The sequence below is a fragment of the Hemitrygon akajei genome, chromosome 1 (genome assembly GCF_048418815.1).
Source record: "Hemitrygon akajei chromosome 1, sHemAka1.3, whole genome shotgun sequence".
Taxonomy (NCBI): domain Eukaryota; kingdom Metazoa; phylum Chordata; class Chondrichthyes; order Myliobatiformes; family Dasyatidae; genus Hemitrygon; species Hemitrygon akajei.
The window spans coordinates 105395270-105467358 of record NC_133124.1 but is presented as its reverse complement, the minus strand read 5'-3'; the positions used below and the strand labels follow the sequence as shown (position 1 = coordinate 105467358).

The 72089-nt window shown below is 41.0% G+C and overlaps 2 protein-coding genes across 6 annotated transcripts; one reads left to right on the top strand and one right to left on the bottom strand.

Moving 5' to 3' along the window:
• Nucleotides 1-24694: 24694 nt before the first annotated feature.
• Nucleotides 24695-61852, bottom strand: snap47 (synaptosome associated protein 47). Of its 5 annotated transcripts, none has more exons than XM_073048949.1 (5): nt 61833-61852; nt 52327-52881; nt 39660-40156; nt 36194-36306; nt 24695-28036 (listed from the first exon to the last, which is right to left on the bottom strand). In XM_073048949.1, the coding sequence occupies exons 2-5, from the start codon at nt 52824-52826 to the stop codon at nt 27890-27892; spliced, it is 1257 nt and encodes a 418-aa protein (XP_072905050.1). In that variant the 5' UTR covers nt 52827-52881; nt 61833-61852; the 3' UTR covers nt 24695-27889. The 5 variants fall into 5 exon arrangements, with proteins under 5 accessions (XP_072905050.1, XP_072905034.1, XP_072905042.1 ...); XM_073048933.1 differs by lacking the exon at nt 61833-61852 and adding an exon at nt 60423-61321; XM_073048941.1 differs by lacking the exon at nt 61833-61852 and adding an exon at nt 60793-61321.
• On the top strand, nt 61781-71274 carry jmjd4 (jumonji domain containing 4). The gene is made up of 6 exons (XM_073048920.1): nt 61781-62616; nt 64395-64560; nt 66446-66571; nt 68344-68611; nt 69046-69192; nt 70465-71274. The coding sequence occupies exons 1-6, from the start codon at nt 62361-62363 to the stop codon at nt 70774-70776; spliced, it is 1275 nt and encodes a 424-aa protein (XP_072905021.1). The 5' UTR covers nt 61781-62360; the 3' UTR covers nt 70777-71274.
• The last annotated feature ends 815 nt before the right edge of the window (nt 71275-72089 follow it).

Here is a 72089-nt window from a genome sequence, read left to right as displayed (position 1 = left end):
GCGAGGGAAGCCGAAGCGTTTGTGGCAAGTCTTCCGGCTATCCAGTCATCTTCGGAATCTGATCGGACCTCCTAAAATGGTGGATAAGTACTCGTAGTAAAATTACTTTCTCTGGACTCGGAATTCACTTGAATCACTCAGACATTATTCACTGAAACTCTAAAGGCTGTTGACAATCTCTCCCGGGATTTGGTGTGTGTGTAACCTATTTTCACCTCTGTATAACTTTACCTACAGAGTTCTACAACTAAATCTAACTTGTTTTGGAGGTTTGAAGTCTTTAGTGAAGGCCTCCCTGTTTGTCGGTTCACAGTTCAACTGCTGATTTATTTTTCCTCTGTTTTAAATACTTATTTATTTTATCTTTTTCTTTTCTTCACTCCCTTTTTTTTCCATTCTCTGAATGTTTTTTTCTCCCTTCTCGGTAAACGGTTGATAAATACTCGTCTTGAATTTACAATTTTCCCCTTCCTCTTTTTTTTTCTTTTTCCTTCTTACCTTTTTTTCCCTTTCTCTTACTTTATCCTTCTATAATATTTCGCGGGTAGATTAGTTTTGGTTTTCTTCCAATTTTCTCTGTATTAAGTTGTATATCTCGGCAGAAGGTGTTCTAATCTGCAGTTATGTTTCCTAGTGCATAAACTAGTTACTGTTTGTTGTAGCATTTATACGGAACTGCTGTCAATGACACAGATCTGGAAGTTGTATTTGGGTTAATTTCTTTGGTAGAGCTAGCTACTTGTTTTGGTAGCCGTCTAGTTTTGGGTTGTGTGGGTGGGGTGGATTTTCCAGTTCCAACATTTCTTTATTGTTTAGGACATGTTTATATTTTGACCTTACGAATCTATGTTTACATCTCTGCTCCCAGACTGCTATTGTACCGCTTGATTTTTTATATGCCTGCTGCCTTTTATGCATTAGTAATTGATAATGGCTAGTGCACTTAAATTTGTGAGCTGGAATGTAAAGGGACTGAACCACCCTGTTAAAAGGAGGAAGGTATTCTCACATATTAAACAACTCAAAGCTGACATTGCTTTCCTCCAAGAAACTCATATTCGTTCATTATTCAGTTCTCAATTCGGATTTAAAGTTCCATAAGATCTGGGGGCCTTTTATCGAGTACTTTCATAACCTTCCTCTTGACTAGGGTTTTTTTTTTCTTTTCGGTCCCTTGCTTTCAGCTCCCTTTCTTTTCTGGTAGTAGGCATTATTATCCTCTGTTGCTAAGTGTATTCACAGTCTGGGAGTTTGACTGTCCGGACTTATACTCTCTATATTGTGTGGTGGTTGGTCTGGAATTGTTGTTTTTTTTCTTGTGTTGTGGGGCTTGGGGAGGACACTAAACTCACTTGTCTTTAATTTAGGTGCTTTTTTGTTAAATTCTCTTCCTCTGTAGCATATTGATATTGTATGCTTAACCTTGCTCTGTATTAATGCTCCTCATTGGGATTTGGGGTTTTTAATTTTGTAAAATGTTTTGAAAAACTAATTAAAAAAAAATTTAAAAAAAAAGAATGTAAAATGCACAAAATCTCCCTGAATGGTGCAAAAAAGCCATTATCCATGTGGCAAATCCTCCCTTGATGCAAATGACCATTGGTTCAAAGAATAAGTCTGCATAAAGTGTCACAGACAATGTCACATAGAGAGAGTATGCAAGGCCAACAAAAAGCACAACTGTGTGAAAAGTCTCAAACACAAAACTAAGCAAATGCTTAAAGTTACCAAATGTACAACAGAATCAGACAACAGAGTCTGACAAAGGTGAACTGTCATGCCTAGAACTGAGGCAGAACACAAAATCATCTGGATCACAATAAACGTATCTGGTGTAAAACTAAAAATAGAGCTGGACGCAGGGTCAGCTTTGTCCATAATTCCAGAGGCTGACTACGACAGACTGTTTTCTAAGATAGAGAAGACCTCAGTGATGCTAAAACTTACGCAGTTGTAAATGAATTTCCTAAAGGCAAATATGGCATATCGAGGCAAAACAGCTTTATGTATTGAAAAGTGGAGGGCTAACACTTTTCTGATGTGAATGGTTGAGAAAAATCCAGCTAGAATGGCACTCAGTCAAAGCTCTCAGTGTAACATCAACAGGCAATGGCAGCTCAAATGGTAACACTAACCAGAGACCGGCACCACAGCTCAGTGCTAAAGAGCAGGTGTTTGAGAAGGGGATTGGTAAACTGAAAGGCACGAAGGCCAGAATTGAACTGGATAAAACAGCAACACCAAAATTCCATAAAGTGCATCCAGTGCCTTACGCAAAACATCCTAAAGTGGATATTGAACTGCAGAGCTTGGAGGCATCAGGAATTCTCTCCAAAGTTGAGGGGAGTGATTGGGCCATGCCCATTGTCAGTGATCAAGGAAGTGAAGGTCAAAGCCATTAGCATATGTGGGGATTTCAAGGAGAGCTCAGCCCGGTGCTGTGTACTGTGTAGTATCCCCAGCCAGGAACAGAAGACATTTTTGCATCTTTGACTGGCGGGGAGAGGTTTTCAAAGATTGACTTGTCACAAGCATACCTGCAAATGGAGATTGAGGAGTCAAACAGGAAGTTCCTCACAATCAACACGCACAAGGGACTGTTCCAATATAATAGTTTCGTACAATCATCTCAGCTTTGGTGTCACATCGGCTCCAGCAATTTGGCAAAGAGCAATGGATCAAGTGCTCCAAGATACCCCAGGAACACAATGCTACCTTGATGATATCATCATGACTGGCAAAAATAATGAAGAGCACCTCCAGAACCTTGGTATAATACTTACCAGGCTGAGTGAGAATCATCTGCGTGCAATGAGAGAGAAATGTGAGTTTTTCAAGAATGAAATCTCATATTGTAGTCATGCCATTGACAAGCATGGCTTACCTAAGTCACAAGAGAAGACTGAAGCAGTGCTACAGGCACCCACACCGGAAAAGGTGTCACAACTCAGGTCATACTTGGGCCTTGTAAACTACTACCACTGGTTTCTCCCAAACATTACTACAGTGCTGCATCTACTGAATGCACTGTTACAGACAGGATCAAAGTGGGAATGGTCAGAAAGATGTAAAAGAGCATTCAAGGGAACAAAGAGACTAATAACATGATAAACTGCTCAACATTATGACCTATCCTTGTCCATCAGACTGGCGAGTGGCACGTCTCTTTATGGCATTGGAGCCATTTTGGCACACATTATGAAAGATGGATCTGAACGCCCGATTGCATTTGCTTCAAGATCACTGAAGGCAACAATGCACAGATTGACCAATAAGCTCTTAGTCTAGCATGGGGAATAAAGAAATTCCTTCAGAACTTCTATGGACAAGAGTTTATGCTAGTAACAGATCATCAGCCCCTTCTGTCCATTTTCAATCCCAGGAAGGGAATTCCAGTGATGACTGCTACCCGGTTTCAATGTTGGGCACTGTTCCTAGGAGCCCATTCTTATGACACAGATTTCAAGGGTACCAAACAACACCACAACGCTGATGAATTGTCACGTCTTCCACTATAGACAACTGAAGAAGAGAAGTCTTCATACTGTGACCCAACAAAAGTGATCCACACCACATTGGTGGACCAGTTGCCAGTAACAAATTCCAAAATACAAAGGGAAAGAAGGAAAGACCTGACATTGTCAAAAGTCTATGAAATCACCATGCAAGGATGGCCAGCTCAGGGTAACCCTTTGTTTCCGGAGTTCTCAGCGAGATGAGATCCACTGTTGGTACGTCAAAGAACACTGATGTGTGGATCTCGTGTTGAATAATCTCTGAACAAAACTACTGTATATATGTACAAAACATTCAATTCCCCTTTCATAAACCCATATGTCACTGACAGCAACATGACACCAGAAACCAAGAACATTGTCTTAGACAAGACACCTGTCAAAACCGATGCCACTCCGCAGGTCCAGAGGCTCTGTCCTGAAAGAAACAGAGCCCACCCAAAAGACTGAACCTCCAGAACTGTAAAGTTGGTTCTGGACTGTTATTGTGAAAGCATGTATATTTGGAATCTGGGTTCATGAAAGGGAAATTGAATGTTTTGTACATATATAGTTTTATGTCATATTTATCTAAAAGGCCACCCCCTTAGCACTATGTATTAATCTGTTGTTTGCGCATGCGCTGTTGTCTACACCGGAGCATTATTCTCTCTCTCTCTCTCTCTCTCTCTCTCTCTCTCTCTCTCTGCATTGTGAATACACCAGTTAAAACCGTCTCCCGTGTGCGTGCTTTTATTTAATACATACGTGGTTGTGCACAGACACAGCACTCTCCGCTATACATACTCAGCAGTCACTTCATTAGGTGCCTCCTGTACCTAATAAAGTGGCCAGTGAGTGTATGTCTGTGGTCGTCCGCTGCCGTCCATTTCAAGGTTTGATGTGTTGTGCATTCAGAGATGCTCGTCTGCTGTAACAAATGGTTATTTGAGTTACTGTTCACCTTCCTGCCAGCCGCCCAGTCTCGCTTTTGGATTTCAGACTTGTTCCGAGCATGAAAAACTCATGCTCAGTGAGAACAACTGCCATTGAGAAGCAATTTAGCAAGTGTAGCATCAATAAACCCAAGTAAAGTCAATGGTAATCAAGGCCAAGAATCGTATCCTGCACTAAGGGAGAAGGTTGTGATTGTTTGAGAACTATTATTACAACCACAGGCTATCACTGCAAGAGTCCTGATGAAGAGTCTCATCCTGAAGCATCAGCTATGTATTCTTCTCCATAAATGCTGCCTGACCTGCTGAGTTCCTCTTGCTACTCTTTCTGATGAAGAGTGTGTGCTACTCTTGATTTTCAGCATCAGCAGAATCTCTTTTGTTTTTGGAGATGATTATTAACTCGAACCTGCTTGATATGTATGTCACACCCAATCTTATGATATAGGCTGGTTATTGATGAAATAGCAGGTGATTTTTGTCCATACCTTTACAGTGATATAAACATGAGAGATTCTGCAGATGCTGAGATGACTATCCAACAGCTCTTAACATTCAACATGAAATTAAGGCAATTTTTTCTGTAAATCAAAGTCTTTACCATTGTTTTTGGATGTAAACGAGCATTGAGAAGTAATGTCTAATTAGAAGATCTATAGCTGATCCGTGTGGAGTCACCAGCAACAAAAATTATCATTTTCTAAGAATCAATCATTAAGCATGCACACAGCAATGCTAGGAAGTTTGTGAACCCTCCAGAATTTTCTCTATTTCTGCATAAAATGTGATCAGATCTTCACATCAGTTCTAAAACCAGATAAAGAGAACCAATTAAATAAATAACACAAAAAACATTATACTTGTTCATTTATTTTTTGAGAAAGGTGATCCAATGTCACATGTATTACCTGCCAGGGGAATGCCACAGCGACCAGGCACTGAGCATGGGTCCATGGTGCAGAAGGGAAAGAGAGAGAGGGAGAGCAGTAGAGATAGGGGACACGATAGTGAGGAAAAAAGACAGGAGATTCTGTGGACGTGAACAGGATACCCAGATGGTATGTTGCCTGCCAGGTGCCAGGGTCAGGGACAACTCAGATCATGTCCACAACATTTTGGAGAGGGAGGGAAAGCAGCCAGATGTTTTGGTACATATTGGTACCAATGACATAGGAAGGAAAAGCAAAGAGGTCCTGAAAAAGTTATTTTAGAGAGCTAGAAACAGGATGATTTGACAGATAAATGCATGGCTGAGAAGCTGATGCAGGGGGCAGGGCTTCAGATTCTTGGATCATTGGGATCTCTTCCAGCGGAGGTATGACCTGTTCAAAAGTGATAGGCTGCACCTGAACCTGAGGGGGGCCAATATTCTCACAGGCAGGTTTGTTAGAGCTGTTGGGGAGGGTTTAAACTAATTTGGCAGCGGACTGGGAACCAGAATGATGGGACTCAGAATAAGACGGATGGTAAAAAAGTAAATATAGCGTGCAGTCAGAATGTCAGAAAGGGCAGGCAGGTGATGGGACATAGTAACAGCCAATAGGGTGAGAATGACTATATTAGGGATGCAAAATCAAAAAGAGTAGCAAAGACAGTATGCAAGGTGTCGTATCTCAATGCGTAGAGTATAACAGATAAAGTGGATGATCTTGTTGCACTATTACAGAATGCCAGGAATGATGTTGTGTCCATCACTGAATCGTGGCTGGATCAGCGGGATAGGAAGGTAGGCAAAGGGGGAGGCATAGCTCTACTGGTAAAGAATAGCATCAAATCAGTAGAAAGATGTGTAATAGGATCGGAAGATGTTGAATTCTTGTAGGTTGATTTAAGAAACTGATGGCAGTTATATACAGGCCTCCCAATAGTGGCTGGGAAGTGGCCCACAGATTACAACAGGAAATAGAAAAGTTGTGTCAAAAGGGCAATGTTATAATAGACATGGGAGATTTTAACATGCAGGTCAATTGGGAAAATCAGGCTGGTAATGGATCTCAAGAGAGTGGATTCGTTGAATGCCTAAGGGATATCTTTTTAGAGCAGTTTGTTGTTGAGCCTACTAGGGATGAGCTATACTAGGTTGCGTGTTATGTAATGAACCAGAGAATATTAGGGAGTTTAAGGTAAAAGAACCCTTAGGAACCTGTGATCACAATATGATTGAGTTCAACTTGAAATTTGACAGGGAGAAAGTAAAGTCTGGCGTAGCAGTATTTCAGTGGAGTAAGGGAAATTACAGTGGCAAAAGAGAGGAGTTGGCCAAAGTAAATTTGAAGGAGTTACTGGCAGGGATGTCAAGGGAGCAAAAATGGCATGTACATCTGGGAAAAATGCGGAATGTGCAGAACATATGTATTCCAAAAATGAAGAAATACTCAAATGGTAAAATAGTAGAACCATGGCTGACAAGGGAAGTCACAACTAATGTAAAAACAAAAGAGAGGGCATACAACAAAGCAAAGATTAGTAGGAAGATTGAGGATTGGGAAGCTTCTAAAAACCTACAGAGAGAAACTAAAGAATCATTAGAAGGGAAAAGATGAAATATGAAAGCAAGCTAGCAAATAATATCAAAGTGGATAGTAAAAGCTTTTTCAAGTACGTAAAGTATAAAAGAGAGATGAGAGTGGATATAGGACCACTAGAAAATGAGGCAGGAAAAGTAATAATGAGGGTCAAGGAGATTACAGATGAGCTAAATGAGTATTTTGCATCTGTCTTCATTGTGGAAGACACTAGCAGTATGTCAGATGTTGTAGTGTGTGAAGGAAGAGAAGAGAGTGCAGTTACTATTACAAGAATGAAGGTGCTCAAAAAGCTGAAAGACCTAAAAGTACATAAGTCACCCAGACCAGTGGAACTGCACCCAAGGGATCTGAAAGAGGTAGCATTAGAGATGGTGGTGGCATTAGAAATGATCTTTTAGAAATCATTGGACTCTGGCATGGTGCCAGAGGACTGGAGAATTGCAAATGTTACTCCACTGTTTAAGAAAGGAGGAAGGCAGCAAAAAGGAAATTACATACCAGTTAGCCTGACCTTAGTGTTAGAGTCAATTGTCAAGGATGAGGTGATGGAGTACTTGGTAACACAGGACAAGATAGGTCAAAGTTGGCATGGTTTCCTTAAGGTAAAATCCTGCCTGACAAACCTGTGGAATTCTTTGAGGAGATTGCAAGTAGGATAGATAAAGGGGATGCAGTGGATGCTGTATATTTGGACTTTCAGAAGACCTTTGACAAGGTGCCAAACTTGAGGCTGCTTTCCAAGTTAAGAGCCCGTGGTATTACAGGAAAGTTACAAAGATGTTTAGGCCATTGGCTGATTGGAATAAGGCAGTGAGTGGAAATAAAAGGATCCTTGTTTGGTTGGCTGCCAGTGACTAGTGGTGTTCTGCAGGGGTCAGTGTTGGGACCACTTCTTTTTATGCTGTATGTCAATGATTTAGATGATGGAATAAGTGACTTTGTTGCCAAGTTTGCAGATGATACAAAGATTGGTGGAGGTGCAGGTAGTGTTGAGGAAACAGGTAGGATGCAGAAGGACTTAGACAGATTAGGAGAATGGGCAAGAAAGTGGCAAATGAAATATAATTTTTAAAAAAGCATAGTCATGCACTTTGGTAGTAGAAATAAATGTGTGGACTATTTTCTAAATGGGGAGAAAATCCAAGAATCTGAGATGCAACGAGACTTGGGATTCCTTGTGCAGAACACCCTAAAGGTGAACTTGCAGGTTGAGTCAGTAGTGAGGAAGGCAAATGCAATGTTAGTATTCATTTCAAGAGGTCTAGAACACAAGAGCAGGGATGTAATGCCAAGGCTTTATAAGGCACTGGTGAGGCATCACCTTGAGTATTGTGAACATTTTGGGCTCCTCATCTTAGAAGAGATTTGCTGACATTGGAGAGGGTCCAGGGGAGGTTCACAAGTATGATTCCAGGAATGAAAGGGTTATCATATGAAGAATGTTTCATGGCTCTGTGTCTGTACTCTCTGGAATTAAGAAGGATGAGGGGGATCTCATTGAAACCTTTTGACGTCTTGATACAATTTTGAATTTACTGTTCCCTCATCAATTACAAGTTGTCCAGTCACTGAGGCAGCAAAGCAGCCCCAAGCCACGATGCTCCTTCCACCATGCTTCACAGTTGGGATGAGGTTTTGGTGTTGGTGTGCTGTGCCCTTTTTCCTCCAAACATAGCAATGTGCATTTTTGCCAAAATGTGCAAGTTTTGTCTCATCCGTATGTAGGACTTTGTCCCAAAAGTGTTGTAGAACATCCATATGGCTTTTTGCAAACTTGAGACGTGCAGCAATGTTTTGTTTGGAGAGCAGTGGTTTCCTCTGTGGTGTCCTTCCATGAACACCATTCTTGTTCAGTGTTTATCTTATAGTGGACACATGAACACAGACTTTATTAAGTTCTAGAGATTTCTGCATGTTTTTTGCTGTTACGCTTGGATTCTTTCTCAGCATTGCACATGGTGCTCTTGGTGTGATCTTTGCAGGATGCCCGCTCCTCGGGAGAGTAGCAACAGTACAGAGTTTCCTCCATTTGTAGACAATTACTCTTACTGTGGACTGATGTACACTCAGGTCTTTAGAAATGTTTTTATAGCCTTTTCCAGCTTGATAAATCTCTACAATTCTTCTTCTAAGGTCCTATGTAAGTGGTTTTGATCAAGGTATCATGCACATAAACAGATCTTTCTTGAGAAGAGCAATCTCTGTCGTAACCTAACTTTGTGTGTCTTTTTTTATAGGGCAGGGCACCTCTACAACCCACACCTCCAATCTCTTCTCATTGATTGGAACACCTGACTCCAAATAGTTTTTGTAAAAGGCATTACCCCAGAGGTTCACATACTTTTTCCATGAAATACATGTAATATTGGATCATTTTCTCAATAAATAAACGAACAAGTATAATTTTTGTATTATTTATTTAATTGAGTTCTCTTTATCTAATTCTAGGACTTGCATGAAAATCGGATCACATTTTATGTCATGTTTATGCAGAAACAGAGAAAATTCTACAGGGTTCACAAACTTTCTAGCACCACCATATGTGATTTAATTAAAGATAGGACTAACTCGCTGTGATAGAACCCATAGGAAAACAGCCAGGCCAATTGCTGATTTCAGATTCAGTTAGACCATGAGACATAGGAGCAGAATTAGGCCATTTGTCCCATTGAGTCTGCTTCACTATTCCATTATGGTGATTTATTTTCCCTCTCAAACCCATTCTCCTGCCTTGAGGGCCTCTGTTGGTTGGAGTCAACCATGGATCTTGTGCCGCGGTTTTTTACGCAGTGCACAAGCTAGGGCAGTACGATATGGAAAGCAAGCTGCTGGCCATACAGAGGGCCCCCCCCCCCTCCATGCAGCTGACGAATCCAAAGGAACAGCAAAGACCAATACAGTTTGGCACCAGCAGCATCGCAGTAGATGCCAGTCAGCATCGGACTCAACGTAGGACTGTCTTAGGGACTCCAGCACCATATTTTTCCTCAGAGTTTTACTCCTGAAGCCTTCATCATGAGTGGGTACAGCTGCAAAGCAGTGGAGGTTTCAGATCAGAGTTTTCCTGCTCCTAGATGAGCTGCCAACAACAGATGAGGAGCCCCGTCTACCTGATGCAACTGGTTTCAAGGTGCCAGTAACCCATCTTTCTGCCAGGCTTAATAGCTAAGCCACACATAAAGGCCAGAAACTGGACTTCCAAGACACATGCCATTAGGAGCATTTAGTAGGTAGTGGGAACTTATCTCCACTACTACCTCCAACTATAAGCAACCTCAAGGACTCTTCTGCCTTACCCGCATAAACCTATCAACCTATCAAGCTTCACTTTAAATATACCCAGTGACCTGGCCTCCACTGCCATCTGCAGCAGTAGTATCCTCTCCCATCCACTCTATCCAGGCCTTTCAATATTTAATAGGCTTCAATGAGTTCCCCACTCATTCTTTTAAATTCCAGTGAGCATAGGCCAGGAACCATCAAATGCTCTTCATACATTAACATTTTCAGTCCTGGGACCAGTCTTGTAAATCTCCTCTGGACTCTATCCAATGACAGCACTTCCTTTCTTAGATACTCTGCCCAAGACTGTTCAAAATACTCCAAATGCGGTCTGACTAATGTCTTATAAACTATGGCATTACATCCTTGCTTTTATATCCTAATCCTCTCAAAGTGAATGCCAACATTCCATTTGCCTTCCTTACCACCAAGTTAACCTGCAAGCTAATCTTTAGGGATTCCTACACAAGGATTCCCAAGTTCCATTGCACCTCTGATTTCTGAATTCACTCCCTGCTTAGACAATAGTCTACACCTTTATTCTTTCTACCAAAGTGCATGACCTTACATTTCCTTACATTGTATTCCATCCGCCACTTCTTTGCTCATTCTCCTAATCTGTCTTAAGTCCTTCTGCAGAAGCCCTTTTTCTTTAACTCTATCTGCCCCTGTACCTACCTTTGTATCATCTGCAAACTTGGCCACAAAGTTATCAATTCTGTCATCCAGATCATTAACGTATTACTTGAAAAGTAGCAGACCCATACTGAACCCTGAGGAACACCAGTAGACCCCAGCAGCCAATCAGAAAAGGCCCCCTTTATTCCTATTCTTCCTTCGGCCGGTCTGCCAATCTTCTGTCCATGCTGGTATCTTCCCTGCAATACCGCCAGGCTTTATCTTGTTAAGCAGCCTCATGTGCAACACCCTGACAAAGTAAACATCCACTGACTCCCCTTTATCTATCCTGCCTGTTATTTCCTCAGAGAATTCCAACAGATTTCCCAAGCAATATTTCCCCTTATGGAAACCATGCTGAATTTAGCCTATTTTATTGTTGCTTCCAAGTACCCCATAACTTCATTCTTAAAAATAGAATATAACATCTTGCTGTGAACTAACTGGCCTATAACTTTCTGTCTTTTGCTCCCTTTTCTCTTAGAGTGGAGTGACAGCTGTGATTTTCCAGTCCCCCAGAACCATTCCAGAAACTAGTAATAAAGGAGGCCTTTTCTGATTGGCTGCTGGTGACTAGTGGTGTTCCCAGGGGTTGGTGTCGGGGACCACTTCTTTTTACCATGTATGTCAGTGATTTGGATGATGGAGTTGATGGCCTTGTGAAAATTCAAAACTCGGAGGTACAAGGGGTCTTAGGAGGCCTGTTGTAGGATCCTCTGAAGGCTAACTTGCAGGTTAAGTCAATGGTGAGGAAGACAAATGCAATGCTAGCATTCATTTTGAGAGGGCTAGAATATATATTTTTAAAAAACAACGATGTAATGCTGAGGCTTTATAAAGCACTGATGCGGCCTCACTTAGAGTATTGTAAGCAGTTTTGTTCCCCATCTTTTGGTTGCCTTGTGTTTGATTTTAAAACCTTCCCAATCCTCTAGCTTTCCACTCTCTCTCTTTTGCTGTCTTTAACATCCTTGTCAGGCATGCTTACCTCATTCAGAATGCATCTTCTTCTTTGGGATGAACTGATTCTGTGTCTTATTCTAAACTACTCCCAGTAGCTCAAGCCATTGCTGCTCTATCATCATCCCTGTTAATGTTCCCATTCCAATCAACTTCACTCTCATGCCCCTGTAGTTTTCTTTACTCAACTGTAAAACTGAGATACATCCAGTCTCTTACTATCTTTCCTTTCGGTTAGTCCTGATGAAGGGTCTCGGCCCGAAACGTCGACAGTGCTTCTCCCTATAGATGCTGCCTGGTCTGCTGTGTTCCACCAGCATTTTGTGTGTGTTGTTTGAATTTCCAGCATCTGCAGATTTCCTCGTGTTTACATCCAATTTTCCTTTCTCCCGCCTCAAACCACAGGGTGAATTATAGTATTGAATTGAATTGACTTTATTTCTTACATCCTTCACATACATAAGGAGTAAAAATCTTTATGTTACATCTCCATCTAAATGTGTCATGTGCAATCATAGTAATTTATAATAACTAGAACAGTCAATGTAATATAGAGTACACTGAAATCAGCATGAGTTCATCAATCTGATGGCCTGGTGGATGAAGCTGTCCTGGAACCTGTTGGTCCTGGCTTTTATGCTACGGTACCGCTTCCCGGATGGTAGCAGCTGGAATAGATTGTGGTTGGGATGACTTGGGTCCCCAATGATCCTACGAGCCCTTTTTACACACCTGTCCGTCTAAATAAGTATTACGAGTATTGCCTCCTGAGTGTTTCTGTACCTTAAGCTCCCTAATCAAATCCGATACTGGATTACCTTTCCCCTAGTAGGCTCGATCACCAGCTCAAAACATCGACTGTACTTTTTTCCATAGGTGCTGCCTGGCCTGCTGAGTTCCTCCAGCGTTTTGTGTGTGAGGCTCAATCGCAAGCTCTACAGTTGTTGCATAATGAAATCCCCCATGACCATCGGAACAATTCTCTTTTTACATACCTCTTATATCTCCCATTGTAATTTGCAGCCCACATCCTGGCTACTGTTCGGAGTCATCGGGTATATAACTCCCATCAGGGCCTTTTTACCCTTGCAGTTTCTTTACCCTCAAGGATTCTACATCTTCTGATCCTATGTCACTTCTTTCTAAGGATTTGATTTCCAGCAGAACTGCGTCCCCACCCCCATCACCCTCTGCTTACATGCCTGTCCTTTCATTACAATGTGTATCTTTGGATTTAAGCTTCCAGTTGTGATTTTCTTTCAAACACAACTCAATGAAACCCATAACATCATATCGGCCAATCTCTAACTGTACATCAAGACCTTCTACTTTATTTCATATACTGTGAGCATTCCAATATAACACCTTCAGTCCTGTATTATCCACCCTTCTTTATATCAAAAACTGTTCCGATAAACCCAGTGAAGAATCTGCAGCTGCTGGAGCTGAGTAAATATTGAGAAATGCATAAAGCATTTTTCAAAAGTGAAGCTGAAAGAACACTGGTTAAGTAACACAGTATCTTTGGAAACTAGTTCTGCTGAAGATACTTTCTCATATTCAAAAAAGTAATCAAAAGGATAGATGTAATATTGATCTTCACATGCAGTAGAACGGAGATCAAGGCAGTAGAAGTTATAATACAGGTATTGGGGACACTGCCTAAATCCACCCGAACAGTGTAAGCAGTTCTGCGTGCCACATCCGAGGAAAGCTATTAACAAAGGGAGAGTGTGCACGACTATCAGACCGATTCTGCCACAAGTGAATGCGCGAAAAGATATTAATAAAAAAAACTGAAAGACTGAGATAACAATGAAACAGTACATGGAGCATTGTATTGACAAGAAAAATAAGAATTGGAGAAAGGGAAATGGAGAAATTAAGAGAAATTGAAAGGAGAGCAGAGAAACAAATCAAGAAAGGCTGAAGTATGAACAAAGACAAGCAGATAGCAAGAAAAATTAATTGAAGGAACAGACAGAAAAGAGAGGCACAATGGAGTAAAAATAGAGTGAAAATTGAAACAGAAAAGAGTGACTAAAAAGGTAGACAAAACATTAGACTGAGTACACAACCTGCCATGTTGACTCTCTAGAGTCTATACTTCCGGCATTCAGTCATTGCCAGTTATGGAGTTGAGCTGCAGGTTTAAATGTAAAATGCAGACAATTTTACCGGATCTGGAATTTAGACCTATCTCCAGGAACTCTTACTGCAAATCTTGGCATACTTATTTACACATCTGTTTGGTATCAACTAGCTGAGAGGAAAAGTGGACAGTGTTTTATTGTAAAATGCTTAATTAAATTAGAGCTTTGTAGCATTTTACAGTTTTATAAATATATTTGCCAGTTTGTTAAAATAATACTTCAGCAAAATATCAAATAGCTTTAAAAAAATGGAAGTCTGAATAAAAAGGTGAATGTGAACAAGCAGCATTGACCTGTAGGTGGCTGGGTGTGGAGTGGTCTAAAGCCCACACTTTCTCGGGGACTATTTATTTTTTTTAATAACCAGCCTTTTTCTATTGTTAAGCTTGCTCCAGCCGCAGGGCTTTCCCTGCCCCAAGTAAGCGTACAAAGTGAGACTCTGGTGCCCCCTTGTGTAAAATCAATGCATTTCAGCAGGGCATATTTTACCGTGTCTACTCAAATCATGTGCGAAATTGATGATGCCAGTGAATGGAGACAGGTAGATATGAGGGTTCATACCCTCAATTTGATTTTACATGAGAACAATGAAACTCCAGGCCGACTGATATGATCACTGACTAAATACAGGTGGCCAATCCAAAGGGAAAAAGCTCTTACTCAATGTTCAAGAGCAGATAAATATCTATCAGGGAGAAAGGGACAGCAATAAAATTCTTTTATTGAGACTCCTATTGAATGTCAAGGCTGAAAGTGGAGAAGAAAGAGAAGTCTGAACTGCAAGCTTGTGGTTGATTATTTCAGACTGATAGATTGATGACATCTGGGGATGAAGGATTTAAACTCAGCAAAATATTAGGCAACCCTCCTCAGCCATATGCAGTGAGCTGTATGCTGACTCTCTGCTTGCCTAGATAAAACTGGATGGTTCTTGGCTGGGACCGTGATAGCATCATCAAAAAGGTAAATGGATTAACAGCTAACATATGCGTAAACAATGTGATCTCCTGGACGGGGTTTGATTTCAGAGAGGAATTTACTGGATTTATTTTGACATTATTGCATCTTTTCTTCCCCCTCTCTTGAATTACGTGGGTATGAGAAGAGGTAGTGAAGACAGGGAGAGATAGGAAGTCCCCAAGGTGATGTGGAGCCAATTTGATGGGCCAGCTGGAAATATAGTTCCTGTTATTTTTTTTATCAACCAATTAAGTAAGCAATGGCCTCAAGGTTCAAAGAAGATAATTCATGTCATGATTAAGTATTGCTGAATATAAAATTCTGTGATATTTTAAAGTCCGTATAATCGAAGCAGATTAATCAAACTGCATTATGGTTCTAGGATCTGCTGGGCCATCTTTTGAACAGTAAGGATGCTGTGTGATGCTAGATCATGACCAAACTGAGGCAAAAACCACAGGAAGAGCATCAGAAATTAAGGAGAAGCAGGTCCATGTGTTTTGGCACTTGGAGGAAAATATATTTGTTTAGATTCAGTTAATATTTAATCAGAGCTGGCACACATCGCTACCATTGAATGACTGTGGTGAAGGCGCTCTCCTCACCCAGGTCCTTTCCTGCCAATTTTAAACATCTATTTATATTTGCAGGGTCGATGAGTCATGGAGACAGAAGCTGAGATTCAGCAGTGACCACAGGCGGTCATCGGTTCCCCTGAATCTGGATAAAACCCGAGAAGCCACTCAACAACCTGAGTATCTCGTGGGATAGTTTTCAGTAAATTGGGTCTGCTCCATGGAACAGTAATCTTGCGTGCTACCTCAGTGAGGTTACTGCTTGTACATACTCTTCTCCAAGCCTTTTTAATTCCTAAATGGACTGAGCCGTTCCTTTTATATAAACAAGGTTTTCTTGTTCCCTTGCTTTATTTTAACTTATTTTGTGCTCATCAAGCTGGAGGAATGTTAATGCCAGGAAACACTGCCTTTTCCATTTCAGCTTGGACTGGAAGAATCAGGAGCTCCCAAGTTCAGTGGCAGGACTTGCTGGGAACCCTGCATTCCACTGGAATTGAGAGTCATTTGAAGGGAGCCAAGCATATAACCTGAGTCACCAACTCCATACACAAAAATTGTTCTGGACAAAGTGCACTGAGTATGGATTGCAATAGATGTCCCATGTTGAAGCAGACTCAAGATGCCTCAGCTCCAGAAGCATGGGTTCATTCCTGAATTCAGTGTTACCTGAGAGGAGATTATAAGTTCTCCCTGTAACCATGTGGGTTTCCTCTGGATACTCAGGTTATTCCCCATGTTCCAAAGTCAGCTTGGTGAGCTAATTGGTGGCCATAAATTGCCTCCAGTGTAGCTGGTTAGCAGGAGAACTGGGGGAAATTGATGGACGTGTCAAAAACAATAGCTCCCTGGGAAATATATGAGGTGGCAGGGTGGAGATACATTTCTACCAAAGGAGGCATAAGGTGGTCCTTCCCTCCACTAGCCTGTAGGTCACCCTTAGGCAAGGTGTAGCATCTGCTTAGGCCCCCGATCAGGGTCACGTGAAGCCATGGGAGCAGCTGGTATGAGCATCCACAAATATCACAAATCTGGGTTATGTGACTACTGACACCAGGCAGACAATTTCTGAAGAGAATTCATAATGGCTGGGGTCACCTGTCTTGTAAAGAGACTGCACAGAAGGAGGAAATGGCAAGCCACTTTTGTAGGAAAGTTTGCTAAGAGCAATCATGGTCAAAAGACCATGATTGCCCACGTCATACAACATGGCAGATAATGATGATGATGACTGGGAAATGAATAGGGAGATCATGGGAATGCTGCAAGAACCAACAAAAGAGCCAAACAGCCTCCTTTTATGCCATAATAAAATATAAAATAAGACTTCTTTTTATTCCTAAATGTTTGAAACATTGAACATAAAACAGCACAGGTACAGGTCCTTAAGACCACATTGCTGTGCCAAACTAATTATGCAGATAATGAGTAATAATACTAATCCAATCTGCCTGCAATAGTCCATATTTCTCCATTCTCTGCATATTCATATAGCTATTTAAGAACGTCTTAAATCTCTCCATTGTATCTACCTTGTTTTACCACCAGTGGCAGCATATTCCAGACACCCACTATTCTCTGTATAAAAAAAAAACTGACCCAATATCTCCTTTGAACTTTTGTCCTCTCACATTAACTGCATGTCCTTTGACCCTAAGGAAAAGATACCCAGTATCTTCCAATATAAAGACTAGATAGAAACATTTTGACTCAGGTGGGATAATCCACTGTATGTTTAGCATTTCATACTTACACTAGTTTAGCGATTTTAAATTCTTCCAGAACCTATTTCCTGCCCCAGATCAATTAATAATCAAGAATCATGCACTTTTTTTCCTTTTCCAAACTGTTCTTTGATAGATCTTTATTTACTGTAGGTGGAAAGAACATTGCAATGGTGGTAGGAGAGATGATTCAGGTTTTTCTGATGAATTATTGACCTGAAACAGTAACTGTTGTTGACTTCATTGACTTTTATTGTTAATTATTGACCTCAGGAGGAGGAAGCCAAAGGTTTGTGAGCCAGTCTTCTTCAGGGGATCAGAGGGTCAGCAGCTTGAAATTCCTTGATGTTATCATTACCTGTCTTGGACCCAGCACATAAGTGCCATTATGGAGAAAGCACATCAGCACTTCTACTTCATTAGAAGTTTGCAAAGATTCGACATGACACCTAAAGCTTTGACAGACTTCTATAGATGTGTAGTGGAGTGTAAGTTGACTGGTTGCATCACAGTCTGCTATGGAAATACCAATGGTAAATGGAAAATCCGACAAAAATGTAGTGGATACAGCCCAGTCCATCATCACAGGTTAAGCCCTCCCAACCACTGAGCACATCTACACAGAGCACTGTCAGAGGAAAGCAGTATCCATCATCAAGGACCCCTACTACCCAGGCCATGTTCACTTTCTGCTGCTGGCATCGGGAAGAAGATACAGGACCTGCACCACCAGATTCAGAAACAGTTATTATTCCTCAACTATCAAGCTCTTAAACCAGAGGGATAAACTTCACTCAAATTCACTTGTCCCATCACTGAATTGTTCCCACAACCTATGAACTCACTTTCAAGGACTCGTCACCTCATGTTCTCTATATTTATTGTTTCTTTTTTCTTTAGTATTTGTAGTTTGTTGTCTTTTGTACATTAGCTGTTTGCTTGTCCATCCTGTTGGGTATATGGTCACAAGTACATACTTCAAATTTACTTTGAACTAAACCCTCCAGGGCTGCTAACCGACTTGGTGAGTTCTTAACTCCTGTTTACAGTAGGAATGTCACCTCTCTCGTACAGGCATTCCCAGTGTAATAAGTTACTAAGTTTAAATTGATAAATCTGGCAATTTGTGCTTTGAGCAAATATTGTCAATGTCCTTTCAGGAATGGAATACGTCACCTCCATTTGCTCTACCTAACGTATAACTCCTGCCCAAAGCTACACAGTTAATTCATTGTGCCTGCAGCCAAGAGGGCTATTTGCTTACTGCATCACAAAGAGGATTTCTGTCATTTGCTCAGAAAAAAAAATAAACCAAGATATCCACCAAGTTTGCAACTGGGTTTCCAATTCAATTTTAGAGGTGGGAATAAATTAACCACAGAATACAGAAGATAGCGTACCGTATCATTATTACATAATACATTGTAGCATAGCAGTTATTGTGACACTATTTGATGCACCATCAATAACTCTCTCTGAGACGTGAAGTCGAGATATCGGCTTTTATTGACTGGAAGAAAGAACAAGCAGTAGTTGACCACCATACTACATCCTGGAGAATGAGGACCGGGCTCAGGCCTCAATCGCCTTTATACCGGGGTCTGTGGTAGGAGCCACAGGAGCAGTCAGCAGGGGGCGTGTCTAGACAGGTATATGTAGTTCACCACACTATCACAGCTGGAGATGTCAGAGATCAGAGTTTAATTCTGAAGCATTCCGTAAAGAATTTGTATGTCCTCTTCGTGAATGCATGGGTTTCCTCTGGGTGGCCTGGTTTCCTCCTACATTCCAAAGATGTACCCCTTAGTCAATTAATTAGTTATTAGAAAGTGTCCTGTGATTAGGCCGTTAAATAGGTGAGTTGTTGGGCAAGAGGGAACTGTTCCATGCCGTATTTCTAAATAAATAAAGACAGAGAATATATAGAATAGTCTGTGGAGAGTGTGCACATGGAGACCTTCAATATATTAATGTCAGAGTTGGATACAGAGTTGGCAGAGAAAAGACCAAATTGTTTCAGGTGTTCTGATGAAGAGTCTCAGCTCAAAATATCAACTGTTTATTCCTCTCCATAGATGCTGACTGACCTGCAGAGTTCCTCCAGTATTTTGTGGGTGTTTCTCTGGAATCCCAGCATTTGTTCTTGGTTTTAGGATCTGGGCTTATAGAAAGTTTGGGTGAAGTAAGATTAACAACATTAGTTTTTCAGAACCCTGTTACTCTAGTTGAAACACAAAGGCAAAATTGAAAGATAAGAAATTAACAAATGGTAGAAGTTTGGAAAATTAATTTCCTTTAAGGGAAGACAGGGTTCCTGAAGAACTGTTTGTATGTTTACACAGACATTCAGTGGCCATTTTATAAAATACACCTGTATTTTATAAAATATCACAGAAACTGCTAATCCCCTGGCATTTTCACACACAAGTCTCTAGTGTTTACAGGGAGTGTTGTGAAAACAGAACATACAGTGAGGAGCAGTTCTGTGGGCAAAAGTGCCTTCTTAATGAGAGAGGTCAGAGGAGAATGGCCAGGCTGGTTCAAGCTGACAGGAAGCCAACAGTAACAAATAACCACACATTGGAACAGTGGTATGCAGAAGAGCATCCCTGAACTTACCACACATCAAACCTTGAAGTGGATGAGCTAAATCAGCAGAAGACCACACTGGGTTCCACTGCAGTACCTAATAAAGTGACAGCGGTGTTAGAATAGACAGAGAACTATAAAGGCAGAGAGCGGAGCATAGCTGGGTAATTGGTATTTTATGCCATCAAAATTAAATCAGGCCAGGGTATGCTTTCAGCATATCTAATTCCCTAAAGTTCCTTGTAAAGATATAAAATAAAATCCAATAAAACGGCAGCACTTAAATACTTCAACAAGATCCTGATGTGCATTCCGTGAAGAAAAGGACTCAAGTTATAAGGTTAATTTTGTAATGACAGCCAGACTTCACCTACTCTAATAACTGCTTGGATTGCTACTCACGCTGCACATTCTAGACTCTAGAATCTAGAGCAACTTTGCTTATACACACAAACTTCCATTTTTAAGTAAAATATAAAAACAAGATCACCTCTGATCACAGAAAATTAATTTATTGAGAATTTTAAAACCTGAAATGCATAAAGAAAATAGCAATAATTTATGTGCTTATTTTTTTTATTTGCTTATTTCTCTAACATGGACCAGTAGATTGAGAAAATAACCCATTACGACAGTGAAATACATAAGAATATTCCAGACTTACCATGAATCATCAGTATAGTGCCATATGGGCCAGCTATGCCTGGATGAGAAAACAGAATGCCCATGGGTTTCCTGCTGTCTGGTGGGCCCTGGTGGAAATTAGGCCAGGATGAGGTTCAGACTTTGAAGCATTCAAAAGTCGCCATCCAGTCATAAAAAAAGGCCCAAATAGCCAAAACTAAAAGTGTGACCAGTACTCTTAATAAGGAGAGAGTTGGTATTCTTCAGAAGCTCCCTTTTTTGTCATCAGATTGCCCTTTTGGTCAAGATGATTTGCTTCCACTTTGTAACAAGTCAATTAATGTGAAAATGGACATTAGAGCTAAATAGTCAAAGGTATTCAATATTGAGGAGGGTAGATGGAACAGGGGGCATTGTATTACTATCATTAATAGAGATTGATATAGTGAGAAATTCTCTTTGCTTGATTGATCAGAATCCTCCAGGAATGCAGCCGTGACTGACTAAAACAATAAAGGTGCTGTTGAATCCAAGGAAAAGGCTTATGAAATTGCCTGAAGTATCACTAGGCTTGAAAATTGTGAGCAATAGAACATTGCAAATGAGACCCATAAATTCATAAAGGCAAACGGGAACATGAAAGGAGACTTTAAGAACTTTTATAGGTACATAAGAAAAAGACTAGCAAGGGTAAGCTTGGACTCTACAACAGAGACTGGAAAACTTATAAAGATATGGCAGAGTTAAACAATTACTTTGCATCTGTCTTCATGAATGATACACAAAACCTGCCAGATATAATTGTGAATATAGGGTCTTGTGAGAGCAAGGAACTGAAACAAAATATTAATCAAAAATGGTGCTAAAATATTGTGCTTGAAGAAGCTACCACCTTCAAAGCTCCTATCACAGAGTTTTAAAGAGGTAGTTTCAGAGATAATGGATGCTTTGGTTATCATCATCTTAACTCTGATTCTGGAACTGTTCCTGTGGATTGGAATCAGCAAATGACTGAACTGTTTGGGAGGAAATGAGAGATGGGGCATTATTGACTGTAGGCCTGATGTTGTTGGAATTTATAAGGAAGGATGAAATAAAAATAACTTTAAAATAATTGGATGAACCACCAGAACCAAAATAAATTTAAGGGAAAACTATGTTAACCAATTTGCTAGAATTCTTTAAGGATGTGACTATTAACAAACATAATGGAGTACCATTGGATATGATATTTTTTAAGAAGGACACACATAGGAAGCTGTTCAACAAGGTTAGAGATGAATTGACAATTGATAAACAGATTGTTCTTAGGTTAGCAGACTATGACCATCAGGATCAATGTTTACATCCCCAGCTTTTCAAAACTTGTATCAATGATTTGGCTGTGGGGAGCAAATGTCACTTTTCCTTCATCTCTGACAACACTAAACTAGGTGGAACTGTAAGGTGGTATTTTATTGATTTATTGCTGTCACATGTAACAAGATACAGTGAAAACCTTGTCTTGCATACTGTTTTTACAGATCAAATCATTGCACAGTGCATTGAGTAGAATAAGGTAAAACAATAATAAAAATGCAGAATAAAATGTAAAAGCTACTGAAAAAGTGCAGTGCATGTAAAAGTGCAAGATCATAACGAGACAGAATACATTAAGTTCATCAGGAAGCGATGCGGTTGTCGTCAGCAATGCCCAATTTCATTTTGTAACCTGTCATGATGCACACAATAGAAGAGTATTCATGAAATGATGAGAGATCAGTAAGTATTAATGTTGTTTAAAACCACCAAGTTAGTGCAGCAAGCAATTAAGGGGGCAGAGAATACCGTGATCTTTTTTGCAAGAGGAGAGACCTGATTAAAAAGATACAAAATTCTTAAAGAGCTTTGCAGGCTAAGGGAAGATGCTTCCCCTAGACGAAGAATCAAGGGCTAGGGGCTTAAGAGGAAGGTGAATAAAGGGCAAGTCCTCAATAAATGAGATGGAGAAATTTCTTCACTCAGAGCATGCTGAACCTTCAGAAATTTCTACCCAAGATGGCTGTGGAGGCAGAATCATTCGAAACACAGAACTGGGGGCAAGTTTTCTCCCCTCAACCCTAAGTATATCCCTCATAATTTTATATATCTCAACCAGCTAAGGATCTGATAGAGCTGGAGGAGGAATGTTACAATTGAGGACAGGTCAGTGACTAGTGGTGTTCTGCAGGGGTTGGTGTTAGGACCACTTATTTTTATGCTGTACATCAATGATTTAGAAGATGGAATAGGTGCCTTTGTTGCCAAGTTTGAAGAGGATATGAAGATTGGTGGAGGGGCAGGTGGTGTTGAGGAAACGGGTAGGCTGCAGAAGGACTTTGATAGATTAGAGCAAGGAAGTGGCAAATTAAATACAATGTTGGAAAATGCACAGTCATGGACTTTGCTAGTAGAAGTAAATGTGCAGATTTTTTTCTAAACTGGGAGAAAATCCAAAAATCTGAGATGCAACTGGACTCAGGAGTCCTTCTGCAGAACACCCTAAAGGTTAATTTGCTGGTTGAGTCAGTGCTAAGGAAGGCAAATACAATGTTAGCAATCATTTCAAGAAGTCTAGAATACAAGAGCAGGAATGTGATGCTGAGGCTTTGTACGGCACTGGTGAAGCCTCTTCTTGAGTATTATGAACAGTTTTGGGCTCTTCATCTCAGAAGGATGCGCTAACATTGGAGAAGCTTCAGAAGAGGTTCATGATGATTCCGGGAATGAAAGGGTTATCATACGAGGAACATTTGATGGTCTAGGTCTGTACTCACTGTAATTTAGAAGGATGGGGGGGGCGGGGCGGGGGAGTCTCATTGAAACCTTTTGAATATTGAAAGGCCTAGACAGAGTAGATGTGGAAAGGAGGTTTCCATGGTGGGGGGAGTCTAGGACAAGAGGGCACAGCCTCAGGATAGAGGGGTGTCCATTTAAAACAGATGCAAAGAAATTTCTTTGACGAGAGGGTGGTGAATTTGTGGAAATTGTTACCACAGGCAGCTGTGGAGACCAGGTCTTTGGGTGTATTTAAAGCAGAGCTTGATAGGTTCTTGATTGGATATGGCATCAAAAGTTATGGGGAGAAGGCTGGGGTGTGGGGCTGAGGAGGGGAGAAAGGGATCAGCCACGACTTAATAGCAGAGCAGACTCGATGGGCCAAATGGCCTAATTCTGCTCTCATGTCTTATAGTCTTATGGACTGCAACTGTTTTCTTTGGAGCCGGAAGTCAAGAGAGATGAGGGTTTGAGAAATTCCTCGACATGTTTTCTCCTGTTTTCTCTTGCCTTGGAAGAGCTTGGAGTAAACTGATTAGGCAATAAGGTGCTGGTCATGTAGAAAATGTGGCTTGCCAATAGGAATTTGTTGAGCACAAGTTAGTGACTTTGATACTGGAGATACTGACCGAGGAGCACATGGTGATTTTTCATTTGTGTCTTCTACCGACGGATCAAAAATCAGTGCTGTGGTGATAATACGGGACTGGTTATCCAGTCCTTGTACTCATGAATCAATATTAAGGGAACAAAGGAACAGGAGGGTTTGTGTAGCTCTGAATATTTTAAGCTCTCAAGTTCACATACTGTCATTTTGTTTTGAAAATTCATATTCAGTTTCAAAACAGCACATGGAGGAAAAAAAACTTAACAAATTCCTTCACAGCGAGGACATAAGTGAAACCTGCTGGCCATACTCACATGGCCTATGCACAAATTGAATCCAACACTGACAAAGGTCACCCTCATATTTTGGGGGGGGGGGGGGGGGCAGACGAGATTGCCAACAGTTGTATGAAACTGTTACTGTGCTTCACAGCAATGACCCAGCAACATCCAAAAACAGCAAGGCATGGGCAATATACGCCAATCTTATAAATAGGACAATGGGGGGGGGGGGAATTGAGCTTACATTCTGTGAGAGAAACAATCGACACCTATGGGACCAAGTTTGAGAGAGAATGTTTGCAGCTCGCAATGGGAGGGCTGAAGCCACCTTTGGGACTAACTAATAAATCTTTGAACTATTTCTGTGTTCTCGAGTCAGAGATGCAGTCAGTCACCTCCAGCTGTACCCTGTTGCTATGGAACCCAGAACATAACAGAGAAAAACTGTAAACACATGGGCAAGGGAGCTGTAATAAACACATTCAAAAACTTTCAAAGCAGCCTCTGTAATGTGGTTTGCAGATATATTTCAGTAATTGATATACAATGTAAACATGACATTGAGAAATTGTAGACTTTCGTACAGTAAATCAGAAATATAGCACAGATTTAATAATTCCTGTTTTCCTTTACAAACCCTTTCACTAAGGAGTCTGTAGACAATTACCCTGAAAGTGCTTGAAACTCTACTCCATCACTGTAATCAACTGTTGATCTTAAAGACCACACGAACAAAGGACATGTATAATTCCATTTTAAAATCAGTGCTATAATTTGCAGAATGACCCCATCTGGCAAGAATTCTACATCCTCCATCAGTCTGGTGGGGCTCTTTTCATAAGCATGGAGTACAAGTCAGGGATATCCAAATTTTTATTTTGTGAGCTACATAGCTGGGTCAGAAGAATTAGAAATTAAAACACTGAAAAGGAAAATGCATAAAATCAATCTTTTTGAAGCTAACTGAAAGACTAATTTGTTTTTGTAATTAACAAAATCCAATATCCACTCAAGTTAGACTTGACTCGATTTATAGTACTGCCTCAGATTGCAAGACGACATACAACAACATAGCTGGAAAGCATAGGATTATGGACTGAACAGCCATAGCCAGTTATCACAGGGCCTACAGACTTGAGAGTCCAAGCCAGATAACTAGGTCTCTGGACAGGAGGTGTAACCAGATAGCGAGTGATGAAGCATGGGAGCTTATGGCGAAATAACAAAGGATCAAGAACTGGATACTTATAACTAAGGGCTGTTAGATCAGAAACACAGGCAGCTCAGGCAAGTTTATTTCCCATAAGTGTAAATCCAAATTCTTACAGTAAGTGTTCAGGTCATTATCACTTGAAAAAGTTCTTCCACTTATCCCTTTGCATCATTTTCCGCAAACCTTAAATCTCCACTGTCTACTGTTTGTCCTATCTATTGAAGTGCACCTAGTTCAAAATCACCTCTAGTTTCATCCCCAACTCCTCTCCTCACTTGTTTCCCCTCCTACAGCTTGTGAGTAGGGTGGGGTCAGCAGAAACAATTGATCCTCCTCCTGCACTTAACAGTCTGGTCATTAGCATTTAAGAACAGGCTTGGCACGATGCTGTATATGGGTACGCAGCAAATAGGTAAACAATCATATCAAATATCAATTATTTAAAGTGCTTCATTCCTCTGCTCGATTTGGAAGTATCCAAGAAATGGAAGTGGGGGTCACTTCAGTCAACTCCCCTACCAAAATTACAGCAAACGTAGCCCAACACATATTCCATTGTTGGGGAATATGAATGTTGCACAATTTTCTCACTTTTTTATTGTGCATTATAATTTATATCAACAATGCAGTCAGTGGTTATGAAAGATTAAAATTATTCCAGAGTTTCTATAAAATATTGCATGCCAATGTATATGACTTTTAGTCTCCAAAGTGGCTAGTTTATACTAACTAAAGTGCAAAATATATTCGTGATTTTATCAAGAACCGAATGTTTCACCAGTCTATTGTTTTTTTTCCTGTCCTTGAAGCAAAGCTGCATGCATTTTTAGTGCTGACTACGTACAAAAAGTTCTACTGAGGTTAATTATTATCAAAGGGAGAATATAGTAACTAACATTGCTTTATACTGGAATATGGGCATTATGCTTGCTTTGCTAAATCTTGTATGGATTCCAATCAAGTAAAAACTCCCTAAATTCATGCATCATCCTCTTAAATACATTTGCAGCTAACAAGCTGTAGAAATAGGAATGCTAAAGGATTACCAACTCGCATAAAGAAAAAGCTCAGTAACTGGCCAAAATTCCAGTTAATCACCATAAAAACATTCAAGCTAATTTTGAGAAATTGCTAGAATCAAAGGTTGATACAGCTTTGACACTAGTCATAAGAATACTAATACTACAATGTTTATTTAGCATATTGGCACCAAAACACTAGGTACTTGAAGGAGTCTTAATTCTTTTTCAATGCATTGGTCAATATACTTAATTCTTTATAAGTTGCTTCACTAGTAGTTACCAATGACACTGCAGAATTGTAATCAGTGCTCTGTCAACATTGTACAATCAGTAATTGTACTTTATTCTCACCCCCCCCCCCAGAACAAGCAAAACACAAGTTCATAGAGTGCATGTCATCAGACACTGTCCATTTATCAAAATCCCACTGACATTATGTTAACTTTTGTATTACATTTTCAGTTAGCTATTGAGACTTCATCAAGCTTACAGGTCTGGTTAGATAACAGATTGATTTGTTTTTTTGTTTGTGGAGAATGGCAAGCTAGACAGGGACTAATTACATCCACCAGTGTAGCCAAGATGGAATCCAACCAATGTGCGAGCTGTTAAATCTTGCAAAAAATATGGCTCTCAAAACTGACCTAACAATATATTTAAGGTCCTTTCCCAATACTTCTACATCTCAAAGCTGGTTACCATTTTTCCCTCTCAAATACACCTAATTATGTTCAAATCTTCCATCTTTTCTCCACTAAATGATAAATGTCCACGCTCCTGATCACTGATTTGTTACTGCCCTGATGAATCAGTCAAGCATGGCACAGCCTAGTGCAATTATTGGTACATTCTTCTGAAGCATGGAGGGCGAGGTAGACCAGCTAAAACCCAAGAAGAAAGCAACACCATGACAGTACACTTTGAGCATTTAACTGCAGGACATGCCCACACCCATGGAGTGTCAACTGTAAACTTGCATGCAGACAGGTAAACTATCTCAAGGAACACTTCTATCTATTTTTAGGGGGGAAAAAATCTGTCTTAAAAAGATACTTACACCCATGATTCTAAACAAACTACATTTTGCAAGTGACAGACAGTATCTGCATTTGTAAATATATTGAAAGCTTTCACATCATTTTAGCTAGTCTTATAAAGTGACTATTAAACTAATGAGCATTTTTCTGGCATCTCTTTGGATATTGATGTGTCAGTGGTGAGACCTCTTGAAGGCAAGACAACAGAACATCACAGAGGCCACAGACTGTGGCAACAGTTTACATGGATTTGTTAACAGTCCTGTGCCAGTTACAGTTGGAACATGATCTTAGGAACTGGGTGAACATAGTTGGTACTCAGCACACCACTGATTGCCATCCTGAAGCATTCTTTCCATATGTTGAAATTCTGATGGAGAGGGTCACAATACCAGTTGGTCACTCAACTCCTACAAAAGTTTCCGTATTCGTCTGTGACTGGTGTTTATCCGGGATGTTGCTTGGTCTGTTGAAGAACCTATGACATCCAGCACTTCATTCTGGCGTTCCAGCTCAGCCTCTGTGTCCAATGCGATACTCTTCAGCTTCCGTAGAATCTGAAATAAAAACAAGTCATTCATTACGTGCATTGACACATGCGTACAGTATCACAATGGTATTGATCGACCTCGTTACATGCTACAGCCAAATCCTTACGTTGGTGTACTACATTTCAAGGGACTTTGTGAGTCATGGCTGAAGGAGAAAAGAAATTAAACGCACAAATGAGATTGGATGATGAGAGCAGAGAAGGAAAAGTAGATAGAAAGATAGAGAAGGTAATTCCAGAATATAGGACCTTTACATCTTGAAGCCAAGAAAATTTTCAGGAGAATAATGGGTGCAAGCCTGAACATAGGCCTTATGGAAGTCAAATTCTGAAATGTATTAAAGATGGGACTTGGATAAAGAAGCTACAGTGATTCTGGTTAATTGGGCCATTGGTTAATCGGGGCTGCTGCTTATTTGAGACACCGCTTAAAGGAAAAAAAACCATCAAATTTCCAAGATTCCCGTCATTTATTCTGAACAAAGCGGCAGCGGGAGAGCACCTAAGGATTTCCAGCTGGAAGACATTTTGAGTTCTCGGGGCAAGGGAGAGGCCAGACTGCGCAGGCACATGACGTCAGCCAGTTGAGCGCGAACAGTTTAAAAAGAAGGCAGCCATAACCAGCGGGCAGCATTGGGAACGGGTAGAGGAGTGAGAGGCAGCAGAGTGAAAGGGCTTTGGGTCCACGAGCTTCGGCGGTAACGGGACAAGGTGAGGCAGTTGTTGATTGCAAAAGGAGGTAGTACGTGTGAGAGACCAGTTTTTTGTGGTCGGTGTCAGATGTGGGAGGTCCTGGAGTCTCCCGGCATCCTGGATGGCCACATCTGCACCCGGTGCATTGAGATGCAACTCCTAAGAGACCGTGTTAGGGAACTGGAGCTGCAGTTCGATGACCTTCATCTGGTCAGGGAGAGTGAAGAGGTGATAGAGAGGAGTTACAGACAGGTGGTCACTCTGGGGCCACAGGGGACAGAGAAATGGGTCACAGTCAGGAGAGAAAAGGGAAAGAATCAGGTACTAGAGTATATCCCTGTGGCTGTAGCCCTTGACAATAAGTACTCCTGTTTGAGTACCGTTTGGGGGGGGGGGGGGGGGAAGAGCAGCCTACCTGGGAGAAGCGACAGTGGCCATGCCTCTGGCACAGAGTCTGGCCCTGTGGCTCAGAAGGGTAGTGAAAGGAAGAGGAAGGCAGTAGTAATAGGGAACTCTATAGGGTAGCCAGGAAGGAGCTAAAGAAAGGACTTAGGAGAGCTCGAAGGGGGCATGAGAAGGCCTTGGCATGTAGGATTAAGGAGAACCCCAAGGCGTTCTATGCGTATGTGAAGAATAGGAGGATGACGAGAATGAAGGTGGGACCGCTAAAGGATAAAGAGGGCAACATGTGCCTGGAAGCGGAGGAGGTTGAGGAGGTCCCCTGCCTGTCCTTCCTCATCAACTCAGAACTCTTAGCATCATGCCCTTGTCCTTCTACCTTAATCCCTGCACTCACTTTCTGATTCCCACCCCCCTGCCAAACTAGTTTAAACACTCCCCAACAGCTCTATCAAACCTGCCCGCCAGGATATTGGTCCCCCTGAGATTCAAGTGCAGCCCATCCTTTTTGTACAGGCCACACCCGCCCCAAAAGAGGTCCCAATGATCCAGAAATCTGAATCCCTGCCCCCTGCTCCAAACCCTCAACCACGCATTTATCCTCCACCTCATTCTATTCCTATTCTCACTGTCGCGTGGCACAGGCAGTAATCCCGAGATTACTACCTTGAGGTCCTACTTTTCAACTGCCTTCCTAACTCCCTGTAGTCTTCTTTCAGGACCTCTTCCCTTTTCCTACCTATGTCATTGGTACCAATATGTACCACGACCTCTGGCTGTTCTCCCTCCCACTGCAGGATATCTTGGACGTGATCAGAAACATCCCGGACCCTGGCACCTGGAAGGCAAACTACCATCCGAGTTTCTTTCCTGTATCCACAGAATCGCCTGGACTTTAGCAAAGCATTTGACAAGGTCCCTCATGAGAGACTCATCCAGAAAATCATGAGGCATGGGATAAGTGGAACCTTGGCTGTTTGGATAAAAAATTGGCTTAAAGGAAGAAAGCAGAGAGTAGTTGTGGAAGGAAAGTATTCTGCCTGGAGGTCGGTGACTAGTGGAATGCCGCAGGGATCTGTCCTGGGACCCCTGCTATTTGTGATTTTTATAAAAAACCTGGATGTAGAGGCAGAAGGATGGGTGAGTAAGTTTGCGGATGACACGAAGATTGGAGGAGTTGTGGATGGAGCTGTAGGTTGTTGAAGGTTACAAGACGATATAGACAGGCTGCAGAGTTGGGCAGAAAAATGGCAGATGGAGTTCAATCTGGACAAGTGTGAGGTGATGCATTTTGGAAGGACAAACCAGAGGATTGAGTACAGGATTAATGATCGGTTACTTAAGAGTACAGATGAACAAAGGGACCTTGGGGTTCAAATCCATACATCCCTCAAGGTCGCTGCACATGTTGATAGGGTAGCTAAGAAGGCCTATGGGATGCTAGGCTTCATTAACAGGGGGATTGAGTTCAGGAGTAGAGAGGTCATGTTGCAACTCTACAAATTGCTAGTGAGACCTCACTTAAAGAGTATTGTGTTCAATTCTGGTCACCTCATTATAGGAAGGATGTCGAAGCTATGGAGAGTGCAGAGGAGATTTACCAAGATGTTGCCTGGTTTGGAGAACAAGTCATATGAAGCAAGGTTCGCAGAGCTGAGACTTTTCTCTTTAGAGCGTAGAAGAATGAGAGGGGACTTGATAGAGGTTTACAAGATTATGAGAGGCATAAATAGGGTGGATAGTCAGTACGTGTTTCCCAGGGCACCAATAGCAAACACCAGAGGGCATATGTACAAAATTAAGGGAGGGAAGTTTAGGGGAGACATCAGGGGTAAGTTGTTTTTTTTTTGTGAGTGCCTGGAATGACTTGCCAGGGATGGTGGTGGAGGCTAAAACATTAGGGGTATTTAACAGCCTCTTGGACAGGCACATGGATGAAAGAAAAATGGAGGGTTATGGGGTAGTGTGGGTTTAGTACTTTTTTTTTTTAAGGATTATATGGGTCGGCACAATATGGAGGGCTGAAGGGCCTGTACCGTGCTGCAGTGTTCTATGGGTCTATTTGGGACACTATGTCGCTTAATTGGGGCAGGAGGTTGTTGCCGAACAGGTTCTAACTAGCATCAGTCATGTGCACTTGTATGGCCATAGATGTAACACTGTGCTTTGAGCAAAGAATTTTTAAAAAGCATCAGTTGCATGTGTTTGTGTTCAAAAAGCAATTGTGACTGATACTAACAACAACACACACAAAATGCTGGTGGAACACAGCAGGCCAGGCAGCATCTATAGGGAGAAGCGCTGTCGACGTTTTGACAGTAACTCTTACTATCTTTCCTTTCAGTTAGTCCTGACGAAGGGTCTCGGCCCGAAACGTCGACAGCGCTTCTCCCTATAGATGCTGCCTGGCCTGCTGTGTTCCACCAGCATTTTGTGTGTGTTGTTGTTTGAATTTCCAGCATCTGCAGATTTCCTCGTGTTGTGACTGATACTGTAGTTGGCAAGAATTAAACAGTAAGACAATTCAGAACTACTTGCTCACTACAGTTTCAAGCATTCAGGCTTGAAGATACCAGAAACGGCTAGGAATGAAAAATGAAAAGGCCACTCTCAGGGTGGAGGAGCAACACCTCATATTCTGTCTGGGTAGCCTCCAACCTGATAACATGAATGTCTACTACTCCAACTTCCAGTAACTTCTTCCCTGTTCAATTCCCTCTTTTCTCCTCACCTGCCCCATGGTGGCCCTCCTCCTTCTCTTTTTCCCATGATCCACTCTCCTCTCCCATCAGGTTCTTCTTTGCCAGCCCTTTGCCTTTTCCACTTCCCAGCTTCTTAGATCACCCCCCTCCCCCACTTACCTGGCTTCACCCATCACCTTCCAGCTTGTCTGAATCCCCTACCCCACCTTCTTATTCTGGTTTCTTCTTCTTCCTCTTCTAATCCTGAAGCATCTCTTGCTGAAACGTCAGCTGTTTATTCATTCCCATAGATGCTGACTGACCTGCTGAATTCCACTAGCACCTTGAGTGTGTTGCTCTGGACTTCCAGTATTCTTGTGTTTACTCTTCTTAGTGGTTGAGATGCGATTTTCACTGGAGGAACTGAAAAGGGGGCGTATACACGTATATTTGATGTCTCTTTAAACATCTACTGTAGATTTACCTTTAACTATAGGAGTGAAGAGACCAGCTCAGCACCAAGACCTAGGCACACATACTAATTCCAAAAGCATGACAACCTTTACAGTGCTTTTGTCACTTAGTAATGGAAAGAAATTCCTAAAATCCAGCTGAAATTTACAGCACTCTATAAGAGTTCAGTTTTCTCAGCAGGTCCACCAAAAGAATGCATTTGGAGCCCTCTAGTGTCTGGTTTTATCAATTTCCCCTCACATAAATTGATAAATTTAGAACTAAAATTGAAAAATAAAGCACACACAAAGAACATGATGGAAAATTAAAGCTGGAGAAAGAACAAACTAGCATTTTAATTCATCTTTTGAATCCACCCAAGAGGACTTTTTTTATTTACCATTTACATAATAGGTGTATTGTCATCACATTATCAGACAACCACGTGTAGCATCTTGACTTTCTTCTTGACAATAGTGTTCAGTTATCAAACTCATCTGTGACCAGGGTCTCCAAGATAACTGTCTAATCTATTAACACATTTATTTAGTCTGTATCCCCTGAAGCCGCTGTATACTCCCAACCTATGATCCAGCTTTGAATCTGTAAACCAGGATTTGTTACACATGATCCCTGGATCCAAAGCATTGATATACGCCGTAAACAACTAAAACCAAGCATCACAGCCTATAGCTACAAAAAAGCTACAACCTCCTAATCCAAAAATGAGCTTATAAGCAACTCAAAGCTACAGGAGAGAGGTATGGGATGAGTGATAGTGGCGGTAAGTTACATTCCTAGAAAATGATTTTCTGTAAAATGAAGCCATGCCATCTGTGCATGCAATCTACACGAGTTGAAAAAGAAACTGGATTTACATTTTATTCCCCATGACCACCCCCAACAAACACACAAGCACTTGCGAGCGAGTGAATTCCTTGAGAGTGGATTTTATTTTTTAATCTCTTATATTTTGGGTATTGATTTATGAATTGTCAATCCAAATTTTTACTACCCAGATGTGGACAGTCAACTGTATTCCTGCTCTCCATTTTCTGTCCATTAACCAATCTTCAATCAACACTAGCATGTTAACGGAACTCTGAATGTTCTGATTCTATTTCATAACCGTGCGAGGTTTTACAGCATTCCAAGTACACCACGTCCATTGGGTATCATTTTACTCTACTGGTTACAACCTCAAAAAAAATCTGTCAAATATGATTTTCTTTTCCCAAATCTGACTCAACCCAATCTTATTACTGTTTTTAACTGCTCTGTTAATATGTCCTCAATTACAGATTCCAGCATTACCCTCGTTACTGACAGCTTGCTAACTAGTATAGATTCCATTCTCTCTCCGTTCAAGTTTATTGTCATGGGTATACATACTCAAGGTATAAACCATGAAAATCTGAAATTATTTGAATAATTTATGTTTGTTAGGTTTGTAATGTGCTGCAAAAATCAGATTTTCATGGCATTTATACCTTGAGTATGTATACCCATGGCAATTAACTTGAAAGGAGAGAATGGAAACTACCGTAGTTAGCAAGCTGTAATGAGAAATAGTGTGATTACATGTACTATCTTTCAGACTGTGAGAACCAATCCACACCAAAGGAATTCTGCAAGATATTAGCCTGGGTGTTCATTAACTCCAAAGCCACCTCCTTCTGATTTCTTGGGACACAAATGAATAGACTCTAAAAACTTATCAGTTATGCCACTCATTTCTCCTTTTTTTAAACTAATAAATGCTAATTTCATTTAGCTGCTTCATCATGCCAGACCTGACATTCTCCACTTTTGACAATGAAAAGGCTATAAACTGATCTAAAATTCCTTTCTCCCCCCCCCCCCCCCCCACTTTGGTTATTCAAAGTGATTCAATAGGTACACAAATAATAACTAGGGTTAGTTTACAGGTCTCTCCATCTCATAGCATTGTCTATTCAACACCTAACTAAATACAAAAACAGAACAGGAGCAATAGGTTACTCAGACCCACAGCCTGTCCTACCATTAAATATGATCACAGCTGACCTATTCCAGAAGCCATTGCCTCTTTGTGCCAGTTCCCCATAACCTTTCCTGATCTTTTAAACTAATCCAATTTATCTTGGAATATCCCAATAATCTAGTAGGAAGCTTCTTTGCACAACAAACAAATTATAGCAAGTAGTGAGCACAAATACAGTGGCATGCAAAAGTTTGGGCACCCCGGCTCAAAATTTCTGTTACTGTGAATAGCTAAGCGAGTAAAAGATGACCTGATTTCCAAAAGGCATAAAATTAAAGATGACACATTTCTTTAATATTTTAAGCAAGATTTTGTTTTATTTCCATCGTTTACCGTTTCAAAATTGCAAAAAAGGAAAAGGGCCGAAGCAAAAGTTTGGGCACCTGCATGGTCAGTACTTGGTACCACAGCTTGTAAATGCTTTCTGTAGCCAGCTAAGAGTCTTTCAATTCTTGTTTGGGGGATTTTCACCCATTCTTCCTTGCAAAAGGCTTCTAGTTCTGTGAGATTCTTGGGCTGTCTTGCATGTACTATTCTTTTGAGGTCTATCCACAGATTTTCAATGATGTTTAGGTCAGCTGACTGTGAGAGCCATGGCAAAACCTTCAGCTTGCACCACCTGAGATAGTCCATTATGGACTTTGAGGTGTGTTTAGGATCATTATCCTGTTGTAGAAGCCATCCTCTCGATCCACCCCCGTGCTTAACAGTTGGAGAGGTGTTCCTTTCACGAAATTCTGCACCCTTTTTTCTCCAAACATACCTTTGCTCATTGCAGCCAAAAAGTTCTATTTTAACTTCATCAGTCCACAGGACTTGCTTCCAAAATACATCAGGCTTGTTCAGATGTTCCTTTGCAAACTTCTGACGCTGAGTTTTGTGGTGAGGACGCAGGAAAGGTTTTCTTCTGATGACTCTTCCATGAAGGTCATATTTGTGCAGGTGTCGCTGCACAGTAGAACAGTGCACCACCATTCCAGAGTCTGCTAAATCTTCCTGAAGGTCTTCTGCAGTAAAACAGGGGTTTTGATTTGCCTTTCTAGCAATCCCACGAGCAGTTCTCTCGGAAAGTTTTCTTGGTCTTCCAGACCTCAACTTGACCTCCACCGTTCCTGTTAACTGCCATTTCTTAATTACATTACAAACTGAGGAAATGGCTACCTGAAAAAACGTTGCTATCTTCTTATAGCCTTCTGCTGCTTTGTGGGCATCACTTGTTTTAATTTTCAGAGTGCTAGGCAACTGCTTAGAGGAGCCTATGGCTGCTGATTGTTGGGTCAAGGTCTGAGGAGTCAGGGTATTTATAAAGCTTTGAAATTTGCATCACCTGGCCTTTTCTAATGATGACTGTGAACAAGCCATAGCCCTAACAAGCTAACTAAGTTCTGAGACCTCGGTAAAAGTTATCCGAGAGCTCAAATCTCTTGGGGTGCCCAAACTTTTGCATGGTGCTCCTTTCCTTTCCCCCCCCCCACTCTAAAATGGTAGAAAACAAAAATAATACACTAATCTTGCTCAAAATGTTGAAAAGAATGTTTCATCTTTAACTTTATGACTTTTGGAGATCAGTTCATCTTCTACTCACATAACTATTCACAGTAACAGAAATTTTGACCAGGGGTGCCCAAAGTTTTGCATGCCACTGTAGTAGGCAGTCAAGTCAAATAGTCACACTTGAATTTTACTCTGTGCTTTTTGGATCACAGATCTTTATCGAGACACTTTTATGTCACCACTTTCTCACTTGAGCTAAATGTAAAATTGTGAAACTTGGCACCATTACTACAATTTCTAAAAAAAGGTTATTCAAAGTGATTCAATAGGTACACAAATAATAACTAGGGTTAGTTTACAGGTCTCTCCATCTCATAGAATTAAGTCTATTAACAGGAAAGATCTTGGGGAATGCACTTACCTGTCTCAGCTCTTGAGCTTCAGCCTCTGAGACTGTCTGCTCACACACCTGTTGGGACATTTGTCCACCACTTGCTGAGGCAGGATGCATTACCCTATCCAAGAAGCCAGTTGCTGGAGAAATAAAAGCAAATGGGTATTTAAAGATTTCAGAATTGACTTGGATTAGTGGTGCCTACCTGTGGTCATTTAGACACAAGAAATAAAACTAATCCCATGAAATGGTGCAGTAAAAAGCAGAATTACCTGTTAGCACTGATTAATGTTGACATAGAAAAGAAACTGAAAGTAGTGATTAAAAAAATACATACAATTCACGTAAAAGCAAGTAATCTATAATGACAGGAAGGCTATATTGTTTCATTCTGAATCACAATGCAAAACCTAGAGTACTGAAAAAAATATAAAATTGATTAAAAGTATATAATAATATTGCTTTAAAGGTTTGCATTAAAATCCATTATAACATTGCTTAATGGCCGTGTCTCTCTCTCCCTCCCTTTCACACCCTGCCCATCAATGTTCGCCTCTACTTATAGCCAAAATGCCTCCATCATCACAAAGATCTTTATTCCTACTTTGTCTATTCATACATTGGTTTCATCCAATGGGACCATTTCTCCAAAATTCCCTTTTCATTCCAATGACAACCACACAAACACCGCTCATTAAGCACCTCCTCCTTAACTAATTCCACTGCACAACAATTATGGAATAATTTCAGGTCATAGTTTATAAGTTCTTAGAGGCTTTCATTCTTCAACCTCTACTGCACCAAATCTTCTGCTCTTCCCAGCATTATACATCAAGAAATGTAAGGAAAGACTTTAGTGATGGATGCTACCTTAAGGCACCACCTCTTAACGATGTTCTCACTAGTGGGGACAATTATGCCAGTGATATATCGGAGTCAACAAACCTCTGCAGGGTCCTGTAATCCTGGGCATTGAAGTCTCCACACTAATAGACAATAGACAGTAGGTGCAGGAGTAGGCCATTCGGCCCTTCTAGCCAGCACCGCCATTCACTGTGATCATGGCTGATCATACACAATCAGTACCCCGTTCCTGCCCTCTCCCCATATCCCTCTGTGATGTAACCAGTCAGAATGCTCTCCATGGTACATCTGTGGAAATTTGTAGTTTTTGGTGACACAACAAATCCCCCTTAATCTCCTAATGGAGTAGAACCACTAGCATACTTTCTTTATGATAATATCGATCTGTTGAGCCCCGGAACATGAAGCTACTTATCCTTTCCACTGCTGTCCCCTTTGAGTACTGGTGTCAAATTCCCTTCCCGAAGACTACAATTAACATGGTCTTGCTAATGTTGAGTGCGATGTTATTGTCATGAAACCACTCAAACGTCTCATCCCTGTACACCTTCTAGTTGTCATATGAGATTGTACCAACAGTGGTGTCATCTGCAAACTTATAAATGCTATTTGAGCTGTACCTAGCCACACAGTCATGAGTGTAGAGAGAGTACAGCAAGCAGTCTTGATTGTGCATTTGTTGATTATCAGCAAGGAGGAAAGTTACCACTGATCCAGCTGACTGGGATCTATCAATGAGCCTAGGATCCAGTTGCAGAGAGAGGTAGAGAGTATTTTGTTTTAAGTTTCTAATGACAAAAAAGTCAATTTCCAAAGTACACATACCGTAAATTCCAGTGTATAAGCTGAGAACTTAGCCCTGAATTTTGGTCCTAAAATTAGGGGGTCGGCTTATACAGAGGGTGCCAACTTTGGAAAAACAAATACACGAAGACAGGTCATATTTATTGGCTGTTTTTGAGTCAAATTGGTTCCACTGTCGACGCATGAATTCTTTGGTTTGTTTAAACTCACATCTCGTGGCTGGAGCACGGACGTCAAACCTCTGGGAATGACTGCAATGTCTGTATTTTCAGTTTTCAGTGCTGCTTTTGTCTCACCTGACAGGTGCGCTTTGACCATGTCCCAGACAAGTAGCGACTTTTCCTTCCTGACACCTTCGGGACATCGATGCCACAACTCTTTAACCCACTTCAAGCAACCCGCTTCGTCCATCCAGCAGCATTCTTGAATGTAAACAACACCCCACGGGAATGTTCTGAGCAATCTTTGTTTTTTGTCTCAACACAAGATCACATCTATTCATAAATCGGGTGCACCAACTTCGCGTAGCTTTGAAATTTTCGCTGACCTCACGGTGTTTTTCGTCCCATTTCAACACTTGAACTCGAATCATTTCTCTGGTAACAACGTATCCTGATGATCGCTGGTGATTCACCCACTCTAAAACATTTTCTTCCAGTTCTGGTCACTGGCATGTTTTCCCGAGGTTTGCACATTTCGTCTTTGGCATTTCCCTCTGCCTTTCTCCACTCTCACTCGTTTACACTAAACTTCTTAGCAGCTGCAGAATTATTTGCTCCTTTAGTAAAATCAACAACCTTCAGCTTGAAGCCAGCATCACATTGCATTCGTTTTAATCTTTTGTACGTGGTGGTCACAAACTCAATACCGAGTACACGGACTGATCCCGCCACCCAGTGTTATGTTTTAACGAGTTTACGATGGGCGCTAAATGGTTTCACAGGGGTTACATTTCAGAGGATTCTTATCCATTGGAAACCTAATCCAAAATTTGTCTCCCTGATTTATTTATTAAGAATTTGCTTATAATGCTCTATAATGTGTAGGCCTGTTTTCTTAGCAGGTACTGGTTCACAAAATTTCCGGGGTCCGGATCCAGCACAGCTGAGTACCAGCATGTGAGATCTTGTGATCTTTTCTGGTTAAATCAAAAACCTCTACAAAAGGGGTCAGCTTATACAAAGGTAACATGAAAAAGTCACTTTTTTAACCTTGAAAATCGGGGGGGTGTCAGCTTATACTCCGGAATATACTGTCTTTAACGTAATTGGTAACAGCAGCAGAGGTAATAGGAAGAAACTTCTTTGTAAACAGACAGCAGCTTACAATCTAGAAAATGTTGACTAAATTTTGAATAGTAATTTTCAAAACAGAATTGTATAAACACGGAGATCAAAAAATTATGGGATTTTGGGAAGCAAACAGGAACGTGGATTATTTGGATAATCCTACAGAAGGGGTAACAAAGAGATGACGAGCAGCACATTAACCATCAATGATGTAATGAATTTTTAATCAACAAAATTGCAGTTAGGAGCATTCATTAATGCCAAAAAGAAAGCTCTTTGAGCCTGTGCATCAGCTTGCAATGAATGAGTCTTAAGATAAAAAATTCAATGAATTACTTGTAGTCCAGAAAATGATGGAAGAATGAAGCAAGACAGATCCGATTGATTACCCTGTACACAAACAGTGGACAGCAATGAATACAAGTTTCATGAGCCTCTAAACATTCTTGTAAGTTGCATGCTTGACAATAATTTCACATTCAGCACTACTACTGTATTGTGTCATCCTAAATGCAGTAACAGTGAACTTGCCATACCTGCATTCCATAAGGAGGTGCCCATGCCAAGGTTCTCTGAAACAGAAGAATCCTCTGGTCTGAAGAGTCCTAATAGGTCCTCTTTAAACTGCACTTTTTTGGCATATTGGATCTCTACAATGGAAATCACATCAGTCATCCTTGCAGACTGCAATGTAAACGAGATGTCAGGCTTCCCGATAAACCTCTGGCGCACAACGATTTCATAAGGACTCTGCACTTTAATATCGTCAACATCTTCCCGCCGGTACTTGTGCACAAGCTGCTCATTTGTATCCTTAATTTCCAAACCTGAGCAAAGAACTGCGAGTGTACCCTGTTTTAGGTTGGCATCTGGACCCTGGGAGTAAAGGATGGGGATTTTTAATATCAAGCCATCCTTTCCGAAAGCCTGTGAAGAAGGCAGAGATTCTGGCTTATCCTTCCCTTCCTGTTGAGTCTTTCGGAAGCGACTGCTGAAAGGCCACCACGGTGGAGTCTCCAGCTCAGTTAATAGTCTAGCACACAATAAATATATGAATTATTTCAAGTAACAGAAATTTTGATACAGAAAGCCAACAACGTCTTAAGTGTCAACTACAGAACTTAAGTTGGTTACTTTTAGGATGTTTATTAACTTAATAGTAGTTTATACTATTGGACCAGAGTCAAATACAACATGCAAAATTGAATAAAATAAATGTGTTTGACAAAAGTTAGTTCTGGGAAGTCATAGGTTTGTTTTAAATACATAGAACATAGAATAGTACAGCACATTACAGGCCCTTCGGCCCACAATGTTGTGCCGACCCTCAAACCCTGTCTCCCATATAACCCCCCACCTTAAATTCCTCCATATACCAATACAGAAATGTATAACTAATATCATACAGGAAGAAGACCAAACTGAGCCTACATGTTGCTCTAGTCTTACTTCATCTGGTTAATTCCCTCAGAAATGAAAAATAAACGCAGTGCTGACAACAATGAAATACAAAAGTAAAAAGCTTCACAGCAACAAGAGTCAAGCAAAAGTACTTTTTATATTTGAATCATAAAGAGCAGAGACTTTAAAAATCTGATTAGCTTACACTTCAGATGGAAAGTCACTAATCTGAAATTTCTGGGCAAACAAAAGATGTACACTATGCAACTGAGCTTGCAAAACATCACGTTGAGGCAAAATGAAAAATAAAGGGCAAAAAAGCTGCTCATATAAAAGACAAAAATATATTGCCCAAGGCAACAAATTTTATGCTTTATTTTCAAGATCTTTGTGGCCTTCAAATTTGCATCGCCATTCCTTTATCAACAACATCGAGAGAAACTTGAGTCTGTCATACCAGGTTGGTCAGCATTTGGCCTGCAGTTCCCTTCCACACATTTTAAAACCATTCGGGGCTTTGGTATTGCTGGAATCATTGAATATACCAGGCTCAGTAACTTGCTACTCTATTTCAAACAGCAATCAAAAGTCAAATCAGGTCAGTGAAATCTCAACTCTTGCCCCAATTGCTAGTGCCAATGAAATAAACACTGGCATGTTACCTTTGCTTCTGGCACTTCTCCCCCATTTTAAAAAAGCTTCATATACCTTTTTTTCTATGCATGAAAATCTCATACAAACTTTTAAACCATGAGGAGCGCTACAAATGCATAATGACACGGAAGGAACCCTTAAACATTCACTTGATGGGCTAAAGATTTGTGCAGAATTCTTTCATAACTAACATGGCAGTTGTGAAGTTTAAAAAAAAGCTTAAAACAGGGGAGGGATGGGTTAGCTTGTCAATTCGATCCAACATTGGCTTAGCAGTAGTAGATGATTATCTCTCTGACTAGAGGCCTGGTGACAGTCTCTCCGACTAGATTAATGGTGTGCGCGAAGATCGCTGCTGTGTCTACTGTGATAAACTGGATCAGCAAATTTGTGCATGACACCCGAGACTGGGTGTATGGTGGATCCCAAGGAAGTCTATCAAAGCTTGAAATGTGTTCCTGACCTACTGGGAAAATGGACCAAAAAATGACAGTTGGAATTTAATGCAGACAAATGTGGTGTTGCACTTTAGCAGGGCAAACCAGGGTAGGACTTACCCAGTGAATGGTAGGGCTCTGAGGTGTGCCGTAGATAGGAACTGGGAATACATATTCATAATTCCTTGAACATCACATCATAGGTAGACAGGATAATAAAGAGAACACAAGGAACAGAAGCAGTAGGCCATCTGGCCCAAGGAGTCTGCTCTGCTATTCAAAAGGATTATGGCTGATCTGGCCATGGACTCATCTCCACCTACCTACCTTTTCCTCATTACCCTCAATTCCCCTACTATGTAAAAATCTATCCAACCTCGTCTTAAATATATTTACTAAGGTAGCCTCCACTGTTTCATTGGGCAGAGAATTCCACAGATTCACCACCCTCTGGGAAAAGCAGTTCCTCTTCATCTCCGTCCTAAATTTATTCCCCTAAATCTTGAGGCTATGTCCGCTGGCTCTAGTCTCACCTATCAGTGGAAACAACTTTCCTGCCTCTATCTTATTGATGCCTTTCATATGTTTATATGTTTCTATAAGATCTCCTCTCATTCCTCTGAATCCCAGTGAGCACAGTCCCAGGCGACTCAATCTCTCCTCATAGTCTAACCCCTCATCTCTGGAATTAACTTGGTAAACCTTCTTTGCACCACCTCCAAATCCAGCATATCCTTCAAGTAAGGAGACTAGAACTGCACGCAGTACTCCAGGTGCAGTCTCACCAGTACCCTATGCAGTTACAGCATAACCTCCCTGCTCTAAAATTCAATCCCTCTAGCAATGAAGGCCAACACCCCATTTGCCTTCTCAACAGCCTGCTGCACCTGTAAACCAACATTTTTGCACAGCAGCATGCTGCAATTTTTTACCATTTAAGTACTAATCTGCTCTTCTATTTTTCTTTTCAAAGTGGATGACCTTGCATTTACCAATATTGCATTCCATCTACTAGATCCTCTCCCACTCACTTAATCTATCTATATCTCTCAGCAGCGGGCAGCGTCGGTGCGGGCAGCGGAGTGCACAGGAGCAGAGTGCTGGGCTTTGGCTCAGCGGGCTTCGACGCAAGAGGACTTTGGCAAGTAGCCTGCTTTTCATTTATTCTGACTAATCTGGGATCAAGTAATGGGGGAGACAGTTAGAGCAGTGGTGTGCTCCGTATGCAGTATGTGGGTCAGGGTCAACACAGTTGTCCCTGATGACCATACCTGCAATAGGTGCATCCAGCTGCAGCTCCTATCAGACCGAGTTAAGGAATTGGAGCAGGAGCTGGATGAACTATGGATCATTCAGGAGGCAGAGGCAGAGATAGATAAGAGTTATCAGGAGGTAGTCACACCGAAAAGACAGGAGGTAGGCAAATGGGTGACAGTCAAGAGAGGCAGGGGGAGCAGACAGAGAGAGAAGAGCACCCCTGTGGCCGTTCCCATCAAAAATAAGTATACCGTTTTGGATACTGTTGGTGGGGATGACCTACCAGGAACAAGCTGCAGTAGTCCTGTCTCTGGCACTGAGGTTGGACCCTCGACTAGGAAGGGGAGGAGGGAAGAGAGCAGTATTGATAGGGGATTCTATAGTCAGGGGGGCGGATAGGAGATTTTGTGGGGAAGATCGGGAGTCTCGGATGGTATGTTGCTTCCCTGGTGCCGAAACATCTCAGATCGGGTGCAGGTTATTCTCGAGAGGGAGGGCAAGAATCCAGATGTTGTGGTCCATGTAGGGACCAATGACGTGGGTCGAATGAGTGAGGGGGTCCTGCGTAGGAGTTCAGGGAGTTAGGTGTGAAGCTGAAGAGCAGGACCCCCAGGGTAACAATCTCTGGATTGCTACCTGTGCCACGTGCGAGTGAGGCAAGGAACAGAAAGATTATAAAGATTAATACGTGGCTGAGAGGATGGTGCAGGAGGGAGGGCTTCAGGTTTGTAGATAATTGGGCTTTGTTCCAGGGAAGGTGGGATCTGTTCCGAAGGGACGGTTTACACCTGAACTGGAGCGGTACTAACATTCTTGCAGGGAAGTTTGCTAGTGCTTCTTGGGGGGGGTTTAAACTAAATTTGCAGGGGGCGGGGATCCAGAATGTGAGAGAGGATAGCGAGAGGAAGAATAAAGGACAGGTGGAGACTACACGGTTCCGGAATATTGTGTAGTAGAGAAAGGTGAGCCGGAACAAGTGATAAGGAGGACATATGTACAGAGGGATGGTCTGACGGAACATGGAGTTAAATGTGTTGAAAGAATAAGTAAATTTAGGAAGGACAACAAAATTCTAGGGGCGTATAGCCCGATGGGAGTTCGGGGAGCTGGGTTAAGCACAATAGGTAGCAATTCAAACAGAGAGAGGAGAAATGGGCTAAAAATTCTATATCTGAATGCACGGTGTCAGAAATAAGGCGGATGAGCTTGAAGCCCAGGTGCGAATGGGTAACTATGATGTTGTTGGGATAACGGAGACATGGCTGCAGGGAGATCAGACCTGGGAAATGAATGTTCAAGGGTATATATGCTATCGTAGGGACAGAAATGTGGGGTGGCCCTGTTGGTGAGGAATGAGATTCAGTCCTTTGCAAGGGGGGACATAGGGTCAGGAGAAGTAGAGTCTGTGTGGATAGAATTGAGGAACAGTAAGGGCAAAAGGACCCAAATGGGTGTTGTCTACAGGCCACCAAACAGTAGCATGGATATTGGGTGCAAGTTGAATAGGGAGTTAACATCGGCATGTGGCAAAGGTAATGTCGCAGTAGTTATGGGGGATTTCAACATGCAGGTGAACTGGGAGAATCAGGTTGGTGCTGGACCACAGGATAGGGAGTTTGTAGAGTGCCTATGGGATGCATTCTTGGAACAGCTTGTACGAGAGCCGACCAGGGACAAGACTATTCTGGATTTAGTGTTACGCAATGAACAGGATTTGATAAGCAATCTTGCAGTAAGGGAGCCATTAGGAGGTAGTGATCATAATATGATAAGTTTTTATCTGCAATTTGAGAAGGATAAGGGCAGCTCGGAGGTGTCAGTGTTGCAGTTGAACAGGGGAAACTATGGAGCCATGAGGGAGGAGCTGGCCAAAGTTGACTGGACGGATAGCCTAGCAGAAAAGACAGTGGAACAGCAATGGCAGGTATTCTTGGGAATAATGCACAAGGTGCAAAATCAGTTCATCCCCCAGAGAAGGAAGAATTCAAAGGGGGGAAAGGGGCCACAGTGGTTGACAAAGGAAGTCAGAGATGGCATAGCATTAAAAAAAAAGGAAGTATGACAGAGCTAAGGTGAGTGGGAGGACAGATGATTGGGAAGTTTTTAAGGAACAACAGAACTTAACTAAAAAGACAATACGGGGAGAAAAAATGAGGTACGAATGCAAGCTAGCTGGGAATATAAAGGAAGATAGCAAAAGCTTTTTTTTTAGGTATGTGAAGAGAAAGAAGATAGTTAAGAACAATGTTGGGCCCTTGAAGAATGAATTAGGTGAAATTGTTATGGGAAACAGAGAAATGGCAGAAGAATTTAATGAGTACTTTAGATCTGTTTTCACTAAGGAAGACACAAACAATCTCCCAGATGTATGGATGGGCCAAGGACATAGGGTAACAGAGGAAATGAAACAGATTAACATTAGGAAGGAAACGGTGTTGAGAAGACTGATGGGTCTGAAGGCTGACAAATCCCCAGGTCCAGATGGTCTGCATCCTAGGGTACTAAAGGAGGTGGCCCGGGAAATTGCGGATGCATTGCTAATCATTTTCTAATGTTCCTTAGATTCAGGATCAGTTCCTGAGGATTAGAGAATGGCTAATATTATCCCACTTTTTAAGAAAGGAGGGAGGGAGAAAACAGAGAACTATCGACCTGTCAGCCTGACATCAGTGGTGGGGAAGATGCTAGAGTCCATTATTAAGGATGAAATAGTGGCATGTCTAGATAGCAGTGATAGGATTGGGCCGAGCCAGCATGGACTTACCAAGGGTAAATCATGCTTGACTAATCTGTTGGAGTTTTTCGAGGATGTAACCAGGAAGTTAGACGGGGGAGATCTAGTGGATGTACTGTACCTCGATTTTCAGAAGGCATTTGATAAGGTCCCACATAGGAGATTGGTGGGTAAAATCAAAGCTCAGGGCATCGGGGGGAAGACATTGACATGGATAGAAAACTGGTTGGCAAATAGAAAGCAAAGGGTAGTGGTGAATGGGTGTTTCTCGGAATGGCAGGTGGTGACTAGTGGGGTGCCACAGGGCTCAGTATTGGGACCACAGCTGTTTACAATTTACGTCAACGATTTGGATGAAGGCATTGAAAATAACATCAGCAAATTTGCTGATGATACTAAGCTGGGTGGCAGTGTGACATGTGATGAGGATGTTAGGAGAATTCAGGGTGACTTGGATAGGCTGGGTGAGTGGGCAGATACTTGGCAGATGACGTTTAATGTGAATAAGTGTGAGGTTATCCACTTTGGGAGTAAGAACAGGAAGGCAGATTATTATCTGAATGGTGTAGAGTTAGATAAGGGACAAATACAAAGAGCAAGTGCAGCAGGCAGTGAAGAAGGCTAATGGAATGTTGGCCTTTATTACAAAGGGAATTGAGTACAAGAGCAAGGAAATCCTCTTGCATTTGTACAGAGCCCTGGTGAGACCACACCTGGAGTATTGTGTACAGTTTTGGTCTCCAGGGTTAAGGAAGGACATCCTGGCTGTAGAGGAAGTGCAGTGTAGATTCATGAGGTTAATTCCTGGGATGTCTGGACTGTCTTACGCAGAGAGGTTAGAGAGACTGGGCTTGTACACACTGGAATTAAGGAGATTGAGAGGGGATCTGATTGAAACATATAAGATTATTAAGGGATTGGACAAGATTGAGGCAGGAAATATGTTCCAGATGCTGGGAGAGTCCAGTACCAGAGGGCATGGTTTGAGAATAAGGGGTAGGTCATTTAGGACAGAGTTAAGGAAAAACTTCTCCCAGAGAGTTGTGGGGGTCCAGAATGCACTGCCTCGGAAGGTAGTGGAGGCCAATTCTCTGGCTGCTTTCAAGAAGGAGCTAGATAGGTATCTTATGGATAGGGGATATGGGGACAAGGCAGGAACCGGGTATTGATAGTAGTTGATCAGCCATGATCTCAAAATGGCGGTGCAGGCTCGAAGGGCCGAATGGTCTACTTCTGCACCTATTGTCTATTGTCAGACTCTCCATATCTTCTGCACAATTTACTTTTCTACTCAAATTAGTATCATCAGCAAATTTAGATACTACACTGGGTCCCCTTTTCCAGATCATTAATGCATATTGTGAACAGTGCAGGCCCAGCACCAACTGAGCTGCAGCACACCGCTCACCACTGATTGCCAACCAAAGTAACACCCAAGTATCCCAACTCTCCACTTTCTATTAGTTAACTAATCCTCTATCCAAGCTAATACATCACCCCCAACTCTATGCATCCTTATCTTATGATAAGTCTTTTATGCGGCACTTTATCAAATGCCTTCTGGAAATCCAATAATATTCATCTGGTCTCTCTATTCACTGCACTCATTATATCCTCAAAGAACTCCAGTAAGTTTATCAAACAAGGCCTGTCTATGCTGCATCTGCCAGACGGATCCATTTCTTTCCAGATGCCTCACTCTTTCTTATTTAATGATAGCTTCAAACATTTTCCCAACTACAGATGTTAAACTAACTGGCCTATAGCTATCTGCCTGTTGCCTACATCCTTTTTCGAACAGTGGTGTGACATTCGCCATCTTCTAATCCGCCGGGACCTGCCCAGAATCCAGAGAACTTTGGTATAGAGAGCTTCTGGCAGATTGTTTTTTTTTATAAATCAGGAGTACAGAAAGTCAGGATGTTATGTTAAAGTTGAACAAGACATTGGTGAGGCTGCATTTAGAGTACTGTTATTCTCTTACCCATGTAAAAGATAACGATAAGCTTTAAAGAGTACAGGATATTGCTGGGACTTGAGGACCTGAGTCAGAGGGAAAGTTTGAATTGGTTAGGACTTCATTCCCTGGAGCACAAGAGATAAGGGGAGATCTTCTTTAAGTATATTAAAATTTCAAGGGTGTGGATAGGGTGAATGCATACAGGCTTTTTCCCCTCAGGTTGGGTGAGACTATAAATAGAGGTTATAGGTTCAAGGTAAAAGATTTAAGGGGCACCTGGGGGGAAACTTCTTCACTTAAAGAGTGCAAGTGGGGAACAAGCTGCTAGTGGAAGTGGTAGATGAGGGTTCAAATGTAATATTTAAGAGAAGTTTGGATAGGTGCATGGATGGGAGCGGTTTGGAGGGATATGGCCCAGATGTGGGTAGATGAAACTAGGCAAAAGATGAGGTTGGCATGGGCTAAATGGACCAATAGGCCTTTTTTATGCCATAGTACCCTTAAGACTCTAGTCACAGTCCATAATGCTGTGTCATTTGAGCATGTAGCAAGAAATGCATATTTTTTTTTTAACTTTTTCAACCTTAATGCTGTGAGAACAAATTATAGTCCATATCTTACATTTTTGGGTACTGATTTGTGAATTATGTAAGGAAAATTTGTGACAGTTATCTAAACACTAACCAACCTCCAAAAGCACCGTTACCAAGTCCTCAACATTAGTAACCAAAAGTTTAACTGGGCCAGCCATAATAATCATATGAAAATAAGAGGTAGGTGACTGTCTCTCAAGCTTACCCCACCACTCATTGTGACCATTACTAATAACGCCAGTCCTTTCCCTCCACTGGAATCCTATTTCCTCAATGAGTTAGTCTTTCCAACTCTCCAGCAAAGAACATTCCACAGAATCATACAGCATGGAAAAAGACCATCTGACCCTACTCCCTTATTGTTCTTGAACAATAAACCTTCTCTTTCGAAGAATCCAGTGTATAGTCTTTCCAAAGATGTAGTACTCTCTATGGGAAGTTGCTACACATCACTGTTTTATATGATCAGCCCATAATCTTGTGACCACTGTGTATGGCTTCAGTCCCTTTGCCAAAAGAAGCAAATCTCATGGATTCCAAGTGCGAGAGGTGAACTAATGAGGAGAACTTGTACAAACTAATTCTACAAAAATATATAGAAAAAGTAAATGCTGAAGCCATTTCCCTAGCTCAAAATTCAATCTCAGGACCAGGGTTGGCCATTTAGTACTTAGATGAGCAAGAATGATTTTCACTCAGTAAATTCTCTCCTCAAAGAGGCATATGCTTTTTTTGTTTTTTTTTCCAGAATGCTGGCCTTGCTAGCCTTTATTATTTAGCCCTAAGTGCCCTCAAGATGATGGTGGTGAGTGAACAAATGCAGTCCTACATGCGAGGCTTTTCCTTACAATTATTTTTGGAAAGAAATTCTCCAACTTACATCTAGTGATGAAACAGTGAGGTATATCGAAGCTACGATAATGTGCAAACTGGAAGTGATTCAACAGCAGTAATGAAAGTGTTGGAAGCAGTGAAATAGAATGATTAACCATCTTTCTCTGTGTAGTGTGACTCCTGCTTTTGGAGTGTTTTTCCTTTAATACCCACTGACATCAGTTTTACTCGCTGCATACTGCCTTGATGTCAAAATCAGAAATTTGAAGTGAGTCGAGAATGTAACTTGGTAGTGCACATTTGGACCAAGGCTATCAGGATGTCTTCATGATAACAGAACACATTAAAAACACTACCTTCCATTGCTGATTGTTGATAGCGATTTACTAAATGGTAATTAACTAGGTTGGATTTGTCCTGCTTTATGTATAGAGCACAGAGCTTGACAACTTTCACTGTCAGACAGATACCCATATTGTTATTCTATTAGATCAGCTTAGTCAGAGACGAAGTTCAATTCTTTGCTATAATAGCTAGAATTAGCCTTTACTGTACTCAGTTGTTTCTAGAGTAAATGGAATTGTCTGAGGTCTCATTTCTGTGACAGTGTGAATCATAAAAAAAGCTGGCACTTTTGCTAAACATGGTAGTTAATCAGTCAGCGTTGTAAAAGGAGGGGTGGTGGAGGGGATGCTTCTTTTGTAAGTATTTTGAACTAAGGATTATTGCTTAAAATTTGGATAGCCATTTAAAGAATATTTTTCCTCTGCAAGTCTTTGGACTGCTTCCTTGAAGGGCCACACAAGCAGGTCTTTGAATATATTAAGACCAGGGTAGATGAGTACTTGATAAGTGAGAGAACAAGAAGTAAGCAGAAACTTGGAACTGAGGTTACAATCAGATCAGCTATCTTCTTGATAAATGGCAGAGCAAGCTTTATTCATATTGGCACCTTATTTAGCTATACTTGGTGCTTCTTTAAACATGCTCTCTTCTATGCACCTTATTGAAGCAGAGTTGATCTTCAAGCTTGAATAGAGTAACCAAGTAAGGGACATACCAAACCATGGGCAAGGCTAGCAACCTTTACCCATACTCAACTTCCCTTGAGAAGTTCTGAACTACTGCAGTCCTTCTGGTGAGGCTCTCAGTGCTATTGGGCAGGAAGCTCCCGTTTTTAGACAGAGAAAGCACAAGGGAATGGTGATATTTCCAAATCAGGGAGAGATGTAACTTGGAAGGAAGCCCTTAAGTGATGATGTCCTCATTTACTTACTACACATCCTCTGATGGTAGAAATCACAAGTTTACTGTTGGAATTGCATATTAAAATGAATGCAGTGGGCTTTATATATTGTATTCACATTGTGCCAGCCTTGGCATGAATGATGTGGTACGCATCAAGTAGATTGCTTTATGCTCATTTGTGTTCAGCCTCGAGTTGTTGGAACTGAACTCAATTGGAAAGTAATTAATCTCACTTCCCACAAGCTTTCAGATAATGGAAAAGCTTTGGAATTTAAGATAAAATGATTTCTGCAGGCTACTCAGTTTTTGTCTTGCTCCTTTTATGACTCATCCAGTTAAGTTTTTGATAAATGATGGCACCAGTATGTTGATAAAGATTCCCATCCTCAGAGGAATAGTAATCGAATAGTCACTGTTAAAGTTCACACACAAAAAGGCAACGATCAGTTGACAAAGCGCTAAGAGCTGTCTCCAAAAAGTGAACCGATGCTTTAACATTGCCATCAAATTCTGCTCTTGGCAGCTTCACACAATTAAAATGATTAAAAATGTGAGACACCCAAGTGAAGTGCCTAGATGACAACAAATGGGTGTTTGTGCTTTAATCCATACAGCTGTTCTTACATGCTCTCTGGTGATTTCCAGTCACTGAGGAATTCTGATTTGTTATATCCAGACCCTATAAACTTGAGGAGTTATTAGTTCAGAAACCACCCTGTAGGTTTAGGGTTTCTGTTGCAAATTAAAAATATATTTTAAAAAATCATGCTCAATGGCAAAATGTACTTCAAAAGCAACCATTAGCCAAGCAGTGACAGTATCCAAACCCTTGGGACTTCATTTCTTGTAACGTAGAAGACCGAGTGGAGATTTGACGGAGGGTATCGATAGGGCAAATGCAAGAAGGCTTTTCCCCCTAATGAGGTTGGGTGGAACTACAACCAAAGGTCATGGGTTAAGGGTGAAAGGTGCAAAGTTTAAGGGAAACATTAGGTGAAACTTTTTCACTCAAAGGGCGGTGAGTGTGGAATGATCTGCTGCCACAAGCTGTGCATGCAAGCTTGATTTCAATGTTTAAGAGAAGTTTGGGTAAGTATATGGATGGTAGGGGTATGGTCCTGGTACAGGATGATGAGAGTAAGCAGCTTAAATGGTTTGGAATGGACTAGATGGACCAAAAGGCCTGTTTCTAGGCTGTACTTTCCTAGGATTTATCTAGCACTGAAACAAACCTGAATTTCCTCATCCAAAACTGGCATAATTCCAAAATACTAGGTCTGCCATTCAAATATAAACATTGATTACATTACACATTTATTGGGTTGCTCAGAAACAGGTGTATAGCAAGTTGTTTCTTCGCAACCCCATGAGCATTCTTCAGGTACAAGAGTGCATAGAAAAAAAAACACACACAACCCATACAATGCCAGACAATAACTTGTATTGACGTAGTACTGTAGTACCACTGATGTTAAAAAAAATGAGCCAAAGTTGTTTCTCAGAACATACATGAAGAATATTGAAGCAAATGAGATGAACAAGTTTTAGGGAGCATTTTAAAGAAGGAATTGATGTTGAATCAGAGAAATAGAAAAGCAACTCAAGAGCACATGGTCCAGTGGGTCAGATTCCTATCAGAGCAGAATGAGAGATTTGCAAGGTTAGAGCTGTAACTTCTTGGTGAATTGTACTTTACAGAGACAAGGTGTTGCAGTTAATGAGGATTCAGAATACAACTGCATGCTGTACAAGACTGTAATTAGTTTGCATGCAAGATTCATTTTCCTTGTAAGGAATAGATGCAATGCAAAAGGGTTTCATAATTGGCGAGAAGCGACCCAAAGTGGATTTTATTTTTAGGAAAAGTTTGGAGAAGGGATCTTTCCCTTATTTTAATATGCATTTACAAATTTTAGAAATCAACTCAAGGACACACACACGTGGAACAAAGTTGTTTCCTTTAATTCACCATATCTTTTGGGGCATAACCTACTGCACCCCTGGCCTCCTTTTTTGTGACTTATGGCGACATATGTCTTAAACTCAAATCACACACACACACACACAATAAAATGGCCATAATACCTGTTTGCTACATCCAAGTCTGACTCGATCTTGTCTAGCCCATTCATGATGCGATCAAATTGTTCACCCTGATGATGCAGCACTTTGGCTGTGTCTCCCAAGCGTTGCTGAGAACTGGACGCCAGGTTGATCAACTCCCTGCCCTTTGACATGGGCCTCATGTCAGCCTCCACCTCTTCTCCTCCTGATGAGAGCAGCTGTGCTCGCCAGAAATGCTCAAGAACATTGAACACCACCGTTCGGTTGGGTTGAAGTGAACTAAACCAGTGCTTCTCACCATCACCTACCAGCACAGTTAGCGAGCTAAATATGAAGCTGGATGTTTCCTTTTTGATGCCAGTGATGCCAGAGAGTTTGAAGCTGATCAGAGTGACCCCTTCTTTGTCAGATGTGAAAGCCAACTGGTATGGTGTGAGTGAGAGCTTCCCATAAACCCATCGCTTCTCACTCTGTAGATAGTAAGAACCAGGCCACGAATGGATGCACAAGTCTTTGTTCATTACAGTAGCTGCTGCCCCTTCTAGAGAGGTCGTACATCAATAAATGTAAGAAAATCTAGAGAATCAGAGAAAGTAGGGAATGAAATTTGCTTGGCATTTAGAAAAATCCCCAGATCAGCTTAAAAAGCCAAATAAACATTCTTGCTTTCTTTAAAGAAAAACTGAATTTCTAATATCTGGCAATTTCTTCTCAAGTACAAGAACAACCTACAAAAATACTAAGCCTTTCATGGAATTCAGGATTTGCATCACCAAGAGACACTTCAGCAAAACATGCATCATACAGGGCCTTGAAAAAGTATTCATCCCTCACAACTATTTTCACATTTTACTCTCATTTTTGAAAGTTACAATATATTGAAGTAGGATTTTTGAGTTAATCTACAAAACAATGGGTGTGCCAAATCAAAAAATTCCAAAACCTGTCAATATACTAAAAATTAAAAATCAAAATTGAGAGACTGAAAAAGTATTCATCCCCTTTGTAATTACTATGCTTGCTTTCCTCAGGTGCAATACTGTATATTACCTTACCAACTCACCCAATTTGTTAATGTAAAAAATCGGAGGATCATCTAAATAAATACCCCTCTCTCTGCAAGGTCCAACAATATGGTAGATTTTCAACAAACCAAATCAAAATGAAGACAAAGAACCATTCAAGGCAAGCTAGAGAAACATGAATCTAGGGAAGGGTACAAGTCCAAAGACACTGAACATTCCTGAGTTCAGTGCAATTCATCCTGGAATAAATATGAAACTACAGCCACACTGCCCAAGTCACTGCCCCTCTACACTTAGTAGTCACAGAAGAATAGCACTTGTTAAGAGAGGCTACCGTGATGCCAACAGTCACTGAGTGTGTCAATGGCTACAATGGCTCCACAATCTTCAAGGACTGGCACAAAAAGGGTATTTATGGAAGAGTGGCAAGGAAGAAGCCATGGCTTTAAAAAAAAAGCATATCTTTGCGTGTAAAGACTTTGGAAAAGCATTAGTTAGAAGGTACTGTAAAGGTGTGGAATATAGTCTGTGGTAAGATAAGAATAAAATGGAACTTTTTGACCACAACACTAAGTGGTACATCCACCAGGTAACATCATCACTACTGTAAAATATGGTGGAGGTAGCATCATGCTGGGGGGGGGGGGGGGGGGGAGATGCCCTTCAGCAGCAAAGACTTCAGAAATGATGGAAAGATGAAAGCTGCCTAATAGAGAGAGATTCTGGATAAAACCCTACAACCATCTGCCAGAAAGCTTAATCTGGGGAAAAATTTCATCTTTCAGCAGGATAACAACCCAAAGCACACAGCCAGAGAAAAAATGGAGTGGCTTCAAAAGAAAATTGATGTACTTGAGTGGCCCAATCAGAGTCCAGACCTTAACCCAATCGAACATCTCTGACAAGACTTCAAGGTTGTTGTCCACCACCACTCTGCAACTAACCCGACACAACTTGAGCAATTTTACAAGGAAGAATGGGTAATCTTGCAAAGCTAATAGAGACTTATTCAAAAAGACTACTGGCTGCAATCGTTGTGAGAGGTGATTCAACTCAGTACTGAGCAAAGGATGAATACTTTTGAACTGCTGACATTTAATTTTTTTAATTTTTAGTTTATAATACTTTACAATTTTTCCCAGTCTTTTGGGGGTTCTACTGTGGAAAAAGAGGAACATGTGATTCACATAAAAATTTGAAGTTAAATTGATCAAAATTCCTGATTGTAATACCCTTATATGAACAAAGGGTTGGGAATCCTTTTACAAGACACTGAACCAATCTGACTGATCTTTCTCTGGCATAAATTCACATGGCTCTGGAAAACAGTAAAACAAGATTTTTTTAAAGTGCACAACAACAACTATCCTCACCCATTCCCCACATCCAACAAACCCTTAAACAAACAAATCGAAATAGTATAAATCTTGACACAATTGACTTCACTTTACTGTACCAAAATTGCCTCAGTGGCTTTACCTTTCACGTATCAAAAGGGTCCATTAAGTCAAAGTCCCTTCTAGAATAATTGGATGTGTGTTGAACTTGAACAGTTGTTCATAGCTTAAGTTTCCTGAACTTTCTAATTATCGTTCTCTGCTGGCTGCCACTATCGGACAGGAGGTACAAAAGCCTTAGATCCCACACAGATTCAGGAACAGTTACAGCCATCAGCCAACTGAACCAGTGAGGATAATTTCACTCACCACATCTCTGAACTGATTCTATGACCTACAGACTCATTTTCAACGACACTTTACAACTTATGCTCTCAGTATTATTTGCAGTCTATCCTCTTTTTCATGCTGATTGGTCATCAGTCCTTGTTTTATGTATAGTTTGTTTGCGAATTCAACTGTATTTCTTTATTTTTCCAGTAAAGGCCTGCAAGATAATAAATCTCAAAGTAGTATATAATAGCATCACAGAGTTGTGGCTGAAAGGCGGCCATAGTTGGGAGCTTAACATCAAAGGATATACTTTGTATCAAAAGGGCAGACTGAAAGGCATAGGCAATGACGTGGCTCTGTTGGTAAGAGATGGAATTACATCTTTAGAAAGAGGTGACAGGGTCAGAGAATGTTGAATCTTTGTGGGTAGAGTCAAGAAACCGCAAGGGTTAAAAAAAACCATAATAAGAATCATATATAGTCCTCCAAATAGTATCCAAGATGCGAGGTTGAAATTATAAAGGGAGTTGGAAAAGACATGCAATAAGGGTAATGTCACAGTTGTAATGAGGGACTTCAGTATGCAGGGGAGTCGGGAAAAATCAGGTGGGTGTCGGATCGCAAGAGAGGGAATTTGTTGAATGCCTACGAGATGGCTTTTTAGAGCAGCCTGTGCTTGAGCCTACTAGGGAAAAGGCTTTCGTAGACTGGGTGTTGTGTAATAACCCAGATCTTAATAGGGAGCTTAAATGTACAGGAACCGTTAGGAGACAGTAATCATAATATGATTGAATTCATACTGCAACTTGAGGGGGAAAAGCACAAGTCACATATATCAGTTTCTCAATGGAATAAAGGGAATTAGAGAGGCATGAGAGAGGAGCTCACCCAGGTGGATCAGAGGAGGATACTATTGGGGATGACAGCAGAGCAGAGAGGGCTGAAGTTTCTGGGAATAGTTCACAAGGCACAGGATAGATATGTCCCACAGAAATAGTTGTTCTCAAATAGCAGGGGACAAGGGAAGTTAAGGACTGCATAAAAGCCAAGGAAAGGGCATATAAGGTAGCAAAAGTGAGTGGGAAGTTGAATGATTTGGAAGCTTTTAAAATTCAACAAAAGGCAACAAAAAAGTCTATAAGAAGGGAACGGATGAAATATGAGGGCAAACTAGCCAATAATATAAAACAGGATACTAAAAGTTTTTCAGTGTAAGGGAGGTGAGGGTTGATATCGGACCACTAGAAAATGATACTGGTAAGGTAGTAATGGGAGGCAAAGAATGGCAGATGAACTTAATGGGCACTTGGCATCAGTCTTCACTGTGGAAGACACTAGTAGTGCACTAAAGGTCTGTGACTGTCAGGGAGTAAGAGTGAGTGCCATTGCCAAAGGAAGAAGTGCTCAGCAAACTTGAAAGTCTTAAGGTGGATAATTCACCTGGACCAGATGGACTACATCCCAGAGTCCTGAGAGAGGTTGCTGAAGGGATAATGGATGCTTTGGTCATGACCTTTCAAGAATCACTTGATTCTGGCATGGTCCTTGAGAACTGGAAGATTGCAAATGTTACTCCACTCTCCAAGTCAGGAAGGCAAAAGAAAGGAAATAATAGGCCACTTAGCCTAACCTCAGTGGCTAGGAAAGTGTTGGAATCTATCATTAAGGATGAGATTCCGAGGTACTTTGAGACCAATGATTAAGTCAAGTCAGTGTGGTTTCTGTAAAGGGACGTTTTGCCTGAGAAATCTATTAAGAGTTCTTCAAAGAAGTAACAAGCTGGACAGACAAAGGAGAGGCAATGGATGACATTTATTTGGATTTTCAGAAGACATTTAATAAGGTGCCACACATAAGGTTACTTAACAAGAGAATCCTATGGTGTTACAGAAAAGATACTAGCATGGATAGAGGAATGGCTAACAGGCAGGAGGCAGCAAGTGTGAATTGGGATGATGTTTTTGCAGGGAAATGTACTATGAACATGTGGTCGATGTTTAAGGATCTCGTGCAGGATGTTAGGGATAAATTTGTCCCGGTGAGGAAGATAAAGAATGGTAGGGTGAAGGAACCATGAGTGACAAGTGAAGTGAAAAATCTAGTCAGGTGGAAGAAGGCAGCATACACAAGGTTTAGGAAGCAAGGATCAGATGGGTCTATTGAGGAATATAGGGTAGCAAGAAAGGAGCTTAAGAAGGGGCTGAGAAGAGGAAGAAGGGGGCATGAGAAGGCCATGGTGAGTAGGGTAAAGGAAAACCCCAAGGCATTCTTCAATTATGTGAAGAACAAAAGGATGACAGGAGTGAAGGTAGGACCAATTAGAGATAAAAGTGGGAAGATGTGCCTGGAGACTGTGGAAGTGAGCGAGGTCCTCAATGAATACCTCTCTTCGGTATTCACCACTGAGAGGGAACTTGATGACAGTAAGGACAATATGAGTGAGGTTGATGTTCTGGAGCATGTTGATATTAAGGGAAAGGAGGTGTTGGAGTTGTTAAAATATATTAGAACAGATAAGTCCCGGGGGCATGACAGAATATTCCCCAGTCTGCTCCACGAGGCAAGAGATTGCTGAACCTCTGGCTAAGACCTTTATGCCCTCGTTGTCCATGGGAATGGAGGGAGGCGAATGTTGTCCCCTTGTTCAAAAAAGGTAGTAAGGATAGTCCGGGTAATTATAAACCAGTGAACCTTACGTCTGTGGTGGGAAAGCTGTTGGAAAATAATTCTTAGAGATAGGATCTATGGGCATTTAGAGAATCATGGTCTGATCAGGGACAGTCAGCATGGCTTTGTGAAGGGCAGGTCGTGCCTAATAAGCCTGATAGAGTTCTTTGAGGTGGTGACCAGGCATATAGATGAGGGTAGTGCTGTGAATGTGATCTACATGGATTTTAGTAAGGCATTTGACAAGGTTCCACACGGTAGGTTTATTCATAAAGTCAGAAGGCATGGGATCCAGGGAAGTTTGGCCAGGTGGATTCAGAATTGTCTTGCCTGCAGAAGGCAGAGGGTCGTGGTGGAGGGAGTACATTCAGATTGGAGGATTGTGGCTAGTGGTGTCCCACAAAGATTTGTTCTGGGACCTCTACTTATTGTGATTTTTATTAATGACCTGGATGTGGAGGTAGAAGGGTGAGTTGGCAAGTTTGCAGATGACACAAAGGTTGGTGGTGTTGTAGATAGTGTAGAGGATTGTCGAAGATTGCAGAGAGACATTGATAGGATGCAGAAGTGGGCTGAGAAGTGGCAGATGGAGTTCATCCTGGAGAAGTGTGAGGTGGTACACTTTGGAAGGACAAACTCCAAGGCAGCGTACACAGTAATTGGCAGGATACTTGGTAGTGTGGAGGAGCAGAGGGATCTGGGGGTACATGTCCACAGATCCCTGAAAGTTGCCTCACAGGTAGATAGGGTAGTTAAGAAAGCTTATGGGGTGTTAGCTTTCATAAGTCGAGGGACAGAGTTTAAGAGACGCAATGTAATGATGCAGCTCTATAAAACTCAGGTCACACTTTGAATACTGTGTCCAGTTCTGGTCATCTCCATATAGGAAGGATGTGGAAGCATTGGAAAGGGTACAGAGGAGATTTACCAGGATGTTGCCTGGTTTAGAGAGTATGGATTATGATCAGAGATTAAGGGAGCTAGGGCTTTACTCTTTGGAGAGGAGGAGGATGAGAGGAGACATGATAGAGGTGTACAAGATATTAAGAGGAATAGACAGAGTGGACAGCCAGCGCCTCTTCCCCAGAGCACCACTGCTCAGTACAAGAGGACATGGCTTTAAGGTAAGGGGAGGGAAGTTCAAGGGGGATAATAGAGGAAGGTTTTTCACTCAGAGAGTGGTTGGTGCATGGAATGCACTGCCTGAGTCAGTGGGGAAGGCAGACACACTAGTGAAGTTTAAGAGTCTACTAGACAGGTATATGGAGGAATTTAAGGTGGGGGGGCTATATGGGAGGCAGGGTTTGAGGGTTGGCACAACATTGTGGGCCGAAGGGCCTGTAATGTGCTGTACTATTCGATGTTCTATGTTAAGTGGGAATAAAGGGGGCCTTTTCTGGTTGGCTGCTAGTGATGTTCCTCAGGGAGACCGCTACATTTCACATCGTTTGTCAATGATTTGGATGATGGAATTGATGGCTTTGTGGCAAAGTTTATTGATGATATGAGGATAGGTGGAGAGGTAGGTAGTGTTGAGGAAGTAATGTGATTGCAGGACTTCGACAAATTGGAACAATGGACAAAAAAGAGGCAGATAGAATGCAGTGTTGGGAAATGTATGATGACGCATTTTGGTAAAAGGGAACAATAGTGCAGACTCTTAACTAAATGGGGAGAAGGTTCAAACATCAGAGATGCAGAGGGACTTAGCAGTCCTTGTACAAGACTCCCAGAATGTTAAGTTACCAGTTGAGTCTGTGGGAAAGGTGGCAAATGCAATGTTGGCATTTATTTCAAGGGGAATAGAATACAAAAGCAAGGAGATAATGCTGAGGCTTTATAAGACACTTGTCAGGCTGCACTTGGAGTATTGTCCACAGTTTTATGCCCCTTATCTCAGAAAGGATGTGTTGTCATTGGAGAGAGTCCAGAGGAGGCTCACAAGTATGGCTCCAGAAGGAAGGAGTTAACATATGAAGAGCATTTGGCAGCCCTGTACTCATGGAAATTTAGAAGAATTGGGGGTGTGGGGGAGAGAGGAATTAAAACCTACTGAATGTTGAAAGGACTAGATAAGGTGGATGCAGGGAGGATGTTTCCCATGGTGGGGGTATCCAGAAGTAGAGGGCACAGTCTCAAAATTGAGGAGCAACCTTTGAGAACAGAGACGAGGAGGAATTTTTTTTAGCCAAAGTGTGGTGAATCTGTGGAAAGCTCTACCATAGTCTGTGGTGGAGGCCAATTCCGTGGGTATACTTAAGGCGGAAGTTATTAGTTTCCTGATCAGTCAGGGCAAAGGATATGGCACAAAGGCTGGGATTAGCTATGATGGAATGCCGGAGCAGGCTCGAAGGACTGAATGGGCATTTGAGAGAAAACAGATAAAAAGGAAATAAGTAGAGAAATGGCCTAATTCTGCTCCTGTGTCTTATGCATATGTTACACCATACTTCGATAATAAATTTACTTGAACATTACACATACTTAGTCTTTCATTTGAACAGTAAAATTTTATGATTAAACACCTTCATACTTTGGGGAAATATTGTATATTCAAAACAATTAAAATAGATATATTACATGATCTAGCATCAATGCACCTGAAAGTTTTCATCTAGTAACGTTTTCTCTCTACCAACCAAAGTCTAATCATCTCCCCAAAACCTGAATCTCTGAAATATATAGAGTGCAAACACAAAACATACTAAACCATCTTAGCATAAATTTCTGAATCAAGATTTGCCCGACTGCTTACCTCTGCATCCCTTCCCGTTGTGGTAGTGCGGAATATCTTCTATTTGTTTCAATAGTTTTAATTCGGAAATTTCCCTTTGTATCAATGAGTTATTAAACTCAGAATCTATTCCTTAAAATCTTTCATTCCATCTGCATAATAGAATCTTTACCGTTCTATAACTCAGTACTTCCCACATCAAGCTGCTTGCTTACCTCCGTGCATTCTTTCGCTTAAATTCTTATTCCTGCCCTCAATTCAGTCACCTTTCTATATTACATTACGAAATTATACTCTTTACAACCTTTTCTTAGTCTAATTTTTTTTAAACTTTCCTGTTCTACAGTATTAGGTCTTTTCCTTGCTGGCTGTTCCGTCAGGTTCGCTTTACCTTCTCTGGTTCCTATGCAACGCAATCACCAGTCTCCCTGCGGTCTGTGCTAGTCAACCCATTCCATTTTGTTCCCTTCAGCTTCTTCGTTATAGCCTTTATTCCGACGTAGGATTCATTTCTGAGTGTTTTCCAGTGGAAGATTTCTTCCAGGATATTCTTATGGTCTCTGCGGGTTTATTTCAGAATAATTCCTTCAATTGGGCTTCATCAAGACATTTACTTCAATTGGGTAATAATTATTCGAACATTTTTCTTAAGAATTGCTCCTAGAAATTCTCTTCGCGAGTCTCTAGCGGCCGTTTTCTCAGACCCCCGACTCTCCTGCCCCTTCAAAAAGCCTAAGCCGAGGCCCTCTTTGCCGGCCTGCAACATTACCCGTTCCCTCTGTCTCTCGCCCCAGGCTCCTTTCCCCGAGGTCCGCCGCCAAACCCGATGCTTAGTCCCAGACCGTGCCTGCCCACCTGAGAGCGCTCACAGGCCGTATCAGTTTCTCCCACAGCACCGCCCCTCGCTCGGACAACATGCCCGGCCCTCCCAGTTAGACCCCGCCCCGATCCAGCAACACCCCGCCCATCGGCCTGTCAATCATTCACACGCCCCTACGTCATTCTCTTTCTTCCCGTGCTCGTCTCCATGTCAATAATGACAAGCCCCGCCCATATGGCATATCTCTCTTTCACCTGAATCGGTCAGTCATTCCAGCATCGCCCTCGACATTATATGTGTCTCGTTAATCTAGCCCGCTGTCAATCATTCCCTTTTATTGGTGTCAATCGCTTTACTCCCTCTCAGTCATTCATTGCTTTCTCACCCTATCAATCACTCCAAATCCCGCCCTCAGCGTCACAGCGAGCAAACAATAACTCGACCAGACTGTCAATCATTCCCAACTCTCAGGCCAATCGTTCGCCCCGTCTATCAAACCTCCTTCATGGCACCGCCCTCCTTGTCAGTCATTTCGAGGCAATCTCCGCCCGCGATGACGTTGCTCCTGTCCGGTCATGTTCTCTAGGCCGCACCTCCGGTCTCTAACCTACCGTGTGCCACATGGTAATGGGTCCGGCGATAGTCTGTGTTTGATGGCGGGGATCTGTTGATGTTTTGTTCACGCCAAAGAGATCTCAGGCTGTAGCTACGACTTAGGATACCAAATAAGGGCATTAATTTGCTTGCTCCCTTCAATGGGCGTGGGGCACCAATTCCCCTGGATCAGAGCGTGGTAGAATGGGAGCTTGCGGACCTGTCAGTTAATAATGTAATTAAATGCAATCGTTCTGCAGGCCCATTTCAATCATAGCCGAAACCTTTACTATCTGGATCAGTCAAGACAAAAGCGCTTGTGGGTCTGCAGGTGTCAGGATAGAGTAAATAAACCAATTTATATACTGATACCGATATTTATTTGAACAAGTGAAAGTATATTTGCATCTAAATGCTATTATTAGTGATATATCTCACGCATGAAAATTCTAAGCTTCGGAGAGGAAGAAGGAAAATTAGGATTTACTGAAGAATTATTGGTGATCATTTGAAAATAAAACGTTAAGCGTAAACAATTGCTGAATATGAACAAGGAAACTTTGAACACAGCACTTAGGTTTTTCCAAACTGAAAGGCCTTCTTACAAACTGTTTCACAAAGGTCGGAGTCTCGATTACCTACACAAAAATGATCTGAGTTACTCTGAGTTTTTCCGAGATTTTCTGCTTCCTAATTACCCATGCGTTCTGTCACCCGAGTTCACAGCTGACTGGGGAAGCAGACAACAGTGGGTGAAAGGGGACGGGAGTCCGGACTTCGAACACTTGCTGAAACACTTTGGTTAGTATCATTTCGTCGTGACCGTGCGTTTGCTATTTGGGGGGTTCAGATCTCACATTCACCTTTACATTTCCCATTCTGGATTTGTGCATGCTGATCAGACTTGGCGAAATCCACCTGGCGCGTTAGCCTTTCATTTGCAACGGAATTAAAGATCTAGAATGTCGTTGCAAGTAACTAGAGATAGAAAAATAAAGCAGGGAGGGAATCATAAATGTTTTATTTCTGATTTGAAGAGGGAAAATACCAGGGAACTATGCATCCTATTAGTATTTTTTCATTGGCATTTCATAAATCAATATGTCGGTGTGGTTGACAAAAATTATCTAGTAAGTTCAAAATGATTAGGAACTAGCAATAAATGCCTACTTTGTGACACCTATATACTAAAATGACGAAAGAAAATATTAGATATTACATATTGTTTTTAACATATTTCAGATATAGAAATCGTGTGCTTGATTACTAATCAGATAATCCAAGGAGCATGAAATAGTATTTGGTTTCTGCTGCAGTAGGTTAGAGATAAGAGCAGAAAATTCAATGGTTACTTGGCAGAAGAGGTAGCATGCCTTAAGAAAGAAAGTTTCATTTTGAGAACAATTCTGATGTTAACCATAGAGATTGTTGAGCTGCTGTTCTTTTCTTAGCAATGTCATCAAAATAAACTGTAGCTTTTACCACTTCTGACCTTGGGTGCTGTCTGTGTGGAGTTTACAACCACTTGGGTTTCCCTAGGATATTCCATTTTCCTCTGACATCCCAAAGACGTATAGTGAATTAGTTCTGTAGATTACCCATGGGATAAGTGGGTGGTAAGGAGTTAAGGCAGAGTTAATGGACATTTGAGAGAGAACAGGTAAAAAGGAAATAAATAGGGAAATGGGATTGCTTTGAGAGCCAGCATTATCTTGATCAGCTGAATGGCCTATTTCAATGTTGTAGAGAAAGACGAGGAACTACCTGACCCACTGATTATTCCCAGCATTTTCTATGTTTTATTTCTGGTATACGCATCTACTGTGTGTTTCTTTTTGCTTTTAGGTTGTAAGTTGGACAATCAATTGCAGTATTATGGGGTGGTGAGGAACAGAGGATAGTAAATACACCCAAAAAATGCCCAAGCATATTTATTAATCCCAGAGTCTATGAGGTACCTATGGAACATTATCCATATAGTAATAACAAAAAGGACCTCCATTTGAAAACTGATTTTATCACAAAATGGCCTTACACTTGTTTCAATCAATGAAGAACTTTAAGTATTTCCAATGGGATAATAACTTGATAATTCCTTTTGGTGACTTTGTTTGAGTCATGCCAGGGTTTTCCAAGGTTTCTTCAAAATCTAGACTGACTTCACTCAATAAATTACTAACATGACTCTGTTGTGCTTCTCATCTAGACAGCATGAGACTTTACTGAGTCAGTGGGGGGTGCAGTTGGAGGGTAGAGAGTAAAAAGTTTTAAACAGCAATTATACCAGAAGAGTACTTCACTAGATGTAAAACGCTTCAAGGATCTGAAAGACACTGTACAACAACACCAGACCACAAACTCTGTTGCTTGTGGTTGAAAATGGTCTTCACTACCTTGGCTGTCTTGTTTCATGCTGCGTGGGTTCAGTTGTTGGACAATTATCAATAATTAAGCTTCCATTAATAATTAATCTTGAAGTTTCAAAGCATTTTGTGTTATAATTTTAAATTGTTTAATCATTGAGCATTCATTGTCACACTTTCTATTGTATTGGTCATACCATTCCCCTTTCTTTGCAGGAGATTCCATCGTACCTGTGGCCAACTGTGATGTGAAGGAATATAATGCAAATCCAAAGCACAATATTCCTCTAAGGGATTATTTCAGTTATTGGAGAGAACACAGGGAGAGTAGTTATTCATCTCCACGGGGTTGCTTGTATATGAAAGACTGGCATATGCACAGGTTTGTGCAAAATGGCATCAAGCTCCACATTGCTTTTTATTTCAGAGAAATACATCTCTATTTTTCAATCCTGTAGAGTTGGGTCAACAGGATGAAAATCAGCAATATCTAACGTTCAGAATGAAATGACGTGACGTTATGTATAAGACTTCACAGTGCGAGTGCAGCAGCCAATTCTAACCAAACCAAAATTGCCACTGCTGTCAATCCCCACGGATTTGTTATACTTGTATGACATGCTCTCAGCTCCAATAATAATTGTTTCAATCCTTTATTAGCAATTAGCAAAAATACACTCTTGAAGCGATGAGACTAGGCAAAATTAAGCGTAATTGGGTGTAACAAACAATATGACATCTGTTGGCTCCCAGTTGCAAACTGCCATGAGCAAAGCATGAAGACATAACTTATTCCCTGTGCTTTTACCATGCCCCCACTCATGTGACTAGTTACCATGCAACACGGAATACAATGGAGATGGAGAACAGATGTATGGCTTCTACATTCCAGGCTCCCAATTACTATACTATAATAATTACAACTGCATGCTACCAAGACACAGGAGACACGAAATCTCAACATTCACACAAAATGTCCTCTTTCTGGTGAGGCGACTATCCTTCATCATGATCTTCTCCTGTCAAACCAGGTTGTTCCTCTTGACTGCATTCAGGAAAGTCTGTCCTGATTGGCTGCTGCCAAAGCTCATTCAATTCCAAAACTGAAATCCTGTTAACTGTCAGCTGTGGCCGAGCGTATTCTCCTCCTTCCACCACCACGCTTTTAATGGTCCATTAACAGTTCAACCCAGGGCTGTTCTGCTTGCACAGGGGCCATCATTTACACTGCATATCCCTTGCAACGGCTCCTCGTATTTGCCTACAGATGAGATTTAGGGTAATTTATTGTAAATGAAACAATTTGCTTCCTGGAAAAGTGAAAAGGCACTGCATAAATATAAGCTTTTGTCTGACAGAAAACTAACAGTCTTGCATGGGTGATAATAAGAGTTGTTCGTTTTGGGGGAAAATGCTACGGTGATAGAGGAAGAAACTGAGGCAGACTAGACCATGGTTTACTTTCTGACCCAAAAATATTTGATGCTTATGGAATATATATATTCATGGCAAGAAGTTCCATCCAGCAGCACTGACAATCTGAGTTCATTTAGTTCTTTCAGAGCAATAATTCAAACATATCCAACACATAATGTTAAATGGGGAGAGGGGTGGAAACAGAAAGCTGGTACTTTACTATAAACTTTTTACAGCTTGAGGAGATCGTTAAGCTCTTTATAGTGAATTAAATAATTGTTCAAGTCTAGATGCTGTTAGAATGTTAACATCCTAACAGCCATTTTATACAACAAATTCTAGTGCAATATGACTCAGTAATCTTATTCTTTAGAAGTGTTAATTGATTAATAAATGTTGACCAAGTCATTGGAAATATTTTCCATTGCTCTACTTTGAATAAAGATGCAGGACTTTTAATGCTTCTCTCAGAAGAGAAAGGATAAAGGATTTGTACCAATTATAAATCTGCTGATGGCACCTTGTTGCATGGCTAGGACATCACCTTGAGGAAGATTAATATGGAGAATCAACAGACAGGGAAAGGATTCCTTGTGTTTAAGAGTTAAACTTGTACTGCCTTAGTTGAAGTTTAGTTATGAAGTGCATTTAAATGACACAGTGAGTATTAAACCTATCAGTACTGACACAGACAGTTTGGTAAGTGATTTTCACTGCGATAAAGTAAACAAGGAGATAGGAAACTTGAGAACTAAGTTTAGAGTTTCTGCAGGAGTAAGGCTGGGGTTGACTTGATGTGTGTTTTACATTATTTTATTAATCCTGAATAATCTTGATACTGTGCATTCTAGGGACTTCCCCAATCATGGAGTGTACAATACACCCAACTTCTTCCAATCTGACTGGCTGAATGAATACTGGGATACTATCAAACTGGATGATTATCGTTTCATTTACATGGGTCCCAAAGGATCTTGGTAGGTATATCTTGTGTTAAAGTTCAAAGTAATTTTTGCTATCAAGTACATATATGTCACCATATACAACCCTGAGATTCATTTTGTTGTGGGAGTATTCAGCAAATCTATAGAACAGTAACTCTAACAGGATCAATGCAAGATCAGCCAGAGTGTAGAGACAACAAACTGTGCAAATACAAATATAAATAAATAGCAATAAATAACGAGAACGTGAAATAGTGAGATAAAGAGTTCTGAAAGTTGAGATTATTGGTTATGGGAATATTTCAAATGATGGGATAAATGAATATAGTTATCCCCTTTTATTCAAGAGCCTGATGGCTGAGGGGTAGTAACCGTTCCTGAACCTGGTGGTGCGAGTCCCAAGTCTCTTGTACCTTCTACCTGATGGAAGCAGTGAGAAGAGAGCATGAGATATTTTCTAATAAGGGCAACACTAAATTATATCAAAGGATCTTAAGGTTGCATGGAGTCTTATCCTTAGCGAACAGACCAAACTATTAGATCCAACTGCTTTGTGCCAGAATTTATGCTGCACGAGACTCCTCTCAGCTTACTTTTGTAGCATATTTTTATATTCTTTCGCCCTCAAATGTATCTAATTTATATGCCTCAGCTGGGCACTAAAGTTGTTTTCTCCTGAATTCCTGTTACGTTTAGTTTTAGACTTAAACCACTAGTTTAAGTTTCAACAAACAGTGAAACATTTTCTAAATGTTCAACCTTTCATCTTATAAACTTAACTTAGATTACATCTCATCTATACAGCTTTTTGTGAAAGGTTTCAGTTAACCAGAAGCTGACTGATACTCAGAAATCTGGTAATAATCTGTTGAAAATAAATTTCCCCCTCAATTGATTAAAATCCAATCCGTGTTCTAGAGCAATGGTGAATTACTATTGATAACTAGTAGCTGTGTTCAAGTATTATTTAATCTATCTTCTGACATGTATTGCCAATCCCAGTTGCAGTGGTACATTTTGAAGGAGCAGAAGAGAACAAATTACTGTATCAAACAGAGTCCAAAGTTGAACAACGTACTTTTTCATTTTCCTCACAATTGTCTTAGCTGAATAAGTTTCCTGTTCAATTATTATTTGAAGCTAATATGTGCTGCTACCATCTCCTTGGACAGGTTTATCACTGTATTAGCCTCTGACAATTAGCTGGACTCTGACAACTCTCACTCATTCCTCAATCACACGTCATTTACTTATGCACAAGGAGAATAGCATGGCCACTGTCACAAAATTGTTCCAAATATTGACAAAGAAATGCCATTTTTCTGCAGAAATTGACTAATTGGAAACAGATATTGACCAATTGGTAACCTTGTGTATGTTCAAATTCCTGATTTGCATTATCAATCCCTAATCACAGTATAATTCATATGTTAATAGCCAATAGCATCTTTGCGTTAAAGGCCATTAATACTTGTGAATTAGTAAAATAACTATCCAATAGTAAATAGAATCATTTGTTAGCATGTTTATCTTCTCTTGGTATGCCAAATAGCTCTGGTTCTGTGCTGTGCAAAAGCGAGTTATGTTCTTCAAAGGGATTTCTTGCCAGCGTTCATTACACACTATCTGCAAATTATCCCTTCCTGAACATATCTTAACCCCCCACCACAATTTATACACTTCTAGAAGTTGTTTTGGATGGAAAGAGAAAATGGTGGAATGAAAAGAAAGTAGAAAATCTTAATAGGTGCTGGCTGAGTTCATAGTGATGTAATACATATCCCTTTCCCCCCCGCCTTCTGAAGGACACCATTCCATGCTGATGTATTCCGATCCTACAGCTGGTCAGCCAACATCTGCGGGAGGAAGAAATGGCTACTGTTTACTCCTGGGCAGGAGGAACATCTGCGAGACTGCAGTGGCAATCTTGTTTATGACGCTCAGTCTCCAATCCTGCAGGACAAGAATTTATATCCAAACTATAGCCAGTGCTGTCAACCCATTGAGGTGGTGCAAGAAGCTGGAGAGGTCATCTTTATCCCTAGTGGTTGGCACCATCAAGTATACAACCTGGTACCAAAAAAAATCTTATCTTTTTTTCAAAATTCCCTTTGACATTGGGGCTGGCATTAGTTTAATTAGCCATCTATTGTTAGTGATTTGTTGAACTTAATTATTGGGGCACTTAAAACAAAACTCAACATTAATTTACTATATCATTATAATTTAACAAATTTTATTCAAGAGGGAACCCATCATAAAAGTAAGATGGATGGCAGACTAGTCGCTTATCTGGTAAGTGATATATATTGATGTATAGTATATTGGAGTCATCATTTTTTGAATCCGAAAACCATTGCCTCAAATATATGCATATAATTTTTTTACCTTAAACTTTCCATGGGTTAATTAGAGTATAGCTGATATTTTTGGTGTGGTCTTTATGCCCTGAATGGGAACATCTCTTTTCTTTTGAAGAGGTGTAATGTGTAATAAATCCCCCTCAGGAGGACACCATCTCAATCAACCACAACTGGCTGAATGGCTGCAACATAGACATTATGTGGAGCTTTCTACAAGGGGAACTAACAGCTGTCCAGCGGGAGATTGAGGAGTGGAAGGACCATATGGAGGATTGGCACCAACACTGTCAGGTAGGATTATTATTATTATTGTTGTAATTATTATTTTTCTCCTTCTCCTCCTTCCAAGTTTTTATTCAGAAATGAAACTTAATATACCATTACCAGACTTATTCATTCTCAGGGTCTGGGTATAGCTGACAGTTTCAACTACTCTGAGAATTTTATTTTTTTTTAAACTGCTTATATTTTTACAGTACTTTTAATGTGGCAAAATGCCCTGAGACAATATACAATGTTATCAAATAAAGTTTGACATCCAGCTACACAGAAGAGGTGGATGAGGAAAATAAATATAAGAGGGGGAATTTCATAGCTTAAAATTGTGACAGTTGATGGCAAAACCACCAATAATGGGGTTATTGTGACCCCAAAGTTGGAAATATGTAGACATTCAGAAGAGTTAAAGGTCTATAAAGACAGTAGCTATGGAAGGAGAAAACATATAGATAGATTTCAAAATAATATTGTCAATTTTAAATCATTGTTTAATCAGAAGCCAAATTTGGACAGGAAACATTAGGTTAAATAGAACCTGGTGGCCTTAGATATTGGATTATCTCAATTCTACATATGCAAGACAAACTGGGGAAAACCAAGATTGTATTGGAAATGTCATGGCTACCGGTAACAGTCAGATGGATAGCCATTTTGAATGTGAAGTGGAAAATAGCAGTAGTGCTAGTGACACAGATATGTCATCTATTCTTGGGATCTCGTATGTTGCAGAGATTGATAATGATCTGAGTCACTTTTCAAGAATTTACTCTGTGGGTGTGGGGGGGGGGGACTGCGGGATTGAAATTACTATCTAAGGTAAAGAGTTTGCAGTTTTGGCCCTCTGGATAGTGGGATGAATTCTGCATGTCATTCAACTTGTCCAGAAATTTGGAAACCATAAGGACTGGAAGAGATTATGGTGAGATTATCCAGAAATATTGCAGAAATGGGATATATACATTCGAATTAGGAAAGAGAGCTAGTTAACATACTTTGCACAAAAAGGGATTGAAGAGCAGCATGCTCTTCTGAGGATGGATTGAAATGTGATGGCTGAGCAAATTGCAATTTTGATGCTGACTTTTGCTGACATCTGGCTTGATGGTAGAGGGAAAGTTAGATGGTTACCAATTCATTCTGTACCTGGCCAGGCAATGTTTAGTGGGACACAATGGCAGAATTTTTACTATTTGGCCACAGCTAATGTGCTAGTTGATGAGTATATTAAAATTTGTAAAACAATAACTATGGGCAGTGACTGTTCTTTATCCCCATTTGGCACAGGTACTATTGAAATCATGCACTGGAATCAACTACTGTGAATTCTACACCTTCCTGAAAATAATTTCTAAAAATAGGATGGCCGTATTAGATGCTTCTTCAGAAGGCAGCGCTCCTCTTAAAAATGTATTTCCCTTAGAATTGTCTGCACTTGGGCCATTTCACGCAGTGTTTGATTTATACCGAAGTGAAAGTGTGCTAACTTCATTGCTTGCCAATGAGATCTTTAATAGACTAGATACAGACTTGCTAGATCCTCGGCCTGAGGACATGTTACACGAAATTCGAGAAGTATTGGATGCTACCTCATTGTAATGTTCTGCTTTTATGTGGCCATTTCTTGTAAAGTTACATTCTAACCTCCCTTATGAAGTGAAGGGAAATCATAAAACAGGCTTAATGCTAAGAAGATCGGAGTGAGAAGAAAATGGTCAGTGTCATACTCACTGTTTACCTGTTGCAAGCTGGTATATGGATTTGGGTGGAATGCACAAGCACTGTGACAGTAGGTAATTATGTCATTTTCCTGGCAATCCAGAAAATAAAGTTTCAAATCTCAGTGATGTTCAAACATTGGATTGTGTGGGGTGTGGTGAACTACATATACCTGTCTGGACACGCCCCCCCCCCCCCCCCGCTGACAGCTCCTGTGGCTCCTCCCACTGACCGTGCTCCTCCCACTGACCCCGGTATAAAGGCAATTGGAGACACCGCCCCGGCTTCAGTCTCCAGGATGCAGTGTGGTGGTCAATTGCTGCTTGTTCTTTCTTCCAGCCAATAAAAGCCTATATCTCGCCTCACGTCTCCAAGAGTTATTGATGGTGCATCATGGGGAAAACAAATCTGGAAATGAAAGGCTTGAGCTATTAAAACAGTGGCCATTAAACTGCAAGAGAAACCAAACCGACTTACTGTGCTGCCATTAGCAGGAAATATGTAACGTGGCCATCTTGTGATTCTGCAATACTCCTTTAATTGATCTGGTGAAACGCTCAGATATATAAAATATAATTGTTGCAGCCATTTATTTTTCAGATTGCAGCTACTTAAATGAAAAGTGGACTCTGTTACAATCCAAAACACAAGGCTGTAACAGATATTCCTGCATGAATAAGGCACTGGAGGAAGGCAAGCCAGTGACTTTATTATAGTGCAGCAGCCTCTGAAAAGTTGGGTTCTTAATCACAAGAATGGTACTTTAAACATATAGAAAGCACACAGAGGTGGCATTTAACTCAAAATAATCTGTTGAAAAGTAACTAAGCATGTATTTCAAAACAATTGTTGAGCAGCAAAGTATTTCATTTTTATACTTTGACTACTAATTTTAAAAATTTTTGGCATCCTAACTGTGAAAGCTGTGCTGAGGTAACCAAGACTGGAACCCTTCCAGGATCCTGATCCAAGTGCAGTTAAGAGACTTCATTCCTTGCCCAGAGTCCAGTTGAATAACTTCTGTTAAAAAGTGCACAGGGCTGGTCAGTATTTGAAAAACGTCAGGAAGTAAAATGTTCAAAGGCCAGTGGCAGGGGCTGATCGGAGTTCCAGGCCTAGTTTTCGGATTGTAGATGATAACTCATAAGCAACAGTTTCAAAACCAAGTTATTCCTGAAATAAGAAATGTAGAC

Bases quoted from the DNA above. Each gene is read 5' to 3' on its own strand.
- snap47 (XM_073048949.1), bottom strand. From the start codon at position 52,826: ATGAACAAAGACTTGTGCATCCATTCGTGGCCTGGTTCTTACTATCTA. The intron at 40,157-52,326 runs GTATTATGGCCA...ATTGTGTGCTAG, and splicing joins GACTTGGATGTAGCAAACAG to ACTATTAACTGAGCTGGAGA. The intron at 28,037-36,193 runs GTAAGTGCATTC...TTTTTATTTCAG, and splicing joins AAGCTCAAGAGCTGAGACAG to ATTCTACGGAAGCTGAAGAG.
- jmjd4 (XM_073048920.1), top strand. From the start codon at position 62,361: ATGAACAAGGAAACTTTGAACACAGCACTTAGGTTTTTCCAAACTGAA. The intron at 62,617-64,394 runs GTTAGTATCATT...CTTTCTTTGCAG, and splicing joins ACACTTGCTGAAACACTTTG to GAGATTCCATCGTACCTGTG. The intron at 69,193-70,464 runs GTAGGATTATTA...CATTTGGCACAG, and splicing joins ATTGGCACCAACACTGTCAG to GTACTATTGAAATCATGCAC.